This window comes from Pecten maximus, chromosome 14 (genome assembly GCF_902652985.1).
Source record: "Pecten maximus chromosome 14, xPecMax1.1, whole genome shotgun sequence".
Taxonomy (NCBI): domain Eukaryota; kingdom Metazoa; phylum Mollusca; class Bivalvia; order Pectinida; family Pectinidae; genus Pecten; species Pecten maximus.
In genome coordinates this window covers 32,886,197-32,958,285 of record NC_047028.1, presented here as the reverse complement: position 1 = coordinate 32,958,285, position 72,089 = coordinate 32,886,197, and the positions used below count along the sequence as shown (strand labels likewise).

At 37.0% G+C, this 72,089-nt stretch overlaps 5 protein-coding genes across 5 annotated transcripts; 1 reads left to right on the top strand and 4 right to left on the bottom strand.

The window, feature by feature from the left end:
- Window positions 1-14,624: 14,624 nt before the first annotated feature.
- Window positions 14,625-27,901, bottom strand: LOC117342528. The gene is made up of 4 exons (XM_033904709.1): window positions 27,769-27,901; window positions 24,599-24,678; window positions 16,816-16,908; window positions 14,625-15,958 (listed from the first exon to the last, which is right to left on the bottom strand). Exon 4 carries the CDS (start codon window positions 15,886-15,888, stop codon window positions 15,052-15,054), a length of 837 nt encoding a protein of 278 aa, XP_033760600.1. The 5' UTR covers window positions 15,889-15,958; window positions 16,816-16,908; window positions 24,599-24,678; window positions 27,769-27,901; the 3' UTR covers window positions 14,625-15,051.
- Window positions 27,902-27,969: 68 nt separating this feature from the next.
- LOC117342527 (ATP-dependent DNA helicase Q1-like) lies at window positions 27,970-30,344 on the top strand. The gene is made up of 2 exons (XM_033904708.1): window positions 27,970-28,657; window positions 29,508-30,344. The coding sequence occupies exons 1-2, from the start codon at window positions 28,101-28,103 to the stop codon at window positions 30,325-30,327; spliced, it is 1,377 nt and encodes a 458-aa protein (XP_033760599.1). The 5' UTR covers window positions 27,970-28,100; the 3' UTR covers window positions 30,328-30,344.
- An 11-nt stretch (window positions 30,345-30,355) lies between these two features.
- On the bottom strand, window positions 30,356-36,725 carry LOC117342524. Its single transcript, XM_033904705.1, has 6 exons — window positions 36,016-36,725; window positions 34,867-35,431; window positions 33,922-34,091; window positions 33,555-33,671; window positions 32,748-32,951; window positions 30,356-31,825 (listed from the first exon to the last, which is right to left on the bottom strand). Exons 2-6 carry the CDS (start codon window positions 35,252-35,254, stop codon window positions 30,911-30,913), a joined length of 1,794 nt encoding a protein of 597 aa, XP_033760596.1. The 5' UTR covers window positions 35,255-35,431; window positions 36,016-36,725; the 3' UTR covers window positions 30,356-30,910.
- A 13,516-nt stretch (window positions 36,726-50,241) lies between these two features.
- Window positions 50,242-52,244, bottom strand: LOC117342526. The gene has a single exon (XM_033904707.1). The coding sequence runs from the start codon at window positions 52,168-52,170 to the stop codon at window positions 50,569-50,571; it is 1,602 nt and encodes a 533-aa protein (XP_033760598.1). The 5' UTR covers window positions 52,171-52,244; the 3' UTR covers window positions 50,242-50,568.
- Window positions 52,245-55,955: 3,711 nt separating this feature from the next.
- On the bottom strand, window positions 55,956-59,611 carry LOC117342525. Its single transcript, XM_033904706.1, has 2 exons — window positions 59,493-59,611; window positions 55,956-58,269 (listed from the first exon to the last, which is right to left on the bottom strand). Exon 2 carries the CDS (start codon window positions 58,257-58,259, stop codon window positions 56,586-56,588), a length of 1,674 nt encoding a protein of 557 aa, XP_033760597.1. The 5' UTR covers window positions 58,260-58,269; window positions 59,493-59,611; the 3' UTR covers window positions 55,956-56,585.
- Window positions 59,612-72,089: the final 12,478 nt, after the last annotated feature.

The following is a 72,089-nucleotide window of genomic DNA, read 5'->3' as shown; positions in this document are numbered from 1 at the left end:
CCGTCACTTTATTCCTCTTGTTTCGACAGTTGTTTTCCCTCTAGCATGTTACGCAAAGGCTGTTCAGTGGGATAATCAGTGTCAGCAGGTATTTGAGAATTCGAATGAGTTACTGACTATAGCGCCCATATCTTAGCATATCCTGATACCCAGGGTGAGTTCATATTGGACACGGACGCTAGTATCACTGGGTTGGAGGTAGTTGTGTCTCAGGTACATGGTTGGGAGGAGGTTGTGACAGCGTATGATAGCAAAACATTAAACAAGGCTCAAAGGAACAATTTTACTACCCACAAGGAATTATTGTCGGTATTTTTGGTGCGTACGTACCATGCAGCTTTGATTTGGTTGAAACAGTTCAAAATCTGAATTATAAGCTGGCTCACTGGATCAGTGTATTGAATATGTAATTTTATAGGATAAGACATAGGCAGGGGAGTCTACATCAAAATGCCGACAGCTTGTTGCGAAGGCCCAGTAGACCCTGTAAAAGGGAGGGGTGTCCCGACTGTTCAGATAGAGATCAAGGTGATGAGTAAGTGGTTCCAGGGTCGAACTGAGGTCATATCAATTGGGTTGCTAGGTTTATTGAACGTCATGAAGATGACTTTCCACCTGTTGGAGTAAATATAGTAAAGGCTGTCAGGATGGAAATAGTAACTTTGTAGAGGCCCGGGGCTTGAACAAGATTAGAGAATGGCAAGATCAGGACGAGAACATACGTCAAGGTAATCTCCTAGAAGCTCACCTCTCTCAGGCACCAAGTAGGTGTGAGTTCATTTAAGCATTGAACTGCTTTCATTTGGAAGGTATGGGCTGATGAATGCCAACTGGACAAAGGCAAAGCGCGCTTCATTAAATTTGCCTTTGTCCAGTTGGCATTCATCAACCCATAACTTCCAAATGAAAGCAGTTCAATGCTTATATTTACATTTGACAACGAATTTGAAAGACTATGTCCAGGAATTTTACTCTGATAATGAAAGACAATTTTTTTTCGTCAAAGACGGAACAGCCTTTCCAATAGCCATATTTCTTTTTTTTTTGACAATTATTACGTCACTATAATAATGACGTCATAATAAAGATTTGGAAGTTATGGACTCATAACTTCCAAGTGAGCTTGATAAAGTTATATAGTGGGGCTGCAGTGTAAATGTAAATATATCCATATGGGGTCAGGTTTAACTGCCAACTTTGGGAGAGTCTGGTCATTCGGGAAGGGATGTTGTGCATACAGGATCACAATGAAATCATCAAGTGATACACAGGATAGTGGCCCCTGATAAGATCAGAAGGGAAATTCTAAGGCAGTTACATGATTGAAAGACTGCTGGTCACCTGGTCATTTGCCTAGAATTCCGAATATGTCAGAAGGTGGTGTATATCCTGTGCCTACAATAGCCCATATGGGCCCTTAGATCGTATAGCAGTTGACATTTGAGGGAGGGGGAGGGCGGAAGTCTGATGTCTCAATATGTACGTGGACTGGATACAACAAAACATGTAGGAAGCATTTGGGTTAGCGAGGGAAAACTTAGATGTACTCGCCAAAAGAATTACTATGACAAGGGGACTTAAAGCCAGGAGGCATAAAATAGGGGCTTACAGTACTAACAGTGTATGACAGGCGATGGTATCCTAAGCAATAAGTGACAAACTTTGAATTGATTGGTCTGGACCTTTTATTATGTTTTCTATGTAATTCAGAAGCTAATACAGAAAGTTATCATAAGAACATTATTTAAACAATAATTGAGTACAGTCAAGGTGGTTACCAGTATAACCTTGTGACTCTATAAAACAACCCATTTAAATGGATTTTGAAGGGATATTACTTAATCTGAACACCAACACTTCATAAATTACATTGTACCATGGTTACAGATGATCAATTACTATGATTATATGAGCTATAGGTTGTCAATCCTTCGATTACCATAGTTACAAGAGTTTATTTCTTGGTAACAGGGGGTTGTTAATCATTTATCTATTACCATGGTTACAAAAGGCTGTTAGTCGTTGGATAATTGATATGGTTATAGAGGCATGGTAACAAGAAGTTACGAACACTTCATCAATTCTTCATCAAGTACCATCATGTTTCAGGGTTTGCATATCTTTATCTATAACCATGATAACAGCTTTTCAATTTTTGATCGATTAGCATGGTTACATGTGGTTTTCATCATAGTTAATAAATAGCATGGTTACAGGAGGTTTAAACCCTTTTTACCATGGTGCAACTTTCAAATCTGCGTCAATTACCATGGTTACAGAAGTTTCCCTGCCCATAATCGATTTAATACCACAAATACCATGATGATGGTTACTTGAGGTTTTCAACTTTTCATCAGTTACCATGGTTACTGGAGGATGTCAACCTTTTATCAGTTACCATAGTTACTGGAGGATGTCAACCTTTTATCAGTTACCATAGTTACTGGATGATGCCAACCTTTCATCAATTACCATTGTCAACGTATGCCGAGCAGATGATGTTGTTATTGATAAAATAAGCCATAATCAAAAATGGCATACACTTTCATACACACGCTATAAACCACTCTTACAGAAATATTAATAAATCTGTATATGTATATCAAATCCTAATCTACACTAATACACATATACATATATTACACTTCTATACTATATCACTATGTTATAACAAAACAGTCTGATAACTCATCCCTTTGTTCACAACAAAGTCTATCTTCCACGAACAAGTACAAATGTCTACTCCACCACAGAATGTGCCGGCCTTTGACTGTAGCTGAACAGTATCTCAGCTGCTGATTCGTCTCCGGTGAAACACCTGGTCCACTACATCACCGGGTCTCCATACCTCAGCATGAACGAGACACTCCCGGCCTCCATACTAGGAGAACAGTGTCTAACTCTACCAGTAGTATAACCCTCTCAGGATACACATATCCCAACACAACATGAATGTCTGTTCATGACGCACGACTTATGGTGTGTTCAAACATCCGTAGATGCCAGCTGGAGTTCCATCTTCCTCGGCCATTATAGGCTACCGTAGTTTTTGTTTACAGACAAACTGAGTAGTCTGGACTAGATTATAAGCTACAAATATAAATAACGACAATGACTATACTATTCCATCCTATTATATATTACATATATACTATACACTAGCAATGGAATATATATATATAGAAATACCCATAATTACACAATGCCATGCACCATTGAAGAGTCCCCTAGACGGGACGAAAACGTTAGATGTTGTCTGAGTCATTTTTTTAATTTTTCCATATATTTTCTTCCACAAGGACTACTATTATTTTCTCTCTCTCTCTCTCTCTCTCTATATATATATATATATATATGGTCAAAGAAGTAATATAAACAGTATAATCCAGATAACACTGGATCCTCACATAAATGTATGGAGGATACGAATTACTTGTAATAATTATATGGGGCAAAGAAGTAATTCAAACAGTGTGAACAATGAAGAATAATGTTTTAGTAACTGGAGAAACCACAATGAACCCTTCGGCCCATGTTTGCCGAAGGGTTCATCGTGGTTTCTCCAGTTACTAAACCATTATTCTAATTGTATTTTATTGTATTTCCAGTACTTCTTATATATAATATGTGATTGTATTTGTATTTTTTGTGTTTTGATAAAGGGGCGGATTGCCTCGAAAATTTAACAAGCCTCATTGTTCACACTGTTGGAATTACTTCTTTGCCCCATATAGCTTAGAAACACAAATGACGAAGGAAGACAACTTTTTGACTCGTGCCCTGACCGGGCCTCGAATTCACGATCTACGGCACCCAATCGCCTAGCCAGAAATATCCGCAGCCTATACCGCCGCGCCACATCGGCGTTCTTAAAAAGAACGCTTCAATGGCGCAGTGATGGTCGGCCCGATACCCTGACATGATCATTGTGGAAGTCGTCTATGAGATGATATATGAATACCTGGATCGCAATATATTTACATACATGGTTACGAATTGTACATATATTATATATATTTCTCTCGGTACAACTACGACAGGAAATTCAAATCTTTATCTTCGGATCACCAACACATAGTGTACATGATACATTGTGCTAATAAATAGATATATAGCTTAGAAACACAAATGACGAAGGAAGACAACTTTTTGACTCGTGCCCTGACCGGGCCTCGAACTCACGATCTACGGCACCCAATCGCCTAGCCAGAAATATCCGCAGCCTATACCGCTGCGCCACATCGGCACGTTTCAATGGCGCAGTGATGGTCGGCCCGATACCCTGACATGATCATTGTGGAAGTCGTCTATAAGATGATATATGAATACCTGGATCGCAATGTATTTACATACATGGATACGAATTGTACATATATTATATATATATAGTATACACCCTTCGCTCACTAAGAAACGCACTAGCACACGATCACATCCTTATATTAATGAATGAACATACAATTACTCTATAATACAAATGTATATAGTGATATAATGATATAAATGCATAGCGCTCGAACCCGTTCGCACTCACTACTCACCGTACATATCTATTGCACACCTGTTTACTAAATCTATATATCATAATTACACGTTAAAACATTCACAGAATCAAATAACTTACAAATAACATACACATATATCTTAGGTTATTACCGAACACTTACCGTGAGCTGTAGTTCACGCTTATTCGTTGAACTCCTTCAAATTCACACACTGTCGTATCTACCACAGGTTACGCCATTGTTTACCTGTCTTTTTTCCCCACACACAGCCCGTGCGCGTGCCCAGGTAATTCCCGCGCTTTGCCTTGCCAGCGAAATTTAAATATACCTACCTGTTCCACGAGTCAATATCTTATACTTACCATGAATAATGCCTAAAATGTCGACATGTGACACTCCCAATTTAGAAAAATGAAATAGATAACATATTTCATTTTCACACAACACATAAGACATTTACTCCTAAAACTGTATATCCTGGAAAGTAGACAAAAGTCCTGAATTCCTCCATCCTACAGCCTTTGAGGCAATCCGCACTTACGTTGTCTTTGCCTCTGATTGGTTACAGGAGGATGTTAACCTTTCATCAATTACTATGGTTACCGGAGGATGTCAACCTTTCATCACTTACCATAGTTACAGGAAGATGTCAACCTTTTATCAATTACCATGGTTATCTATGAACACATGAAACTCAAATCCAACAATCTATGATCACCATTTCCCTTGTTTTGTTCTTAATAAACGATGGACGTTTTCGTTTTTGCGGTTCAAATGGACGATTCAGTTGTACCGGTGTTGTTCATTTATGAAATAATGATGAACCTGGTGATTTTATATTGTTTTCAGACGAGCCTTGACGAAGACTCCCAAGGCCTGCATTAACATTTGCAGGTCCGTCAAGATAAATGTTTGAAATATTTCAGGTCTCATGATATACGTTAACCACAAAAGTCACTCTTTCCCTTATACACCATACTTTCGGTCGATGTCATCTACTTCTGACAGCCATCTCCAAACTGATTCCTATTAGCACACAAGTCAGGCCTGATTAAACATAGTATCAATATGTGCATTTATTTGTCTATCATTTACGAATTAAAGCTTTGCAAAATGGAAATTTAAAAAACATTTATACAATTTGATGCATACTCAATCTAATTAAGATTAGACTTGTAATTTCCGCTCCTCTACGACACTCTACGATAACTTCAATTCACGGCAAAATGTTCAATACAGTCCACAGGGGCGGGGTCAGATATCTGGGCTAGTGACAAACATACCGGGACAGTTCACAGGGGCGGGGTCAGATATCTGGGAAAGTACCGAATATTCGGACAATCCAGGTGGGTGGGGCAGATCTCTGGGCTAGTTATGAACATACAGACAGTCCACAGTATTGTAACAGAAATATGGGCTAGTGACGAGCATACAGACAACCACGGGGGTGGGTGGGGTGGGGCAGATATCATCAGGGCTACTCTATAACAAATGGACAGTCCACAAGGTCAGATAGTTGGGCTGGTCACGAACATACAGTCAATCAACAGGAGGGGTGTCAGATATCCTGGCTAGCCACTAAGATACGGGGTCGGGATAAGATATCAGGTCTTTTCTAGAACATACGGACAGTTTAAAGGGGTAGGGTAAGATATTTGGGCTAGTCGCGAGCATACGGACAGTCCATAGGGGTAAATGCAGTTATCTGAGCTAGTTACGAATATACGAACAGTCCAAACGTGTTTGGTCGGATATCTGGGTTAGTCACGGACATGCGGTCAGTCCACGGGACGGGGTTATATATCTGCGCTAGCCATGAACATACTGACAGTAAACAGGTTTGGGGTCAGATATCCGGGCTAGCCACACGAACAAACGGACAGTCCACAGTGATGTGAACAGATATCTGGGCTAGACACATAAACATACGGACAGTCCACAGTGATGTTAACAGACATCCGGGCTAGCCACACGAAGACACGGACCGTCCACAGTGATGTGATCAGACATCCGGGCTAGCCACATGGACCGTCCACAGTGATGTTAACAGACATCCGGGCTAGCCACACGGACAGTCCACAGTGATCTGATCAGACATCCGGGCTGGCCACACGGACACACGGACAGTTCACAGTAATCTGATCAGACATTCGGGCTAGACACATGAACACACGGACAGTCCACAGTGATGTGAACAGATATCCGGGCTAGACACATGAACATACGGACAGTCCACAGTGATCTGATCAGACATCCGGGCTGGCCACACGGACACACGGACAGTTCACAGTGATCTGATCAGACATCCGGGCTAGACACACGGACAGTTCACAGTGATCTGATCAGACATCCGGGCTAGACACATGAACATACGGACAGTCCACAGTGATGTGATCTAGCCACACGAACATGTAAACGGACAGTCCAGTGATGTGAACAGACATCCGGGCTAGCCATATGAACACACGGACAGTCCACAGTGATGTGATCAGACATCTGGGCTAGCCACACGGACAGTCCACATGGGCCACATTATGATTGTAAGATATACCGAGTCTTAAAGAGATCGGTCGGAAATTGTAGGTGTTGTCTCCGGACAAACAAGGACCAGACGACCTTTCAGATTTGACGAGCGTTTAAAAAGTCGTTATAAGGAGATTTAAAGGTCGAAACTAGATATGGCCGTCTTTCTTCAATTATCTTTGAATATTGGCTAAACATTTCAGAAACGCCGATTTGATTTTGTGTTGATGATGTCAAATATCATTATTACGTCACTACCCCCGTGGATGAATGTTATGCAATTACATCCTTTTACAAACAAATGTATCCTAAAATGTAAATATATTTTGAACATACAAATGCCTAAATATTGATCTCGTCCATAATTGACAGATATTACGCGAAAAACTCGATATTATGAAATTAAAATCAATATGACGAGAAGGGGGAAAATTTGTATTAGACTTGAAATCCTTGTATCAAAGAAAACGTTTTTTTTTTTTTTTTTTCTTTTTTCTTTGTTTGTATTCCCTTCTTCTAGGTCCTTTTGAGCTTCGTAACGGACAAAAATTATAAAAATGAAGTAAAATTGAATTGTCCTTCCTGTGTAAACTCGATAAGGGAAGTTATTCCGTGGAATTTCAAAAGTAGTTTATAAATTTCATGAAATTTTCACACTATTTCATACCAGGGAAGATCTTATTACTGACAAACCATCAAACCTCTTACTTTGCGAGGAATTTACTGTTTAGCATTAATTTTTTTTTTAAATTAGGAGCATTTTGATAAAAAAAAAAAATGCTGTATTAGTTACATGCTTTTCGAGATTTTTGCTTGAAATATGTTTTTAAGTGATAACGCAGGGATTCTTTTCAAACCAAGCGGAAAGTATGAGCATTAACATCTTGGTTAATATTATATCTTCTTATGACACGGACATACCAGGTATGTTATCAAAGAAGGTTTAAAATGTTTTAAAACGACTAGTACTGTCACACTCATCACTCATTAACTGATTTCGGTACAATATGTATTATTGTTAGCCGACCGCTTAATGTTCCATTATCTTTGGATTAGATGACTGCCGGCATTTTAAATTTCTCTAATTAAGGGGGTAAATTCTACTTTATATGATATACATTGCAAACATATCACAACTGAAGTATTTTCGTCAGTCTGACACTGATTTTTAGTAACACTCGCTTTAATGCCAGGATTTAATTATATATAATTATGTTACATGTCAGGTATAATCTCTTCTGAATTCCTGTATCTCATATACTATCAACTCGGGCTACCGAATTCCTGTGTCTCATATACTGTCAACTCAGGCTACCGAATTCCTGTATCTCATATAATGTCAACTCGGGATACCGAATTCCTGTATCTCATATACTGTCAACTCAGGCTACCGAATTCCTGTATCTCATTTACTGTCAACTCGGGCTACCGAATTCCTGTCTCTCATATACTGTCAACTCAGGCTACCGAATTCCTGTATCTCATATACTAGGACTCGGGCTATCGAATTCCTGTATCTAATATACTGTGACTCGGGCTACCGAATTCCTGTATCTCATATACTGTGACTCGGGCTATCGAATTCCTGTCTCTCATATACTGTCAACTCGGGCTACCGAATCCCTGTATCTAATATACTGTGACTCGGGCTACCGAATTCTTGTATCTCATATACTGTGACTCGGGCTACCGAATTCCTGTATCTCATATACTGTCAACTCGGGCTATCTAATTATTTTTCTAGGGATTCTTGTCATGGCTATCCAATTACATTTCTATTATCATATTTTAACAATTTATCATATTTCCTTGTATCACTTTTTATATTTTTATCCTGTTGTAATGATATCGAAAGAAATCCTGGACCTCTACATAACTTAAACCTAGTTCACTTAAATGTGCGTTCTCTCAGAAATAAGATATCAATTATTGAAGCTGAATTTGAAAATATTGATATTGTATGTATAACTGAATCTCATCTAAATCAACAGATATCTGATGTCGACATTCGATTACAAACCTTTAGTAATAAACTTTTTAGGAAAGATAGAAGTACAGGTCCTGGTGGTGGAATTATAGTTTATCATAAAGATGATGTCGTTATAAACAGAAGATTGGAATTAGAGCGAGATGATATTGAATTACTCTGGCTCGAGGTTCGTGTAGATAATCATAAATTTATTCTTGGTTGTATCTATAGACCTGATAATAATGTTGATTACTGGGTCAAATTAGATGACTCATTAACTAGAGCTACTGATACTTCATTGGATGTTATACTAACAGGTGATATTAATATAGACATGTTGAATATTCCATTAAACGATCACTTGTCAAGACTACTTATTAAACATAACTTATCTAGCCTTATTAGTGAACCTACAAGAATAACGCCTGATAGTGCCACATCCATTGATGTAATCTTTACTAATAATCTGAACCTAATTAAAAACACTCATGTAAGTCCACCATTCTGCAGTGACCACTCTCCAGTCCATGCTCAAATTTCTTTTACTTTATTCAAACAAGCAAGCTATAAAAAACCACTATTAAAATATGATGAGGCTGACTTTGACAGTATAAATAATGCTCTCCTCAATATTGATTGGTTGAACATTTCATCAAATCAAGACTCTAACACATTCAACTCCTTTATACTTGATTCAATAACTGAGCAAGTCAATACTTTCATTCCTTCAAAAGTTATAACCATACGTCCAAATGATAAGCCTTGGATGAATAACATTATCAGACTGAAAATGAGACAACGTAATAGAATACATAAAAAGGCAAAACTAACAAATAACCCCCACTTTTGGGAGAGATTTAGATTTTTAAGGAATGAAACGATTGACTTAATTCGTGAAGCAAAGGGGAATTATATTAAAACTCTTGAAAACTCCTTAAATGAAAACACAGTCCCTTCAGACAAGTGGTGGAAGATAGCAAAGTCTATTACTAACTTCTCAAATAAATCTACATCGATTCCTCCTCTTGAATCCAATGAACAACTTATCTCTCATCCTATTGATAAAGCAGAGCTCTTTAACAATCACTTTACTAATATTTCAACATCATCACCTGATCTTGAGTTGCCCCAGACAGCACAACCATATGCTCTTCACTCCTTAACTAATATTCATGTCACTGAGCAAGATGTAATGGACCAACTTAGTATCCTCAATGTAAACAAACCACCTGGCCCTGATGGTATTGTTCCTAAAATTGTAAAAAAAAGCTTAGTAACTCTTATTCTACCTCTTAGTATTCTTTTCAACAAAACCCTAGAATCAGGAGTACTGCCATATAGTTGGAAACAATCAAACATAAATGCTATATATAAAGGAAGTGGGTCATCTAATGATGTTTTAAACTATAGGCCAATATCTATAACTTCATGTTTCAGTAAAATAATGGAAAAAATTATATTTAAATATCTTTTTAATTATTTAATTGAAAATTCAATCTTAACAAAACACCATTCTGGTTTTATACCAGGTGATTCCACAGTTAATCAATTGTTGTTTATTTATAATGAGATATCTAGTAATATGGACAAAGGCAAAGAGCTCAGGTTTATTTTCTGTGATGTAAGTAAAGCATTTGACAGAGTCTGGTATAAAGGTCTTATACAGAAGCTTAAAATGTATGGAATTGATGGAAATTTACTTTTATGGTTTCAAAATTATCTCTCAGACAGAATGCAAAGAGTCTCTACCGAAGGCTATCACTCTCAATTCAAAGTTGTAAATGCAGGGGTACCTCAAGGATCAGTTCTTGGACCTCTTCTCTTTCTCCTCTATATAAATGACATCACTGATAATGTTTCAACTAATATCAAACTTTTTGCTGATGATACTTCTTTGTATGTAATAATAGATGATAATCCAGCACAAGCAGCACAAGCTCTAGCAGATGATCTCTCTAATATTAATGAATGGGCAGGTATTTGGGACATTAATTTTAACCCTAACAAAACTAAATCAATTATCTTTTCAAGAAAACACAACAAAGATCACCCTCCAATAACTTTCCAAAATAGACAAATTACAGACACAACAGTTCACAAACATCTTGGACTTACACTACAAGAAGACGCAACATGGAAAGAACATATCCTTAATATATATAGAAAAGCATACAGTAGATTAAATATTCTTCGATACATAAAATTTAAAGTGAATCGTAAGTCTTTAATCAAAATATATACAGCATTTATAAGACCAATTTTAGAATATGCAGACATAATCTGGGATAACTGCACTCACCAATCAAAACAATTATTAGAATCTGTTCAGTTAGAAGCAGCCAGAATCATTACAGGTCTCAGATCAGGAACATCACACAATAAATTATATGAACAAATTGGCTGGGAATCTCTATCAGATAGAAGAAATAAACACAAACACATAATGATGTACAAAATAATTCATGGACTATCACCACAATACTTACAAGATATCCTTATTCCTTTTATTAACAACCAAAATGATAACCCGTATTCCCTAAGACAATCACGACTCTTCAATCCTCCTCTATGCAGAACTAACAATTACTTTGACAGTTTCTTCCCCCAAATGTGCCGCATAACTAACAATGCTAATCCTGACCTCTTCAACTCTTCTTCTCTAGCAGCTTTTAAATGCAAACTTAATAATAATATTAATGCTGAATGCGAATCACTGCATATTTTCAAATTTGAAGGAAATAGAAAGGCTAATATCATTATTTGTCAGCTTAGAAATTCATGTAGCAATTTAAATTTTGATTTATTTAATGATCATTTGTTAAACTCTCCCACCTGTGCCTGTGATATTGAAAATGAAACTGTTTCACATTATTTCTTTGATTGTCCTAGGTATAATGCTATTAGACATTCTCTGTTTACCTCAGTAGATAGTTATGCAAATCATAACCATTCTAACATCAGCACTTTCTTACAAGGTTGCCCTGACTGTGATAAGTTTGTAAATATACAAATACTAAATGATGTTCAATTGTTCATTGGGAAATCGAGACGCTTTAATCTCTATATGCTTTAAATATATAAGTCATGATATAATATATTATATATTATATTGTATTGTACTATGTTATATTATTTATACCTTAAATTTTAATGAATATGGAGTATGTATGATTATACATGTCCTGAAATATCCCTTCATCTTCATTGGTCACATGTGTCAGCAGTTGAGTTAGTTAAGTCTTGTATATATATGAAGTGTAGCATCTGCTAAACATTTTGAGTGATAGTAATTTTTTCTGACAATTTTTGATATAATATTTTACATTTATATATATTATTTTCGCTTAATTATTGACAGGCACGACCTGTGCATACATGCACATGGACTTTTGGTCAATGCCTGTCAATGAATAATTCTTCTAGATAAAGTTCATCTTAAATATTATCAAATATTATATATACATGTATATATAAGCAAAATGTATGAATGATGTGTGAATGTTTATGTTTGAGTTATCTCCCTTAAATGTTAGTTATACATGTAATTTTTTCATTTCATAGTAAATTTATATATTAATTTTATATTTATACATTCCAATTGCCACCATAGGAGAAAATTTATATAGGCTTGGCCTGTTATTTTATCCTTTTGACAAATAACATCAAATGTCAATAAAATTTGTTGAAATGAACTCGGGCTACCGAATTCCTGTCTCTCATATACTGTCAACTTGGGCTACCGAATTCCTGTATTTCATATACTGTCAACTCGGGCAACAGAATTCCTGTATCTCATATACTGTCAACTCAGGCTACCGAATTCCTGTACCTCATATACTGTTAACTCTTAGGCTTCCGAATTCCTGTGTCTCATATACTGTCAACTCAGGCTACCGAATTCCTGTACAGGCGCGTAGCTAGGCTTATTTGGAAGTGTACGCCGAGTGATGCCTTCGGCATCACTCGAAGCGCGCAGCGCGAGGAGTGGGGGTGGGCAGGGGAGGGGGATACTTCCCCCTCCCGCTAGGGGGTCTGGAGAAAAATTTGTTTTATAGAAGGCCTTATGAGTAATCTCCAGTATTCTGGTGGCAGTTTCATTAGTCCAACTAAACAAGAAATACGTCTATTTTGTGAGTGATAATCGCTTTTTATTCAACTTTCAATTTCCATGAGATATTGTGTCAATTCATTCATTCATTCATTCATTGAAATATGAAACCCAGTTGGCGGGCTTTGCTTTCAGCAAACCTGGACACTACCAAGTCAAGGTCTACATCAAAATCTCGATATGCATGCAACAATGCAAGCGACGACATCCGGTCACATCGCATGGTAGACCTCAGAGAGGTTTTTACCCTGCGCATGATGCTGAACGACATAAGTATATAATTGCTGAATCGGAATGCCTGGCAGGGATTTCAACAATCCGGAAGAAATAATAAAATAAAAAATAAATAAATAATCGGGATACACGCTTGACCCGGGGCGTAAAATGCCTTTTTTCGAAAAAAATGAGGTGGACGCCCGGGCCTACGAGCGTACGCCTGGCTACGCGCCTGCTGTATCTCATATACTGTCAACTCAGGCTACCGAATTCCTGTATCTCATATACTGTCAACTCAGGCTTCCGAATTCCTGTATCTCATAGTCATATACTGTCAAATCTCGCCGAGTTTGCTGTACATTAACTGAAATAATATAAAACAACTATTCGGTATCAATTCAAGAAACATTTATTACATAAAAACCGTAGACACTACATTGGACACACGTTACATACAGTGGAAATGGTGATACTACTGATGACGTCACGTGACGTGTGTATGTTAACTTTAAAAAAAAAATTCTCTAGGTCAATCAAATTCGAAGTATTGTATAAAATGAAATGGGACGAACCACTTAAGAAGGTAGGGAAGTCAGGTTATACATAAAACAGATCAGGGATGTTGATTTCAGATGTCTTTACAGTAGTTGAAATGTATCACAGTGACGTGGTTATAATCCGCGGTCTGTATGTACATATTGATAAAATTATATTTACAAAACATTTAACGATAAACACATTCTACATGTTGAGAAACAGAAGTTGAAATGTATGACAGGGACGTGTGAATCACACCATATTGACCGTACATTTAACGTTAAATAACATTGATTACACGCCTTTTGTAATGTGTACATACAATTTGATAAACGTATGATGATACAGTAATGTACAGTTCATGTTGTTTAAGTTCACTGATATAAATTGTATGTATTCTCACTCAAGGTTGAGTCACTCAGTCACTATAATACTTGAGGAGTTTGAGTCCCCACTCTCCTGTATCTAACTCTAAGTGTGACCACAACACATCACCCTTCTGTATATCTACTACTCCCTGGTCTCCTTTGTTTGTGTGAAGTGTTTTTATGTACTTCCCTGCTCCACTTATCAGTTCTAGTGTGTTCCTTGTCCTGTCAGCAATAACAATATTACCCTTACTGTCATATACAACTGTAAGAGGATCAAACTTGTCTGGTGTGACCAACCCCCGTACCTGTATCCCCTCCCCCCGGGCCTGTATACCCTCCCCCCGGTAGTTGACCAGGAGCTGGAGTGTTGAGTTGTACACAATGATATGTTTATAACCCACTACTACAGCTATATTACCTGTAACACCACATTGTGATATTGACAGTACTAACCCCTCCACAATGGCTGTATGTAACACCTGACCGTCCACTGTATACACCCCCACCTTGTACCCCTGTCTATAACCCACTGTACCCACCACTACCCGACCCTCCCTGGTCACACACAGACTGAGTGGGTAATCCTCTGTAGTGAATCTTGTGACTGGTGTAGATGGTGTAGATACTTCACAGATAGTGTTATCACCATAACAACAGAACCACAGACGACCTGTGGTGGGGTCCAGACTGATGTCCGTGATGTCACTGCTGTGTCGTACCGTCTGTATGACCTGACCTTGGTTGTCGATGAGATTTACTGTGTTGGTGTCATAGTCACACAGCCACGCACGTCCATCAGATGTAGGACAGATCGACGTGATGTCATCCCGGGTATGGGAACTGGGACATGACGGTTGGACGGTCACGAAGTTTGTACCGGACTTCTCCAGTGGACGCTTGACCAGCCTCTGTAGACTGTTTTGGTCGGACTACTGGACGATGGTCAGAGTGACCACTAGTTGCCGATCCTGCCTGGAGATGGTCAGTAGTAAGTTTTAGGCTCCCAATGGCCTGTTTTAGGTGACTTAGTCTGTCTATACCCGGAGTAAACTGTGCCATGTCTATGTTAGGTGTCGGTGGGATGTCTGGATCCATTTCCCGGATTTCTGTTACCGAGTCGTACACGAGTACACTGGTTCCTGTCTGGAGAGTCTGTTTATACTCTGATGAGAGTTCCCTCAAAGTTTTCAGTCTACTCTCCAGGTCTGTGATGTGGGTCTGTATTAGGTCCATGGCCGCCACCTCCATCTTGTCACAAAGTGCGATATAATCCTCAGTGATTTTGTCTAACTCTAACTTACATTTTTTAGTATTGTCAATGATGTTTTTGCGAAGTTTATCGTACATAGGTTTACATGAAGTCTTTTTTGTTCTAGATGAGATGATTTCTTGGTTTAGTTTTGGAATATTTACATTTTCTGTCTCATTGACAAAGTCCTGGAGTATTTGATTGTGTCGTGTTTTGATGTCACATATCTCCAGAAAACTATCTATATGATGTTTGTGGAGAGTGATAGAACATTTTACACAGATTAACATTTTACAGTCCTGGCATAAAAGTACGACTTCATTTTGTTTGTGGACCTCACACTTTAGTTGTCCTTTGGGTCTAATAGGACGCTGTGCTTTGATAATTGAGCGGCGGAGTTTTGAAGCCATGACTATAAGTAATTAAGCGTGACAAGATGGGGTTCGGCGACACTCTGGATCCTCGTGTGTATCTGTGTATCTGTATAACAAAGAAATGACACAATAAGTAACACACATCTACATTGTTATATGTACAGTTATATATTGGATTCTAAAACATCTCAATACGTCATCAGATAGTTCACACACACACACACACACACACACACACACACACACACACACTTTTGGAAGGAAATATATGGTCAGTTCTGAAGTAAGTCAGACGTAGTTAAGGTATTAACACCGTCTTGATTTAAACCGATATAGGCCTAAAGTACCCGTTGTATCTGTTTTTTTTACGAAAACAGTCACAGTCCAGCTTTTTCCTGCTTTAGTTTTTTCAAACATCCCAGACATGTATCCATTCATATTACTTGAAGCCGATGTTATGAAATACATTTCTATCAATATATAATGCCAAATAATCTGGCATTTCACAATTCTTTTGTGCCATTTATGTAAATTGACCTCACCCACACTCCAAAAAACGGTGGTTCACACCTACACAATACATACTGAATAAAATATTGTCTATTTTCTAGGATAACCCGTATGACAAGGAAAATACTTACAGAAAATACTGCTTGTGCAGAATTATCAGAAAAGAAAACTTCTAAAAACTAAGAAAACTGAGACGAGAGAGCCTCTTGTCGTTCAGTCAAGACATTTTATCATAAGTGATCTGGATATCACAGCCTTCTATACGGTGCTCAGTGAGGTAGCCACCAACTACTACAAATCGTTTTTAAAAAGACCCCTATAACTGTTAACGGGATGATAAACCCAGTACTTTTTTAAACCTACACAAGGATAGTTGGATCAAATGGGAGCTTGAGTCTGAAAAAGTGATTAAAAAAAATAAAGTAAAAAATAAAAAATGTACTGTATACTCACCGACTGGTTCAAGTCCGTTAGATATTTGATGTGCTCTGTTCCCCCAGCTCTTCGTTGAATAATTGAGTCGTTTCAGAGAGAGGGAGGTACTGCCTGGCAGATTAAAAAGTATACACAATTAACATATTTATTTTGGTTAGAGACATCACATATATAACTGGCCCATGCTGCCATGAATTAGAAAGAGCTTTGTGTAATAAAACCTGTATGATGTGTGTAATAACACCAGTGTGATGTGTGTAATAACACCAGTGCGATGTGTGTAATGACACCAATGAGATGTGTGTAGTACCACAAGTGTGGTGTGTGTAATAACACCAGTGCGATGTGTGTAATAACACTAGTGTTATGTTTGTAATAACACCAGTGTGATATATGTGTAATAACACCAATGTGATGTGTTTAATAACACAGTGTGATGTGTTTAATAACACTTGTATGATGTGTATTATAACACCAAGTGTGGTGTGTGTAATAACACCAGTGTGATGTGTGTAATAACCAGTGTGATGTGTGTAATAACACCAGTGTGATGTGTGTAATGACACCAGTGTGATGTGTGTAATAACACAGTGTGATGTGTGTAATAACACCAGTGTGATGTGTAATAACACAGTGTGATGTGTGTAATAACACAGTGTGATGTGTGTAATAACACCAGTGTGATATGTGTAATAACACCAGTGTGATGTGTGTAATAACACCAGTGTGATGTGTGTAATAACACCAGTGTGATATGTGTAATAACACCAGTGTGATGTGTGTAATAACACAGTGTGATGTGTGTAATAACACCAGTGTGATGTGTGTAATAACACCAGTGTGATGTGTGTAATAACACCAGTGTGATGTGTGTAATAACACCAGTGTGATGTGTATAATAACACAGTGTGATGTGTGTAATAACACCAGTGGATGTGTGGTAATAAACACTAGTGTGATGTTGTAATAACACCAGTGTGATGTGTGTAATAACACCAGTGTGATGTGTGTAATAACACCAGTGTGATGTTGTAATAACACCAGTGTGATGTGTGTAATAACACCAGTGTGATGTGTGTAATAACACCAGTGTGATATGTGTAATAACACCAGTGTGATGTGTGTAATAACACCAGTGTGATGTGTGTAATAACACCAGTGTGATGTGTTAATAACACCAGTGTGATGTGTGTAATAACACAGTGTGATGTGTGTAATAACACCAGTGTGATGTGTGTAATAACACCAGTGTGATGTGTGTAATAACACCAGTGTGATGTGTGTAATAACACCAGTGTGATGTGTGTAATAACACCAGTGTATGTGTGTAATAACACCAGTGTGATGTGTGTAATAACACAGTGTGATGTGTGTAATAACACCAGTGTGATGTGTGTAATAACACAGTGTGATGTGTGTAATAACACAGTGTGATGTGTGTAATAACACCAGTGTGATGTGTGTAATAACACCAGTGCGATGTGTGTAGTAACACCAGTGTAACGTGCGCAAAAACACCAGTGCGATGTATGTTATAACACCAGTGTGATATGTGTAATAACATCAATGTGATATATGTAATAACACTAGTGTGATGTGTGTAATAACACCACTGTGATGTGTCTAGTAACACCAGTATGTGTGTAATAACGCCAGAGTGGTGTGTGTAATAACACCACTGTGATGTATGTTATAACACCAGTATGTGTGTAATAACGCCAGAGTGGTGTGTGTAATAACACCACTGTGATGTATGTTATAACACCAGTGTGATGTGTGTAATAACATCAGTGTGATATGTGTAATAACATCAATGTTATATGTGTAATAACACTAGTGTGATGTGTATAATAACACCACTGTGATGTGTCTAATAACACCAGGGTGGTGTGTGTAATAACGCCACAGTGGTGTGTGTAATAACATCACTGTGATGTATGTTATAACACTAGTGTGATGTGTGTAATAACGCCAGTATGGTGTGTGTAATAACGGCAGTATGATGTGTGTAATAACAGCAGTGTGATGTGTGTAATAACATCAGTGTGATATGTGTAATAACAACAGTGTGATATGTGTAATAACATAGTGTGATATGCGTAATAACACCAGAATGATTTGTGTATGAAAAAACAAACCAGTGTGATGCGTGAAATAACACCAGTATAATGGGTGTAGTAACACCAGTGTGACCCGTGTAATAAAATCAATGTTATGTGTGTCATAACACCAGTGTGATGTAAGTAATACCACTGGTCGTATTACACACTAGTGTGATGTGTGTTATAACACCAGTGTGATGTAAGTAATGACATAGTGTGATATGCGTAATAACACCAGAATGATTTGTGTATAAAAAAACACCAGTGTGATGCGTGTAATAACACCAGTATAATGGGTGTAGTATCACCAGTGTGACCCGTGTAATAAAATCAATGTTATGTGTGTCATAACACCAGTGCGATGTGAGTAATAACATAAGTGTGATGTAAGTAATACCACCAGTGTGATGTGTGTAATGAAACCTGTGCGATGTGCATAATAAGACCATTGTGATGTGTGTAACAACACAAATGTGATGTGTGTAATGAAACCTGTGCGATGTGTGTAGTAACACCAGTGTGACGTGTGTAATAACATCTGTGTGGTGTGTGTAATAACACCAATGTGATGTGTGTAATAACACCAGTGCGTTGTGTGTAGTAACACCAGTGTGACGTGTGTAATAACATCTGTGTGGTGTGTGTAATAACACCAGTGTGATGTGTGTAATAACACCAATAAGGTGTGTGTAATAACACCAATGAGGTGTGTAATAACACCATTGTGATGTGTGTAATAACACCAGTGTGATGTGTGTAATGAAACCTGTGCGATGTGTGTAGTAACACCAGTGTGACGTGTGTAATAACATCTGTGTGGTGTGTGTAATAACACCAATGTGATGTGTGTAATAACACCAGTGCGTTGTGTGTAGTAACACCAGTGTGATGTGTGTAATAACCCAGTGTGATGTGTGAAATAACACCAGTGTGACGTGTGTGATAACGCCAGTGAGATGTGTAATAACACTAGTGTGACGTGTGTTATAAAACCAGTGTTATGTGTGTAATAACACCATTGTGATGTGTGTAATAACACCAGTGTGATGTGTGTAATGAAACCTGTGCGATGTGTGTAGTAACACCAGTGTGACGTGTGTAATAACATCTGTGTGGTGTGTGTAATAACACCAATGTGATGTGTGTAATAACACCAGTGCGTTGTGTGTAGTAACACCAGTGTGATGTGTGTAATAACCCAGTGTGATGTGTGTAATAACACCAGTGTGATGTGTGTGATAACGCCAGTGAGATATGTGTAATAACACTAGTGTGACGTGTGTTATAACACCAGTGTTATATATGTTATAACACCAGTGGGATGTGTGTAATAATACCAGTGTGATGGGTGTAATAACAATAGTATGATGTGTGTAATAACACCAGTGTGACGTGTGTAATAACACCTGTGTGACGTGTGTAGTAACACCAGTTTGATGTGTGTAATAACACAAGTCCAACGTGTGCAAAAACACCAGTGTGATGTGTGTAATAACACATGTGTGGTGTGTGTAATAACACCAATGTGATGTGTGTAATAACTCCACTGTGATGTATGTAATAACACCAGTGTAATGTGTGTAATAACGCCAGTGTGGTGTGTGTAATAACACCAGTGTGATGTAAGTATTAACACAGTGTGATATGTGTAATAACACCAGTGTGATGTGTGTAATAACGCCAGTGCGATGTGTTATGATACAGTGTGAAATGTGTTTAATAATACCTGTGTGATATAACAAAATCAGTATGTAATATGACATGTGCGATGTGTGTAATAAGTTTGGTGTGTTTAATACCAATAGTGTGATATGTGTAATAACACCAATGTGATGTGTGTAATAACACCAGTGTGATGTGTGTAATAACACCAGTGTGATGTGTGTAATAACACCAGTGTGATGTGTGTAATAACACCAGTGTGATGTGTGTAATAACACCAGTGTGATGTGTGTAATAACACCAGTGTGATGTGTGTAATAACACCAGTGTGATGTGTGTAATAACACCAGTGTGATGTGTGTAATAACACCAGTGTGATGTGTGTAATAACACCAGTGTGATGTGTGTAATAACACCAGTGTGATGTGTGTAATAACACCAGCGTGATGTGTAATAACACCAGTGTGATGTGTGTAATAACACCAGTGTGATGTGTGTAATAACACCAGTGTGATGTGTGTAATAACACCAGTGTGATGTGTGTAATAACACCAGTGTGATGTGTATAATAACACCAGTGTGATGTGTGTAATAACACCAGTGTGACGTGTGTTAATAACACCAGTGTGATGTGTGTAATAACACCAGTGTGATGTGTGTAATAACACCAGTGTGATGTGTGTAATAACGCCAGTGAGATATGTGTAATAACACTAGTGTGACGTGTGTTATAAAACCAGTGTGATGGGTGTAATAACACCATTGTGATGTGTGTAACAACACCAGTGTGATGTGTGTAATGAAACCTGTGCGATGTGTGTAGTAACACCAGTGTGACGTGTGTAATAACATCTGTGTGGTGTGTGTAATAACACCAATGTGATGTGTGTAATAACACCAGTGCGTTGTGTGTAGTAACACCAGTGTGATGTGTGTAATAACCCAGTGTGATGTGTGTAATAACACCAGTGTGATGTGTGTGATAACGCCAGTGAGATATGTGTAATAACACTAGTGTGACGTGTGTTATAACACCAGTGTTATATGTGTTATAACACCAGTGGGATGTGTGTAATAATACCAGTGTGATGGGTGTAATAACAATAGTATGATGTGTGTAATAACACCAGTGTGACGTGTGTAATAACACCTGTGTGACGTGTGTAGTAACACCAGTTTGATGTGTGTAATAACACAAGTGCAACGTGTGCAAAAACACCAGTGTGATGTGTGTAATAACACATGTGTGGTGTGTGTAATAACACCAGTGTGATGTGTGTAATAACTCCACTGTGATGTATGTAATAACACCAGTGTAATGTGTGTAATAACGCCAGTGTGGTGTGTGTAATAACACCAGTGTGATGTAAGTATTAACACAGTGTAATATGTGTAATAACACCAGTGTGGTGTGTGTAATAACGCCAATGTGATATGTTATGATACAGTGTGAAATGTGTTTAATAATACCTGTGTGATATAACAAAATCAGTATGTAATATGACATGTGCGATGTGTGTAATAAGTTTGGTGTGTTTAATACCAATAGTGTGATATGTGTAATAACACCAGTGTGATATGTGTAATAACACCAGCATGATTTGTGTAATAACACCAGTGTAATGAGTGTAGTTACACCAGTATAATGGGTGTAATAACACCAGTGTGACCCGTGTATTAAGATCAATGTTATGTATGCCATAACACCAGTGTGATGTGTGTAGTAACACCAGTGCGATGTGTGTAATAACGCCAGTGAGATATGTGTAATAACACTAGTGTGACGTGTGTTATAACACCAGTGTTATATGTGTAATAACACCAGTGTGATTTGTGTAATAACACCAGTGTGATGTGTGTAATAACAATAGTATGATATGTGTAATAACACCAGTGTGACGTGTGTAAAGAAACCTGTGCGATGTTTGTAATAACACCAGTGTGATGTGTGTAATGACACCAGTGTGATGTGTGTAATAAAACATGTCCTATGTGTATAATAACACATTGTTATGTGTCTAGTAACACCAGTGTGACGTGTGTAATAACATCAGTGTGATGTGTGTAATAACACCATTGTGATGTGTGTAATAACGCCAGTGAGATGAGTGTAATAACACTAGTGTGACATGTGTTATAACACCAGTGTTATATGTGTAAAAACACTGGTGTGATGTGTGTAATAACACCAGTATGATATGTGTAATAACACCAGTGTGATGTGTGTAGTAACATCAGTATGACCCGTGTAATAACATCAATGTTATGTGTGTAATAACACCAGTGCGATATGAGTAATAACATCAGTGTGATGTGTGTAATAACACCAGTGTGATGTGTGTAATAACTAATTGTGATGTGTGTTGTAACACCAGTGTGATGTGTGTAATAACACCAGTGTGGTGTGTGTAATAACATGAGTGTAATGTGTGTAATAACACCATTGTGATGTGTGTAATAACGCTAGTGAGATGTGTGTAATAACACTAGTGTGATGTGTTTAATAACACCAGTGTGATATCAGTAATACCACCAGTGTGATGTGTGTAATGAAACCTGTGCGATGTGTGTAATAACACCAGTATGTAGTATGTGTGTAATAACACCAGTGAGATGTGTGTAATAACACTAGTGTGACGTGTGTTATAACACCAGTGTTATATGTGTAAAAACACCAGTGCAATGTGTGTAATGAAACCTGTGGGATGTGTGTATTAACACATTTTGATGTGTCTAGTAACACCAGTGTGATGTGTGTAATGACACCAGTGGTATGTGTGTAATAACACCAGTGAGATGTGTGTAATAACGTCATGATGGTGTGTATAATAACGCCAGTGTAATATGTGTAATAACACCAGTGTAATGTGTGTAATAACACCATTGTGGTGTGTATAACACCAGTGTGATGTGTGTAATTACACCAGTGTGATGTGTGTAATGACACCAGTGTGACGTGTGTAATAACACCAGTGTGATATGTGTAATAACACCAGTGTCATGTGTGTAATAACGCCATTGTGGTGTGTATAATAACACCAGTGTGATGTGTATAATAACGCCAGTGTGATATGTGTAATAACACCAGTGTAATGTGTGTAATAACACCATTGTGGTGTGTATAATAACACCAGTGTGATGTGTGTAATTACACCAGTGTCATGTGTGTAATGACACCAGTGTGACGTGTGTAATAACACCAGTGTGATATGTGTAATAACACCAGTGTCATGTGTGTAATAACACCATTGTGGTGTGTATAATAACACCAGTGTGATGTGTGTAATAACACCAGTGTGATATGTGTAATAACACCAGCGTGATGTGTGTAATAACACCAGTGTCATGTGTGTAATAACACCAGTGTCATGTGTGTAATAACACCATTGTGGTGTGTATAATAACACCAGTGTGATGTGTGTAATAACACCAGTGTCATGTGTGTAATAACACCATTGTGGTGTGTATAATAACACCAGTGTGAAGTGTGTAATAACATTAGTGCTAGACTTACGAGTTTCATTTATACTCATACTATCAGTTATGTCATAAACAGAATCTTGCACTAGCGGTTATGTTGTATGGAATTTATAAAGTTTATAAAATCATTACATTTATTAAACTCGTTTGATAAATTCTGTATAACATAGTTACTGGTGTAAGATCCCCTTTTTATACTCACTGGAAAACGTATCAAACAAGAATACGTACAGGGTCAGCAATGCTGACGTTTGATGTTTTGACTTCAAAAACAATCACAATGAGGCAAAATATTCAACCTCGATATTTGCTTGGATAACAAAATGGAAAATACAAGTGGAATATTCATTTGTTAAGCGCAATCCGGTTGACCTTGGCAGATATAAAAGTGTATCGGGACAATGAACCTTAATACAGAGGTAGCATTTTTGCACATAACTATAATTGTTTTATAACAACTGACTAATAGATGTGGATACGGTCGGACCAATAGCCATAAGGTTCGAAGTAAATTAAAAATTCAGAGGACACTTAGTTCTTCATAATTTTGTACTCACCGGTTAGTCCGATTTGGTTGTCTTCTCACGACGAAACTGATGTAGTAGTTTCAGGCTCAAGTCAACACTTAGCGTGCTCACTGTGAAGAAAGAATAAAATGTTATTGATGTGAGGTTAAATTCAATCAATACAACATATTAAACCGGGTTTGTTTGGAAAAAGAAAAGTAAAATATGTACCTACAGAGGTGTATCGTGGTACTCTAACTGTTAAATATGTACTGTACGGACGTGTATCGTGGTACTCTAACTGTTAAATATGTACTGTACGGACGTGTCTCGTAGTACACTTTAACTGTTAAATATGTACTGTACGGACGTGTATCTTGGTACACTTTACATGTTAAATATGTACTGTATGGACATGTATCGTGGTACACATGTACTGTTAATATGTACTGTACGAACGTGTATCGTGGTACACATGTACTGTTAATATGTACTGTACGAACGTGTATCGTGGTACACATGTACTGTTAATATGTACTGTACGAACGTGTATTGTGGTACTCTAACTGTTAAATATGTACTGTACGGGCGTGTATCGTGGTACACATGTACTGTTAAATATGTAATGTACGGACGTGTATCGTAGTACACTTTAACTGTTAAATATGTACCGTACGAACGTGTATCGTGGTACACTTTAACTGTTAAATATGTACTGTATGGACGTGTATCGTGGTACACTTTACCTGTTAAGTAAGTACTGTATTGCGTGTATCGTGTTACATTTTAACTGTTTCATACTTAAAATACGGACCTGTATCGTAGTACACTTTAAGTGTTAAACATGTACTATACGGACGTGTATCGTGGTTCATTTTAACTGTTAAATATGTACTGTATGGACGTGTATCGTAGCACACTTTTACTGTTTAATATGTACTCTACTGACGTGTATTGTGATACACTTTAACTGTTAAATACGTACTGTACGGACGTGTATCGTGATACACTTTAACTTTTTCAATAATGCTATATACGGTATGCGGACGTGTATCGCAGTAGACTTTAATGAAAAAAATCCTCCCTTTCGCAGAAACCTGAAGCATTACTGCTGGTGCACCTCCTTTGTCCGGTAAAAAAAAAATTTTTTAAGACGTTTTAAGGTTTGGTGGCTCGCTGGTTTTCCATAATGTGGATTATTAGTGTGTTTGTGTAGATGAAATCGTTGTATAACTTTTTTTAAATGTTTCGATAGATTAAACACCGGCTTTATTGTCAGCTTGGCTCAAATGGAGTAGTTTGATACGGTAGGTCAAAACTATAGAGGACCTGTTCAGTAGTTGAATACGTCCAGTACCATTCCAGTTGAAGTAGCTTTATAGATTTTTGTACTTTGCGAGCACATAATGTGATGCACATTTATAATTAAAGTAGTTAAGTACCGCACGCACGAAAATGTGTAACATATGCTTCTAACAGTTAAACAAGAGGCCCGGCGCGCCTATATCGCTCACCTTGTTGAATGTTACCAAACGTCAAAATAGTGTTATGTTCTGTTCGTTAATAGCTTTATTTGTTGATGTTCAATAATGCTATATGATGGCTTTGAGGTTGGGATCTCAATGGTTTCAAATATAAAATCCGAAAATTCCAACATAATTGTGCTTAAATAATCCAGGTCCCTAGGGTGGGAGAAGACCACGCGGCCTATATCTACATCATGATTGTAATTATCTTTAAACTTTTGATGCCCCTTGTGGTCAGTACCTTCATTATAAAATTCTCATCTGTGGTTATGAAGCATTAGCTGTTTGAATAAATTGTTGACGGACGACGGACGCCGCGGTCCTTCGGGCCAAGTCGGGTAAAAATGTACATATTATAGCGAAAATCGCAGGAAAAATCATACAACATGAAAGCATGCATCTTAAATTCCGTTCGAAATGGGATTTCGTTGTAAATGGGATTAGGACACAATATGCTGTTGTCTACGTGTGTAACAGGAGAGAACATGTAGCAGCCAGACCGGTGCTCGAACCCAGGACCCTCCGAACTCTAGACGAACACTACCACTGAGCTACATGGTCGCCCAGGATCAGTCCACACGCATGTATAACACGTAAGGACAAAGAATTACCTGATAAGGTACAGCATACGTGTGTATTATATGTTGCCTGTCAGGTGGTGAATGGTCCAGGGTCGTTACAGGTAAATACACACATACACAAAAGTATATTGTACCTTATCAGGTAGTTCTTTGTCTTACGTGTAATAAACACGTATACAACAGTATATGTACCCTGTCAGGTAGTTCTGGGTCATTACGTGTAAATTACAAAATTACAGAGACTTGGCACATTACCAACCAACAGTCCACTTACGTACATCAATCAACATTCTGTGTTTCATTTTGTTATGAATATATCTGGATTCATTTTTTTCAGTTTTACAAAGATCGCATGAAATCAGAACCCTTCGGACAACCTTATACTTTACCACCACTGTAATCCTCCCTTTCGGGCCGTTTTAGATAGAATATCTGATCGTCTATCCCTGTCAGCCATCATGTTGACTAGCAGACGACAGCAAAGAAAGAGTTATGCCCCTTTGACCAGTAGGTGTTACCTAAATTTATATCTGCCATAAAAGTTCCGGTCTCAAACATGAAAGTGCATATGTTTGTGAAAGTTGATATCCAAGTCACTCTTAATTTGGCATTTGATTATACTTTAAAATCATGCTAGGTACCCGGTATTCTCCTTCGCATCTCTGAATATGTAAACTTGGCATAATTCAAACTTTTTAAAAAATCCATTTCTCGGTCTGGTAAAGTAAAATGGCAATGAGAATCGTTCTCCTTTTTAGGTTGTGGTTTTACTGTAATGGGTTTTAACGAAAGCGAAGAAACAAATAACCGAACAATTTAGGAAAAATTCACTTCTGATTGATTTGTAATTAAAACTATTCGATACGCTTGTGTATCTTTATTATTGTATTATAACAATTTTGGATTCGAAAACTCCAAACTGATAGAGAAAATGCATTTTTAAAAAGTAACTTGTACAACGCATTCTATATTCTTTTCAATCGGTCCTTCCTGCATATCGGTAGTTTGAAATACAGTATCATACCTGATTTATATTTGTATGATTACAATTGTTATACATATACATTGTAACTATCGACCTTATTATACAGGTGAACGAAATGTTGAATCTTACCTGTTTTGTCAGACGTTTGATAAATGTCTTGGTAGGTTAACCTGTGGGCGTAATTTGTGGTGAATGTCTCAGCTAGCGTCTTGTCTGATGAAATGTCCCGTCTGTTGTGCGGTGCACACGTATACCCGTTACCTTATCTACCTGGTCACGTGAATGACTCATATCTCTTCCTGTTGTTTGATTGGATAATACTTCAACTTCTCGTACAATTCCGTCAAAGCTCGGAATCATATCTCGAACGTAGGCCGGCGCAGTGATATGTTGTGAATGTCAACATTTCCTTCGCCGGATGTAACTGGTTCACTCGGTCCGAGATACTTCCGCAAAACAACATGGCTGATTTTTCCACGTGTTTGGAGTTCGCAAAAGCGAAACTGAAACTAGATTACGATCTGAAGGATAAACAAATAGATACACTCAGAAACGTGTTTATCGGGTCAGATTGCGTGTCTGTACTTCCCACGGGCTATGGGAAAAGCGTCATCTTTCAGTTGTTGCCGTTTTTGTTGCAACGGAAACGTCAACTGCAAACACCAGCGATCGTTATAGTTGTAACCCCTTTAAGCTCCATCATGGAAGATCAGGTGTACAGTTTAAGAGACAAGGGTATCAAAGCATGCTTTTTAAATATTGATGGAAAACATGCGTCTACATACACTGATGACAAAGTTAGTGATGACGATGATGATGATGACGATGATTCATGTGATATAAAGTTGCCTAAGTCTGTGTCCATGAATGACATCAAGAGAGGAAATTATAATTTGATATACGCACATCCGGAGACGTTAATCAATAGTAAGACATGTTCCTCTATTCTCCGATCTTCCGTGTACCAGGCAAACGTGGGGGCAGTTGTAATCGACGAGGTACATATGATTACAGAATGGTGAGTGAAAATCAACAAGAGCTTAAAATTCAAATTTTGTATTTAATATCGTAATGTCATCAATATAAAAATATGTAATACCTTCAGTCTGTCCATAATGGAGCTAATATGGGTTACAACTAGATCAGATCATTCTGTACACTGAGACGTAGAATAAAGGCTTATGGAGACATTAATTACATTTATTACATAACACATGCCATTTGAGGTGCATTAAAGGGGTGCATTAAAAACGATGAAGCACACGTACATTAAACATGCAAATGAGCCTGGTCACTGTGGGAACAATATTGTGACGTCATATATAAATGACGTCACGCTATTGTCTCAGTAGTGAAAATGGGGCTTCCGTTAATCGTCGCTATATAGAAGAGAAGCATTGAGAATACATCAGTAAGCATGTTTTTCGAGTTATAAATAGAATCTAGCACTCATGTTTATGTCATATTGAATTTATTGAACTCGTTTAAGGTGCATTAAAGGGGTGCATTAAAAACGATGAAGCACACGTACATTTAACATGCAAATGAGCCTGGTCACTGGGAACACTATTGTGACGTCATATATAAATGACGTCACGTTATTGTACATGACGTCACGCTATTGTCTCAGTAATGAAATTGGGGCTTCCGTTAATCGTTGCTATACATGTATAGAGGAGAAGCATTGAGAATACATCAGTAAACATGTTTCTCGAGTTATATAATAAATAGAATCTAGAATTTATTGAACTCGTTTATTAATTTCATATGAAAATAATACACTTGTGCAATAAATTCAATATGACATGAACACTCGTGCTAGATCCTCTATGTAATTATCTATATCCGTGCTATCTCTTTATCTTCAGGGGAGAGAATTTCAGACCTGCTTTTAAAAAACTGGGTGAAACAACATGCATTTTCCCAGAGGCTGCACACCTGGCACTTACCGCCACAGCAACACCAAAGAAAATAAACGAACTATGTAAAATATTACAATACCAGCAGCCTCAGGTGGTCACTGTCAATCCCGACAGACCAAACATCTTTTTAAATATTGAAAAAAGGCTACCAAATCTCCACAAATTTGAAAAATTGGACAAAATAATTGAACCTATTGCCGACGGACTGAAGACTCAATTAGGAATCTTTCCTGTAACAATTGTGTATATGGAGAGCTTAGAAGCTCTCAGTTACTGTTATCAGTATATATCGTACTGCCTTCAGGAGTTACAATACAGTGGTGAACAACTTCCTGAGAACCGGATCTTCGGTCAGTACCACAAAGACTACACTGACGATATGAAAAGACACATAGTCACTGAACTTACAAAGGAAAATCCTAAAATTAGACTCGTTCTGGCCACAGTTGCATTAGGTATGGGTTTAAATGCACCGTCAATATCACAGATCATTCACTGTAGACCACCAACTACCATTGAATGCTATATGCAGGAAATCGGCCGTGCTGGGAGAAATGGTCAGCCAGCTAGTGCCCTTCTTTACTACAACAACAGTGACATTTCAAAGGCTCGAAAAGGCATGTCTGACGAAATGATAAACTATTGTAAAAATGAAACCTCATGTTCTCGTACATTTTTGGTGCAGTATTTTGGGTTTGAACAAGTGCTTTTCAACAAATCAACTGTTGAATGTTGTTCAAACTGTAAAAAGCTGATATGGGACTGAATAGCAGCTGAACACTTCAATAGATGTAACCTATACACTGTATATAGTAAGGAAAAAAACATGTACACTTATCCTATTTTAGGATGATAGTGATGAACTATAGAGCTAAACAGTAATGCTGTTAGCCTTTACTCTCTGTCCAGCTTGTTTGATCAATAGACTTTTTGGCAATTATTTTCCTCTGAAATTTTGCATCCTGACATTACAATACATATATACATTATTGTATATATAGTGTATATGCATACCATATTTATCCTGCAATAATCCCAGGGGTCCAACACCTAAACTCTTGACTCAAAGTAGGGGGTGGGCTTATTACAATACAATGAAATAGCACTTGTAAGCATTTCTACTGAAATGTATTTCACATGGGTGGGCTTATTACACGGTATGGGCTTATTGTTGGATAAATATGATGTATCTGTTATTGCGAATAATGACGTCAAAACCCTGAAATTTTACTTGTCTCCTATAAGAAAATGTTATTAAAATTGGTTGGATATTTTCTCAAATGATCACCAAAAAAACCATTTACTGAACAATCTACATTCGTGTATGACTAAAACCCGCAACAGATTGACTATTCATCATCACTGTCAGATTTGTCACTGTCCTCATGGATAGCAGGCAGATCTCTTAACAACCTCTTTATAGTGTTTTTAATGATGCCTTTGAAATGACTTCTGTGAAAATCGAATGGAGAACGCTTGACTTTCTGTTGCAACTGACGTCCACCATGAATACTCCAAATATCCAATTTCTGTAGTGTTTTCAACAGAGCACTTGTGTCATCTGACCTACTACGGACCTTGTGTGTTGACTTCAGGTTCTTTACCTTTGTCTGCTCGTCAAAGGCATCACACACACTCGCTATTACTGGTGCTGCCCTGGTGACATTAACAATAGCCTTCTCGGTTTTGTTAGCACCCAGGCCACGAATAAGTTCCTTCAAATACTTGACTTCATTTTCCTTTTGAAGGTCTGCAGCCTTATTATTTCCAATACCACCGGTCGGATTTACAACAGAAGCTGCCCTTACTTTCATTGACATTTGTTGTGATAGAGTGTGTTCTGTTTTTAAGATATAGTCTATGCACTCAGTTAGATATTTCGACATAGCAGAATGACTGTAGAAAAATGGAATCATCTGCTTGAGAATGACATTGATTCTGTATATGTCTCCCTCGTGCAAAGCATCTTTCATTTGCAGAATAATAAAATACCACTGCATGAAATTCACCACATAGTTGTTGAGATCATCCTCAAGTTTCGGTGGTTTAAATGTCACGAACTTGATGGGTGCAGTCACTCCTGGTATGTTAACACGACATCCATGAAGTAGTGTGTCCACTTTGAGAGACACAATTACCTTTTTTCCTGCAACATCCAACACTACATTCACAGTACCATTGTCGGGGCGTGCCACAGTTGTGAATACTACTGGTGGCTGCGTCATGATGGATATCTGGATGTGCATCTCATCCGTGATTGGTTCCTGAAAAGTAACATGTACAGATGTATATAAATTATGTTGTTTATAGCTTAGGGCTATTCCAGAATTTGATGTGTGGTGGGGGCGGGAGGCATAATTTTGAGACCCCACCACCCATTAAATATTAAAAGTATAATAAAACTGATTTACTATTGAGAATACTACGCAGATGTAGATTTAACCCCACCACCCATTTATTTAATACTGTTGCCTCCTACCCCTCCCATACGGATATGTTTGGAACAGCCCTTAGTGGAAAAGTGCTTTGAACACTACAGAGGGTCCAGATTTAGTTTAGTACATTGGTTCAATTGTATTTTCCTTTGATGTGAGAAGTTGACATTCAAAAGTGTTTAAAATCTTTCTTTGAAGTTTGATGTAAAGTGTACATATACCTGTAGTGTACACCAAACAAAGACAAGAATGTGATCATAAATTGGTTTCATCCGTTATATGACAAACTTTAAACTAAATCTGGACTCTCTGTATATATATATATATCCATTGTATAATATAATATATTATACATGTGTACAGTTTGGGAATGTAGAATATTCCTTCATGCTGAAACGTACAGATATTTTAAATATTATTGAAGTACATGTAGACCCTCAACTTGAAGTGTATATAGCTGTATTTAATAGCTCCAGTACCGGTATATCCAATTAAACTGTCTTTGAGTTTTAATGTTTTAAACTTTGAAAAGTTATTCTATTATAGATTGCAGAATGAGTATACATACAATGTAATATTACTGTACATTGTGCATTAGTATAGTTAGTTTGGGTTGTCAATAGTCCGCTATTTAATAAATCTGGTTTTTGTAAAGATTCATGTATGTTGATAATTCTCCCCCTTTTTTACTGTTTTTGTCGCCTTGTCCGGACTTGTGATTTTGTATTGGATTTTGGTACTTTTAATTTACCTCCAGCTCAAATGGTATGAATATCTCTGCCACAACTTCATCCATAATGTTGTTAAAAACTTCTCTCTTCTTGGCATTGATGAAGCTGCGGATCTTGTCAGGAAGGGCATGGTGCATTGGTTTCCCATCTGTGATGTTGAAATGCTTCATGATGTAGGCAATGAAATAGCTGTGGCCACATGTCAGCACAAAGTCTTCATGTGCCTGTAATGTTGATGAAACAAGATTATGAAAAACTGGAGAAAACCTGGACAATATCAGTCAACTTCTCATATGCCCTCAATCTGTGTTTGTTACATTTAAAATTTATACATTCTTGTGACTTTAAAGTCATACAAATATTATCCAGACCAAAATAATGCAAAAAAAAACATTACTAGTACTATTTTTGAGTATTAAAGTGTTTGAATTGAAGTAACAGCCCATCCAAGAGAAGGAGTCCATGGGCAGATTATCTAATATTTTATAGTGTGAAATTTTGAAATCAGGACTGGTATCTTCTATTTTATACACTGGTGGTCTTGATAAAAAAAAACTTGTCAAAGGTATTCTAAACACCTGTGTGAAGTTTCATAAAATTTGAATAATTGAAGCAACAAGATCTAGAGCAATGACGAGGCAAGTGTAACAGACGGAAAGATGGGCAATTTTTCCTATAAAACCAAAATAAAATATACCGATATGTCTGTTTCATGGAATGCTTATAAAATCTTTAAGGTTGGTTGTGATTTATAAGGGCAGCCTATAGGTCAGGTAACCCTAATTGTAAACATACATTTTTGGCCTTAAAATGACAAGACAACTTACTTTGAATCGACTCTTAACTTTCCCATTTACATTGGACCGTTGAATCTGGCACTTCATATTGGCTAAGGTTCCTGCATCCCGTCCTTTAGACAAATTCAGGAATTTCTTGCACAGCTTCTGTGTAGACAATTGCGAAAAATTTAATTAAATTTTGTACTTTTAAAATATTTCATTTAAAATTTTCAATAGATTTAAACAACAGCTAGACAACAAACAAAAATCTTAACCCAATGGTGGAGTCATTTTATCATCTTCCACCTGAGAAAGAGTGGTTTGTAATTGTATGTTGTATAATATAGATTGTGCATGTATACACTTAGTCTTACTGCATTTATTACATTTATTAACAATTCATATCTATATTTACCTCCAAGAAATCTTGAAGTACATGAAACATTTCCACCACCATTGGATAGAGCCTTTCAAACCTCTGCTCTGCTGTTCGTGCTCCTGCTCTCAATCCTTTAGCACCTTGTAATCGGACTCTTGTCAGCTGATCACCACCTACTGGAATCTGGAGATTATCCAATTCACCTCCTTCAAAAGATTTTAAAATAATATGAATGCAACATTTAAAAAAATATCACAAAAACAAAAAAAAATGCATCAAGAATCATTCATATAAATAAATCCCATGTGCACACAAGAAAACAATACTTTGTTGTATCGATCCTGGGATATCATATTACCATATTTATCCTGCAATAAGCCCAGGGGGCCAAGATATAAACTTTGACTCAAAGTAGGGGGTGGGCTTATTGCAGGACAATGAAATAACATTGGTTGGGATTTCTACTGAACTGCAAAAGACATGGGTGGGCTTATTACCAGGCATGGGCTTATTGGCGGATCTTGCTTTTGTCGATTTCATGGGGTGATGAATTGAGTTGGTCTTTAAACAAATTCAATTAACTGCGGCGCATTGATACTGGCTAAACGGTGTGAAAATAGGCCACAAATTAATGCGCCAATGTTAATCTGGTCATCTTCATTGGCAAATGAGCAGGCAACAGTTGGTAGCTTCATTGAGTCCAGTTTGAAATTGAAATATTTTCAAACATACAACTGAAATTACTGTCTTTAATATGCAACATTATGTTAAATATTATATTTTTATAATTACGGTTGTCATGTCCTTGAGCAATGCACTCTACCCTAATTACCAAGCTTGGGAAGGTATCATAATTTGCAGCAGATCTCCTACATATATCAAATAAGATTTCACCTACAATTTACCTGGTCGTTCAGAGGGCAGGCATTTAAGGCAACAAGGTTCCCATAAAATACTGAATTTCCAACCATAATGTCTTACCTCTGCCAGCTGCTGAATACCAGTGGTTGGTTATCTCGGTGTACTCATCCAGGATGTGAACACAGTCAGAGTATGAAATCTCGTTGTTTAGGGATACTGGAAGGAGAAATATCTCAGATTTCTTGGCCATGTCATCTTCAAGTTCGTGTGGAATGTGATCTGGTAGTATGCTGTTCATCCACTCAAATCCAGGAACAGTTACCATTTCCCTTGCCAAAAGGATTTTCAAAGTGTTTTTGAACAGGTCTTTCTCGTTGTCAGAAGGAATAAAACAAGTGACCGGCACATCACCAACTTGGGGAGTTTCTGTATTTAGTCCTTTCAATTCAACGCGATCCAAGGTAAAATCGGTAGCAAAGAAATGATAGTCCTTGTCATGATTGTTCATCCTCACATCGTTGGTGTTGACCCTGATGTCTAGATTGTCACCATTGAGCTTTCCATCATGACCATGTGCCAACTGTTCAAGGAGACCACTTTCACTTTCTTTGCCGAAACTGTCAATGATATTTCGTTTGGAATCCTCTGTTAGAGTTAGATGGACCTTGTTCAGACGTGTGAGTAACTGTAAAAAAAAATAATGAAATAATTAAAATTAAAATGTAAACAAATATCTGACAATAATAGAAATAATAAATACATTGAATTTGTCCATTGCAATTTTTTTTTTGTAAACATTTCAATTAATGTAATAGTGGATCTGACTTGCTGTTCAGCGACAACAAGTTTCTGTTATTTAAAATCATAGTATGATCAGATGATTATTCCATCACAAACAATAATTAAATTCTAATTAATTTACATAAGCTCTGTTCTAGATCTGTTCAGTACGTACACACGTACACATACTTGTATGTATTTGACCTTTACTGTGTAGTCATTTATATTAAGCTGAGTTACATGGACTCTATGGAAAGTGTTGTAACTTATAAAATGCAATAAATTCATGATACAAACTTATTTGTACAATATAGTTGAATACACAAATACAGAGATACATTTTTACTATTTAATGGTTAGGTTTTGCAAATACAACTGTACATTTTACATGTATCTTTGTTGTGAAAAGTTTACCTCAGCGAAAAATGAAGCTTTGTATAGGGTTATAATCTGCTCCTTATATGGTTTAAATACTAAATTTTCACTTACTCAACACGGCAGGCATAGCAAATTCTGTTGTACTGACTACTGTAAAATAAAATAAAAACAAACTGAACAAAACAATTCATTAATGCAACAAAAAAGTTAGAACAGTAATAAATGTGTTAGTAGATCATGCATAAATAGAGGATCTGTCATGAGTTCCATTTATAGCGGATTTCAGATATGAGTTTATAGTTGCTGACATATTTCCCACCATATATCTGGTCAAGAATCCATTGTTAATGTGACGTCATAGCAACATGTCTATAACAAAATTTATGTACCGGTAATGGCTTTATTACACTGCATAATGGCAATTATATGACATAAATCCATGTCTATAATATTTGTAATGTATGAACTTGTCCTCAAATAAACCCTCTCCCAAATAACTAAAAGCTGATAGGGGGCTTATTTGTGAGCATTTCCTCTGTTAGTTACAGTAGATTTTGATCCATTTATAAAATATAACAATATACAGATGTACTAGTTTATACTTGCATACCGCTTCACCCTTCAAATTCAGGTTTAACAATGACACTACTGCTGACCTAAGCTAATGGGAGAGTATTACCGGATTACTTCCCCTCACAGTTGTGTTAGGGAATAAAATTGGACTTCCCTCCAGGATGGCAACCATTTCTACAATCATGGCATGCTTCTCCATAGCAGAAACAAGCAGATGTCGGTGATACAGAGGCTGTACACTGCATTGACGGTGGGGTCACGCCAGCATCTTATCCTAGGTCGGTGTGCATAAATGACATTCCTTTGTACAGTGTGTGGTTAAAACTGAAAGGCAAAGAAAAGACCTTTGTAATTAGCACACGTATGTGTTATATTTATATCTATTTATAGAAACTCAGGAAATAGGGGAAACATAACATCATGCTGGTATCACCATATCACAGGGGCCTGACATGTTCCTACTGGGTCCGGCCCCATTAAGATCACAGAAAATTAACCCAATGGTCGGACCCTTTAAGATCACAGAAAATTAACCCAATGGTCCGGCCCCATTAAGATCACAGAAAATTTACCAGAGTGTCCGGCCCAATTAGGATCACAGAAAATTAACCCAATGGTCCGGCCCCATTAAGATCACAGAAAATTAACCAGAGGGGTCCGACCCCATTAAGATCACAGAAAATTAACCAGATGGTCTGACCCCATTAAGATCACAGAAAATTAACCAGAGGGTCCGGCCCCATTAAGATCACAGAAAATTAACCAGAGGGTCCAACCTTTTATTAATTACCATGGTTACAGGAGGATATCAATCTTTTATTAATTACCATGGTTACAGGAGGATATCAACCTTTTATTAATTACCATGGTTACAGGAGGATATCAACCTTTTATTAATTACCATGGTTACAGGAGGATATCAACCTTTTATTAATTACCATGGTTACAGGAGGATATCAACCTTTTATTAATTACCATGGTTACAGGAGGATATCAACCTTTTATTAATTACCATGGTTACAGGAGGATATCAACCTTTTATCAATTACCACAGGTACAGGAGGATATCAACCTTTTATCAATTACCGTGGTTATCTATGAATCTGGTGTTGTTGTATTTTTAATATGATGACATGAAATTGAAATCCAACAATCTATAATCATCATTTTCTTCATTATTTTTTACCATTTTAATATGTATTTATAATTCTTAGTTTTCACCAGGTGGCAATTCCCAATGCAAAATGTACAGGAGAAACACTGTCATAGTTAGCTTCATCAGTTACCATGGTTACATTAAGTTAAGTTGATTATACAACTATGACGTTACTGACATTCTATTTATTATGACAATTATGGTATGTTTTCAAACCTTCATCAAATTATATGTTTTCAAACCATCATCAAATTACGTAAATAATCACGAGATAGAGTTTTTTTTAGCCCTTTTATCAATTGAGATACTATAGGTTGAATGCATTTGCGACTTTGGCATGTGGACAGCATGCAGTTGATCGTAAATGTCACAACGTAGATATGAACAGGTCATTTTTGAACCGAGATAAAAGTTGTTTCTGAATGAAAGGTTTCTTCTCAAAAAAAATCAGATCAATAACTTAGAGATTCATTGACAACTCGGCTATATATTTGTCTTTATTTGAAATATTGAAAAGTTCAAAATTATTATAATCAAAATAACTTGGTCAATCATTCCATATGAAATAAAAAGTATACACATGTAGCTAAGTGTCTATATTCTGTTAATTTTATGGGGCCTTTCAGGACTATTTCTGAGGGCTTTTTGGGGCCGTAAATGGGCTCCATTCCAAATTGGAATTATTTATTTTTAAAGCCAAATTCCTGAAATTTGCAGTTTACTCATTATAAAAATCTTTCCGAATTCACAAATTTTCTTCCCAATATGAGCAAAAAAGCCCCATCCCAAAAAGTGAGAAAAAGACCTACCTTTAAACTTTGATAATGTCGAACAAAATAAATATTGGTCAATATTTCAGCATTTCTTTGTTTAACAGACAAATTTTTGACATCGCCAATTTGAAGATACTAAGCATTACAATAGTTTCAAAGATATGTATTTTATCTGAATTTGGGCATGTAATACACGAAGTGGCCGTGAAATGATGTGTAGTGGTGTAAGTTTACAAGGATATTAGTGTCATTTCCACTTGGCATCCATAAATCGTCCATGATTCGCCAGATTCGGTGATCTATAGCATTACGGTATGGTAAAACAGGCAAAAAGCTGATAAATGACTGAAATATGCTTTGGTTTGTTTTTGTTTAACGTCCTTTTAACAGCCAGGGTCATTTAAGGACGTGCCAGGTTTTGGAGGTGGAAGAAAGCCGGAGTACCCGGAGAAAAACCACCGGCCTACTGTCAGTACCTGGCAAGTGCCCCAACTTAGTGGTGGAGGGCTATTGATAAAGTGTCGGGACACCTTAACCACTCGGCCACCGCAGCCCCAACTGAAACATACACAAAATACTAGAATGATGTAGTTTTAAAATATGTTCTTATTGTTTAGGTAAATACATCAACGTAGGGATGTTAATGTTATAAAGCCATATATATACTGAAACGAAAAAGAAACGCAACTTCAAATTGTAGGTTTAATAAAATAATACTTGTGAGCATTATGTTTAAATTTCATATGTAATAGTTAATATTGAATATTGATGTAACATCCTTTAAATGTTTAGAGATTTTTAAGAACAGGTCACTTTGCTAGAAGGTCATGATTGGTAGTACCCTACGTGAATCCAAGTTGAAATGGCAGCAGTTTTGAAACCGTGCCCTAATATCGTGTGTGTCCTCCTCGAACAGTTATCACATCTCTAATTCTTTGTTGCATTGAGTTCATCAGGGCATTGACTTTCCGTATTGGAATGTTATTCCATTCTTGGACGAGTGCATTTGCTAACTGAGGGAGGGTATTTGGGGGGTTACGGCGATTTCGAATTCTTCTGTCTAATTCATCCCACAAATGCTCGATTGGGGACAGGTCGGGGCTATATGGAGGCCAATCTATAGGAACAATGTTCTGTGTCGCAAGAAAGTCTCTACAGACTCTTGCAACGTGTGGTCTCGCGTTATCTTGCTGAAAGGTTAGATGATGCTGCCTAACAAACGGCACAACATGGGGCCTAAGGATCTCATCCCGATAGCGTACGGCCGTTAAATTCCCATTGACTATCACCAAAGGCGTCTTCAAACCATGGGAGATTCCCGCCCAAACCATAACTGATCCACCCCCAAATCGGTCGTGTTCCAAAACACAGGCGTCAGCAAAACGTTCGCCTCGACGCCGGTACACACGTTGACGGCCATCTGCTCGAAATAACGTGAATCGAGATTCATCGGTGAAGAGCATAGACCTCCAACGTCTCATAGGAAAACGTCTGGGCATATGTGCCGTTGCCCATTGCATACGACGTGCTCGACGTTGCGGTGTTAGTGGTAAACCAACGTACTGTCGCCTTGCACGCAAATTAGCCTCACGCAGTCTGTTGATCACTGTTTGGGGATGAATTCGACGGTTATGATTACCAATCGTATTCCTTGCCGTTTCAGCGGCCGTTAATCTCCTGTTACGCAGGTGTGCCAACCTAAGAACCCGGTCTTCACGTTGCGACGTTACGCGTGGACGTCCTGATCTCGGCTGGTCATCGACTCTTCCTGTTGCGTTAAGACGTGAAACTAATCGACTAATAGTCGATTTGTGAACTCTGAATTGTCGAGCGACGTGAAGTTGCGTGTTCCCTGCCAGAAGCATCGCTATAGCACGTCCTCTATCAACCTTTGATAACCGTGGCATAATTGTAAAAGGAATTATTGTTTGCAAAAGTATTGGCGATGATGTGGCTCAATGTTAGTGATGAATTGATACTGGTTTGAATGAAAAAAGAACGCATATGTTTGTACAGGCACGGTTTTTGATGTTTTTACCGCGCCGGAAGTGCATAGGTCTCTAGTCACACTTGGGTGATTTTGAAGATTGGTATGGGTGTTAGGCAGGGTGCATGTTTATTTCCGCGATTTTTATACAGATATGTATATTTAATACAAAATTAATCACAATTTTCCATGTTGCGTTTCTTTTTCGTTTCAGTATATATACTTCAAAATTATTTATATTGAATTGAATACAGCTACGAAGTCTTTGTTACTAATATCCTGTTACGGTATCAAGGTTTTATATCAATATTTAACCTTTTGATGATAAATCATTGATAATAACCAACTACTTTTAATTATACTGATCAATCTGAACAGGCATCGAAAGACAACACAGAGAAACAATATCCCTCTCAGTTCATCATGACTGACTTATGAAGTTATGATCTTTGGAAAATAATGGAGGCAAATCTTAAGTTAAAATGGATTTTTTAGGGATCCGATGTGGTGGAGCAGATATTAAAGAATATGAAACGCAAGGCTTTTCTGAGGGCTTTTTGGGGCCGATAATGGACCCCAATCCCAATTGAAGTTATTCCTATTTAGGCCAAATTCCCAAATAAGCAGTTTAGTCATGAAAAAAATTCTTGCCCAATTCACCAATTTTCTTACCAAAATGAGGGGGAAAGGCCCCATTTCAAACTTGGGAGAAAAAACCTGAAATGAAAACAGGGGGGATTTATAGGAGAAGGGATTAGGGGCTAGTTAGGCTGACTACCCTGTGTGGTTTTAAACTTTTACAAATCAAACACTCAAGTCACTCTCAAAACGTAATTGAAATATAGGGTTTGGTATATATCAAGATCATTCTATTGGCAAGGAGATCAGTTTTGGGTGTGAATTAACAAACCTGAAAGTTGAAATGTCCAGCGCTGGATTCTTTAGACCAAAATGCTGTTCTGTATTGTGTGCATGTAGTACATGTCATAAGTTGCTAAGATAAGATGCTAAGAAAATCAGAAAGAAACAAAGAGGTTGTTTAAGAATATATCACATCCTCTGTTTGTTTAGCAAAACATCCTTCATATATATACTGTTAGTCTGTTATTATCCAGTAAGTTGTAAAACTTATTGAAAATTCTATATAGCGTCCCTGATTTTGTAAACGAACATGCATGCACTATATAGTGTACTACTGACATATTATGCTATGCCATTATACCGATAACAGGCAGGTTCATGGTGTCTGCATATCATTCCAAAAGGACAGCTAGGGATTAACCCATGTCACTTTTAACCTGATTTTGCGTCTTGTTCAACGCATTTTCTTTTTGTTTGTCATCATTAATTGCTGATCCATGTTCATTGCTGGTATCATGTTTGATTTTAAACGTTTTCTATATGACTCTTCTCGCTTTAAAAAAAAACAAAAAAAAACAAGGAAATTTTCACTATCAATGATCGACCTAGTACAAAACATATTGTCCCCAAGTAATTTTCGATGATGAAATATCTTGCATTGTTCTCTCTTACGATTGGCAGTCCTCGCATCAATATAATGTAGGTATCAAAACAACTACATGTAGCTTGTTAGACCCAAAGGCGCTTGGCATGTTCCAAAGACCAAGAATGAAAAAACAAGCAAACAAACAAACAAGTAACCCCGGTAGTAAGTTATCTTGGGGTCGGGCCAGCTTACTTTGGCCAAGCATATACATTGCAAGATAGTATGTCTCATTATTGACAGGAGTTGTCCCCCTTCGTCCATTTGTCTCCAGAATATTTCGTGTTTTGATTATCTAAAATTTTGTGCTCTTTTTCAGGACAAGGGACAATACAATCTATGAAACTCAGTATAGATTAGCGGTTCCAACTGCGACATTAGATCAGTTGGATTTTTCGACTCATTAAGTCATTTGAGCCGAAGCAATGTTTTTTGACAGAACCTTTTTGAGAAAAAAATAAATGTACAACAGTTAAGTCTAGTCTAGTTTAAGAAGACACAAGATTGATGTAAACTACCGTACGGCGCACAAGTATCCTAAATAAAATAACCGTCAAACGTACTCATTATATTCCGCATGAGAACTCAAGTCTGTCTTCTAACGGATGCAATCATGCATAACGAAACTATCTAAAAAGGAAGTGAAAGTGAAAGTTTCACAAAAGATTCAGCGGGTCCCAGATTATACCGACGAGGTACTTTGACAGTATAATGGATACTCACCACTAATAAGAGAGTCAGTTGAGCTAACAGCAGTATGAATGTCGAACACAACACATTTCTCGTGCGACTCCTTCCCGCGGAATTTCTAATTAACGGTACTCGCCTTTGTTTATCTCACCAACAAGGGCAGTAACTCACACAGAGTATAAATCAAGGTTGCACACAACAAAAGTTTTACGACGTCGAAAATAATTTACCTGTAGACTGTGAATATGGCAAGTCATGTTGATATTTGATCAGGGAGTGATGTAGACAAGATTCTTTATGTGATTAAATCAACCAAACACTGTACAATCGATTCTATGGCCTCCAAAGCAAATCGATCACTATTACATAATGTAGGATTTTCTGCGCTGCAACTTAAAAAAAAAGTAAACTTCCTTAAGCTCTTCAAACGTTTTAATGACAGGACCATGAAAAGTACGGGTACAAAATCTGGTATGATATAGATCCAAGGCTCACCACACCATTACCATGTATTAAAGTTTTATGAACAATATTTGCAACTGAATTCAGACAAGTTTCCAACTATATTACTGCTAAAACTGTGTGTGTGTGTATTAGTCGATTCCCTTTTGCATGTCGAAGTTTCTGTCTGCATTATCACACTTAATATCAGTTTTGCATAATGTACATCGGCCATTTAGTCACTTTCCCCCTTAATAAACGATGGACGTTTTCTTTTTTGCGGTCCAAATGGACGGTCCAGTTGTACCGGTGTTGTTCATTTATGAAATAATGATGAACCTGGTGATTTTATATTGTTTTCAGACGAGCAGTGACGAAGACTCCCAAGGCCTGTATTAACATTTGCAGGTCCGTCAAGATATACATGTATGTTTGAAATATTACATTTCAAAACTGACGAACCGGTTTGTCCGCATAAACAAACAGGTCTTATGATAGACGTTAACCACAAAAGTCATCCTTTCCCTTATACACCATACCTTCGGCTCGTGTCATCTACTTCTGACAGCCACTACATTTGTATCTTCAAATCGATTTTTATTAGCAGACACAATTCACGCCTGATTAAACAAAATATCAATATGTCCATTTGTGTTTCTTTTACCATTTACGAATTAAAGCTTTGGAAAATGGAATATTTCAAATTAAAAACAAAGTAATGCAAACTGATGCATACACAATCTAATTAAGATTAAACTTGTAATTTCCGCTCCTCTACGACACTCTACGATACACTTCAATTCACGGCAAAATATTCAATACAGTCCACAGGGGTGGGGTCAGATTTCTGGGCTAGTGACAAACATACCGGGACAGTTGACAGGGGCCGGGTCAGATATCTGGGCTAGTGACAAACATGCCGGGACATTTCACAGTTCACTCTTACACCTGTAGGTAATAGACTGTCAAACCTCGTCTGAGATTAATCGACCTCTTAGAATTGTAGGTAATAGACTGTCAAACCTCGTCTGAGATTAATACCTCTTACACCTGTAGGTAATAGACTGTCAACCTCGTTTGAAATTAATCGACCTCTTACACATGTAAGTAATAGACTTTTTAAAACTTAACTCTGAGATTGATATTTCGTCAAATTACCGTATTGTAGTAGATTTACGTTATTGTAAGTTGGTTGTCAACAGGATGATAGAATATGACACATGCGAAAAGGTCGAAGTTCCCTGACATTGTTTAAAATAAAATCAGTTTTTAGTTCTCTGGGGCTATTTATAGCCCCGAGAACTATAGCTAGCGGTAAAAAAAAAAAGCTACTTTGCACCTTGTAAATACAGGTTAAGCCTAACTGTGCATTCATGGCTGTATGTTGTGATGCCAGATTTTAGGTAAAGTGTAGTTGCTGTGCTGATAACAATCACAATATTCGATATCAACTGGAATTCTTTTAATTTAAGAAAAAATAAGTTTTAATGTCTATTTTAGTAACAACGGTGAAACATGAGCTATACCTCCCATCTTGACCATTGACAGGGGGGCTTCAACCACTGCTCCCTAATGTATGGTTTACACAGAAGGGGAAACACACACGTGTGCCTGTGGTCTGCATTGTATTGAAGGGAGAAGTCCTGAATGTGTTTGTGGACAAATACCTCTGTGTTGGCACATACAAATGCATTGCTTTATATAATTAAAAGATAAGATTTAATTGAATAATCAAAGCAAATTTTAATATATGTGATATATTTGTATTATAATGCGTGTTCGATGATGTATGTACATAAAAACATCAATTATCAATTATTAAAAGGTTATCACTCTGAATATGCAAATTTTGTAACATATACGATAAACGCATGCACACAACAAACAAAAACACATGGAAACAAAAATGGCTTCCAATGTGAATCGACTGCGGTTGGAAACGATAACAGCTTCCGCAATGAAGAGAATAATAGGAAAATGGGTCGAACACAATCCTAGAATTAAACTTGGGAAGCAGTACAATAGATTGTAACAGTTAAAACATGAAAACAGCAGTAATGTGAACGCCGCTCGTATTCTGCTTGATTGTTTGATAGTAGGTCATGACAATCTTGGTAATATTTATACAAACTCGGTAATATTACCACAAACTCGGTAATAGTTACACAGTCTGTACCAGTACATCGCTACTGTCACTATACTATATGAACAGTGTTTACACTTATTTACAAATAAATATGTGTGCCGTAATGTATACAGAACGTGTTATTTAATTTTTAAACCACTAACCCAGATGGAATATAGATATCGCCTTGTAAAATACCGTCTGTTTGTGTTGCCACGATTTCAAAACAGTCACGTAATGATTTAAAAATAATTTCCGCGCTAAATTAAGAGGGGGATTCCCAAATAAATCGAGTGGCTAAGCTGGACATAGGGATTGACTGTGAACATTGGGACAGCACAGAAGCATAACTTGAAAGGAACAAAACGCGTACATTCAGTGAAAATTGCAACGTTTTTACCGTGATGTCCCTTTTAAATTGAATGCAAGCTGAATTAGTGGATGCATCTATTCAAATGACACATTTGCAGTCCTATTATTACCAAAAATGATTCAAACTGATATAATGTTGTTATCCGTGCTGAAACTGCGCATTTATTAATTAAAATGTAGTTCATTAATTTATTTCACCAGTAGTTTTACATTATAACCACTAGCATTAAAACTATGCCGTTTATTTTTTTTAAAGATATTTCTTGTTATCAATACTAACCATCGCAGACGCCTGTGATATATATATATAAATTCTACATCAATAAAGATTGATATTGGACGATATGTCTTGTTTTGTTTTTCACAGCTAGGTTACGTAAACACACTTTGAATTCACAGATATCATGATGGGGTATAATGTTACATATTACTGTACAGATCTTCGACCCTCCTCATACCAGCCAGGTTTGGGCTGCTGACCTGTCACATAAATTTGCTGTAGAGATTAGATAGCCGGTGGTTTGCCTAGACAACCAAAGACACTGAATCTTGGTCTTTAAACGTTACACATGTATAAACCACTATTAGGACGTACGCAGTGCGCCAGCTGAAATCGGTGTCTTTTTAACTGTTGATCATTGATCTCTAATAAGGTCTGTGACTCAAATTTCTTTTCTATAAAAGCAGTAAATATGAACGTATTTTGAACATGCAGATATTCAAAATGTCGAAACGTACAAATATATTAACATCATTTGAACGACGACAGCTATAGAAATAACAACAATCATATATGGTTGTAATCCTATAATACTGTGATACATCATAATAACCTTAGTAGCAATTGTTCAAAACAGATCAATTATTGATTTACTTCAGTTATCGATTTTTGATTGATGATGAAATAATTTAATCGGTTATTCGGTTACTGATTGATTAATGGTTGATTGTTGATTTACGGTTGCCGAGTGCACGAAAAAATGGAACTTTAGCTGAGAAAGTCGTAAAGGTTTCACTGTAAAAGATCGTGTACACTTGCGATGTTGGTTGTACCATATCTGCGTACCGAGTTATTCACATTATATATAGTCATGCTAGTTCGCACATATTGAATTTATCTTCAAATTTCTGAAGGCAGTAGATTGATTTGTTAATCGTAAATGTTACCGAGATGTCGTCAGATCCTCTTTGAAACGGAGTGATAATAAGGATCTGAATTAGATTGTGTCATCACATTAAATGAATAGCACTCACGACAAGATCTCAACAGCGATATTTTCAGTAAATTTCAGATTGTGTTATTGTTTAATCGGAAAGGAATTTCATACCACTTTCCTGACTATGGATATCATTATTTAATCGCTTATGTTACAAAGATAACATCCCAAGGAATTTAATGGGGTCGACAACCTAAGGGCCCGACGCGCGGGGCCGAAATGGGTCCATTTAGTAATATACTTACAAAATATGGCTTTAGATACACAGATGATATGCACTTTAGGTAACTTTTGATTTAAATCATTTAAAATGTAATTTCTTAAATAACAAGGTGAGTGATACAGGTTATCTGGGCCTCTGGTACAATCATGAGATGTTGGCAGTGGGCACAATATTAGTTCTCATGCCCTATAGCTACATTGTACATGTACCTACACGGTAGGAAAATGAGCAAAGAAGCAACGACAAGCCCTCGTTGTGCATTAAAACAAAATTGTTTAACGGCTTGTCGATTTCTATGGCCATTTTGACCATCATATGCCCTAAATGAAATTATGATAAATTCTGGATTGAAGTCCAATTATAAAAGTATCTATACAATGGCCTCTCCATTGGTTAACTCTTAACCGGCAGCGTTCTGACAAACAAATTATAATTTCCAAATACAAGAAAATTGAAAACAATAGATAGAACTAGATTTGATCAACATCAAAACACGGGATTTCCAACTAGAAAATTATCGCGAACATGTTTTCGTTCTGACGAACGCTTTTGTACGTTTTACCTACGTTTTCTCTTCGTTTTTTCTTCGCTTCCCTTCTTTAACCGATCAGTTGACTTTCAACCGTGTCTGTGACCTTGAACTTCGATGATAAAGGTAAGAGATTTGCGTACCTTTTATAGCCAGTCATTCATGCTATAGATGTGCCAATTATCAAGTCTGTAGGTTTAAGAGTATTGAAAGAAAATATTCCAAGTGTAATTGTATGATATTTAATTTTGGCAGTAAAATGTTTTCCAAAGGGCTTTTTTTTTTTTAGATATATTTGATGACTTGACCGTGAAACGTTGCAAACATCTTCAAAAGAACGTTTTCTTTGATATATGATGAAAAATAAACCGTTTTTAAGAGAATTTGAAATTTTTGATTTTTTATCATTTTACATCCGTGACCTTGAACGAAGGTCAAGGTCAATGAAAAGTAGTGGCATTTGTAAGTATTCCTACATGCTAACACTGTGTCAAATCTCAAATCTGTATGTGAAGATAAACGAACATTTTTCAAAGTGCCATTTCTATGTCATTTTTTATCGCACTACCATAAAACTTGTACATTTCGTCTTGATTAATCATGTACTTTGCAATGCAATTAAAAAATAAAATCATTTTTAATTTTGACCTCGTTTTAGGACCTTGACCTTGACATATTTCCTGATAACATGTTACAGAGAAAAGTTAGCCCCGACCATGACCTACAAGATGCAATGATTGTTCAAGGAAAAAACGATCGGACAAAGATCCTTATTCAAAAGATTTTTTTTTAAATTTTTTTTTTGATTATTTGACCGTGAATGAAGGTCAAGGTCAATGAAAAGTAACTTCTTTTGTAGCCACTCCTTCATGCAGTTGTGCCAAATATCAAGTCTGTATGTGTATAAATGAAGGGGCTGAACATATTATAGTACATTTTGCCCGATTTAAGATTTTTTGGCGGGAAACGAACATTTTTCAAAGTGCCATTTCTACGTGATTTTTTATCGCACGATCAAAAAATGTTCACATTATGTCTTAGTGCACTACACTCTATCGTTTTCGGTGGAAACAGTCCTCAGATTGAGATTTGTTTTTCGACATTTTCTTTTTCTCATGGCGAGGTCATGATGAGAAATGTTAGCTCTGTCCCTGAACGTGTACGCAATAGAACCATCCCTTATGAAGTTATGGTCGTTCAAAAACGTTTTAAAAGTTCTATTTATAGATCTGTGACCTTGACCTTTGAACTTAAGAACATAAAATTGTTACGGGATCATCATGATCAACTTGATGTTCTCTATCATGTACTAAAATATGAACGTTCTATCTGTTTTTGTTTGTGCGAGAGGTTGCTCACAAATTAACAATGGAACCCGGTAGGACTCCGCTGAGAATTTACGGTTTAGCATTTTTTTCTTAATTTTCGAGCATTTCAATGTCATTTGCTGCATTAGTTACATGCTCTTCGGGATTTTTGCTTGAAATATGTTTTTAAGCGATAACGCCATTAACATCTTGGTTAATATTATATCTTCTTATGACACGAACATACCAGGTATGTTATCAAGGAAGGTTTAAAATGTTTTAAAACGACTAGTACTGTCACAATCATCACGCATTAACAGATTTCGGTACAATATGTGTCATTGTTGGCCGACTGCTTAATGTTCCATTCCCTTTGGGTCAGATGACTGCCGGCATTTTAAATTTCTATAATTAAGGAGAAATCTTAGTATATATGATCAACTGTACATTGTAAAAATATCACAACTGAAGTATTTCCGTCAGTCTGACAATGAATTTTAGTTATAGTCGCTTATTTAATTACATTACATGTCAGGTATAAACTCTACTGAATACCTGTATGTCATATATATACTGTCAACTCGGACTACCGAATTCCTGTATCTCATTTACTGTCAACTTGGGTTACCGAATTCCTGTATCTCATATACTGTTAACTCGGACTACCGAATTCCTGTATCTCATACTGTCAACTTGGGCTACCGAATTCCTGTATCTCATATACTGTCAACTCGGACTACCGAATTCCTGTATCTCATATACTGTCAGCTCGCGCTACCGAATTCTTTTACACACATACTGTCAACTTGGGCTACCGAATTCCTGTATCTCATATACTGTCAACTCGGACTACCGAATTCCTGTATCTCATATACTGTCAACTCAGGCTACCGAATTCCTGTATCTCATACTGTCAACTTGGGCTACCGAATTCCTGTATCTCATATACTGTCAACTCGGACTACCGAATTCCTGTATCTCATATACTGTCAGCTCGCGCTACCGAATTCTTTTACACACATACTGTCAACTCGGGCTACCGAATTCCTGTATCACATATACTGTCAACTCAGGCTGCCGAATTCCTGTATCTCATATACTGTCAACTCGGACTACCGAATTCCGGTATCTCATATACTGTCAACTCCCGCTGAGTTTTCTGTACATTAACTGAAATAATTTAAAACAACTATTCGGTATCGATTCAAGAAACATTTATTACATTAAACTCGTAAAGACACTACATTGGACACACGTTACATGCAATGAAAATGGTGATACTATGATGACGTCACGTGACCTGCGTATGTTAACTGTAAAAAAAACTATTTCTCCAGGTCAATCAAATTCGAAGTATTTGTATAAAACGAAATGAGACAAGTCACTTGAGAAGGTAGGGGGAGTCAGGTTATACACATACAACAGATGCAGGGATGTTGATTTCAGATTTCATTACAGTAGTTGAAATGTATCACAGTGACGTGGTTATAATCCCGCGGTCTGTATGTATTGATAAAAAATATATTTACAGTACATTTAACGGTAAACACATTCTACATGTTGAGAAACAGAAGGTGAAATTTATCACAGGGACATGTTTATAACATCATAATGACCGTACATTTAACGTTAAATAACATTGATTACATGCCTTTTGTAATGTGTACATACATTATGATAAATGTATGATGATATAACAATGTAAAGTTAATGTTGTTTAAGTCCACTGATATAAACTATCTGTATCCTCACTCAAGGTTGAGTCACTCAGTCACTATAATACTTAAGGAGTTTGAGTCCGCCCTCTCCTGTATCTAACTTTAAGTATGACCACAACACATCACCCTTCTGGATACCTACTACTCCCTGTAGTCCTTTGTTTGTGTGAAGTGTTTTTATGTACTTCCCTGCTCCACTTATCAGTTCTATTGTGCTCCTTGTCCTGTCAGCAATAACAATATTACCCTTACTGTCATATACAACTGTAAGATAACTTATTTGGTCTAGTATGAACGACCTCTGTACCTGTATCCACTCCCCCCGGGCCTGTATCCCCTCCCTCTGATAGTTGAACAGGAGCTGGAGTGTTGAGTTGTACACAATGATATGTTCATAATCCACTACTACAGTTATATTACCTGTAACACCACATTGTGATATTGACCGTACTCCCCCCTCCACAATGTCTGTATGTAACACCTGACCGTCCACTGTATACATCACCACCTGTCTATAACCCCGTGTACCCACCACAACCCGACCCTCCCTGGTCACACACAGACTGAGTGACTCATCCCATGTAGTGAATCGTGTGACTGGTTTATGTGATGTAGATACTTCACAGATAGTTTTATCACTACTACAACAGAACCACAGACGACCTGTGGTGGGGTCCAGACTGATGTCCTGTATGTTACTGCGGTGTCGTATCGTCTGTATGACCTGACCTTGGTTGTCGATGAGATTTACTGTGTCGGTGTACCAGTTACACATCCAGGCACGTCCATCAGATGTAGGACAGTCCGTTGAGATGGTATCCGTGTATGGAAACTGGGACATGACGGTTGGACGGTCACGAAGTTTGTACCGGACTTCTCCAGTGGACGCTTGACCAGTCTCTGTAGACTGTTTTGGTCGGACTACTGGACGTTGGTCGGAGTGACCACTAGTTGCCGATCCTGCCTGGAGATGGTCAGTAGTAAATTTTAGGTTCCCAATGGCCTGTTTTAGGTGACTTAGTCTATCTATACCCGGAGTAAACTGTGTCATGTCTATGTTAGGTGTCGGTGGGATGTCTGGATCCATTTCCCGGATTTCTGATACCGAGTCGTACACGAGTACACTGGTTCCTGTCTGGAGAGTCTGTTTATACTCTGATGAGAGTTCCCTCAAAGTTTTCAGTCTACTCTCCAGGTCTGTGATGTGGGTCTGTATTAGGTCCATGGCCGCCAACTCCATCTTGTCACAAAGTGCGATATAATCCTCAGTGATTTTGTCTAACTCTAACTTACATTTTTCAGTATTGTCAATGATATTTTTGCGACGTTTATCGTACATAGGTTTACATGAAGTCTTTTTTGTTCTAGATGAGATGATTTCTTGGTTTAGTTTTGGAATATTTACATTTTCTGTCTCATTGACAAAGTCCTGGAGTATTTTATTGTGTCGTGTTTTTATGTCAGATATCTCCAGAAAACTGTTTATATGTTCTTTATGGAGAGTGATAGAACATTTTGTATAGATTAACATTTTACAGTCCTGGCATAAAAGTACGATTTCATTTTGTTTGTGGATCTCACACTTTACTTGTCCTTTGGGTCTAATAGGACGCTGTGCTTTAATAATTGAGCGGCCAAGTTTTGAAGCCATGACTGTTAGTGATTAAGCGTGACAAGATGGAGTTCGGCGACACTCTGGATCCTCTTGCGTATCCGTGTATCTGTATAACAAAGAAATGACACAATAAGTAACACACATCTACATTGTTATATGTACAGTTATATATTGGATTCTAAAAAATCTCAATAAGTCATCAGATAGTTCACACACACACTTCTGGCGGGGAATATATGGTCAGTTCGGAAGTAACTCAGAGTTTATATCTGTGAATGTAACGAGTATGTGTGGGAAGTTGTATGAAGATAAAGAAGCCATTGGCTGGTATCTCTATGCAAGTTGGTTGTTTACTTCCCTTCTATTCTTTCCTTTCTATACTTTCCTTTCACATAACAGAAGCCATTGGCTGGTTATTTTCCATCAGTCGTTCAGTCTGTTTTGGGGTAATAGCTGCTTCTTGTATGATAGTCTGGAAGATGGTTTTATTCTGTGGTGATGTAAATAGTTATTGTTACTACTTGTTTTATATTGCCAATGATAGTGTTGAATAAATGTAGGACTTGTATCTAGTTGTTGTTGTGTCTTATATATTCAAAGCTAGGTGCTATTAAGTATAATTAAGAACCTGGGTTATAGCGGGAATTCGAACCGTTACACGTGTATTAAATGATTCTCCTGAACTATGTCTGCACGAAGTCATCAATTGATGTGGTTTTGTATCTGCTACACGTGGCATCAACTTTAAAGCGACGATTACAAGTAATTCCAAATGTGAAGAAAATGGTGTTTGAAAAACGGAGAAATCTAGTTTAAGACATACATTCATACACGTACACGTATGTGTCATACTTCAAGATTATGTCAACGTGTACGTGTTTTGATGTGCTGGACATGTCAAGATATGTGTACATTCTACGAGCACATGGCGTAAAGGCTAGGTACTTGAGTCCTTTTAAGATTCAAGTGTATGTAATTAAACATCGGACATAGTGTCGATTGTTCCGTAAGTGATACATACTTTCGTAAATCACACAGAGAAGTACGAGTAGTCTTAACAGGAGAAAATATTAACTTTTAAGGGAAGACAGACAGACAGACATTTTTTTTATTTCCTCTCTAACAGAGAGTTTGCATGTCAAACAGTTCACATTTTATAAAATGCTATCTGAGTAATTATTGAACATGGTAATATACATATTGATTCATACATACTGTATCTTTTTAGAGAAATATATATCTTACGATATATGCCTGCATTATATTTGTGCAGTACCTTAAGCCAACAATAAAACAAAAACAAAAACAAAAATGTTTTTATCTTATACAATGATTGGCATCATATGATAGGAACTTTTATATTCGTATTACTGTATTCCTGATTATTTTCGCCCTTGATCAACACAAAACATATTCGCCCCGTTTTAAATTCGCCCTAAATGTTTTTAAAGGAATTATTCTTTTCCTCATTTGTAAAATCGGAAAATTCCGTTCGGAATTCTCAATACAAGTTGCACTCGGACCACTCGGGACTTATCGAGTTCCCCAATTGTTTTACCAGCATGAGATGTAAAATGTGATCAGGTGCTCAGATTTTCTTTTAGTCCCTGCTAATTCAAGTAGTATCAGGTATGCATGGGTGATTTAAGCAAACATGATCATTTGTAAGTTCACCACACCGTGACTAATGACTGACCTGTGTGAATTGAAGCCACAATTAAGCGACGGTGAACTCATACAATTAGTCTTTTCCGTGGCAGGAATTTGATGCCACTCTGTATTTCATTTTTTTCATGACTGGACTACATAATTTTAAAAAAATGACTGAATTTTTAAAATGATTTGGTATGTATTGTTTTTTAGTTGAAAATACTAAGCCTAGTACGTGATTTTACAGTTGAAAAGTAAGACGGTATGTTTGTGATCTGACTACACTTGGCCCATATACATGTACTATGGTTTATAAATCCTTCAACTCAGCTTGAAATTTTCAAAGGGCGGAAATGGCGAAAATTAAACGGGGCGAAACTTACCAAGTATACAGTATGTATATTAAGCTAATTATAATAAAGGCTTCATCTCATACAATATTTAATTGACATATCTCGACATATTTAATAATAGTGCTTCCCGTTCTATATCTGTTAAATATACATGTACATTTGAGCAATCACCAAGTAAAAAGATACGTTGATCTTTATCGCTTGATTCTGAAAAGTTTACGTACGAAAGTACTTCTACAGATTTAACAACACCATCCATCATTTTATCATGACGTAGATATATAATATCTTTGCTACTTTTATCACACAATTGTATTTAACTGCTTCCTTTTCACACTATACTGAGTGTTTAAATAATTCTACGATATCTCATTCATGCTGCTATGATATTTACTTAGTGCTCACATGTATTATATGGGTTTATTCCTGGCTAGCTGTGAATAGCAGTATACCTATTAGTTCACTTCTTGTATTTACATTAGCTCCCTATCTTAGATAATAAAAAAATCATACAAATAGATATATTTATGAAACGCTTCCAGCACATTGTTGAAGGTACGAATATATTTAAGTCATAGAAATTTATAAATAATTCTAAATCAAATTTAATCATTATGTTATATATATAAGACAGGAATCCTGTTACAATTGTTGATGAGCTAGTATACCTAAACCGGCAGAGCCTTGTTATAAAAATAGTTTTTCCACAAAAAAACCTTAACACAACTCATTCGAAAGTGTTTCAGGAACCAGACTGTTTAAAGTCGCACATGCTCCAACGTCCGGTAAACAATCATTACATATATCATTTTCGTTTGAAAACACACTTTTTCAAAACAAGATACATTATGTGTTATAAAGTATTACTCAGAATGTCTTCAGTTAATTTGATAGAAATCTACATGATTGAAAAAGAGCCAATCAGTGGTTGTTAAAAAGAGATCAACATATAATCTATCCATATCCTAAGGGTTTGATGGAGATAACCCGGGTACTTAATGCTAGTAAAGTTTATCTGACTCGAGGCTCTAACGCGGACACGGCAATCAATAATATCACCCTAAGTGTTTGATGGAGATAACCCGGGTACTTAATGTTAGCAACGGTCATTTGATTCGAGGCTCTAACGCGGACACGGCAATCAATAATATCACCCTAAGGGTTTGATGGAGATAACCCGGGTACTTAATGTTAGCAAAGTTTATCTGACTCGAGGCTCTACCGCGGACACGGCAATCAATACTATCACCCTAAGTGTTGGACATTTTTGTCACGTCTTCAAGGGAGTGAGTGATTTTCTTTTCTCCCATTATGGAATTTTGATTACACTCGATCGTGTTGTTTCAATATTAAAATATATTGCAAAGCAACACAACATTGTTGTGGTGTGATCCCTTGTCGTTATGACGTCAATTTATCGCCGCTCTGACGTCATTGTATTTTGGCAAGAACGTGCGATCTGTCATACACTAACATTAACAGGGATGTTAAGCTCTAAGGGGTAAAATATCAAATTCAACAGGTAGATGGGAGGCAGATCTTGGGGGGAAATTATTGTGTAATACAAGCGCTACATGTCCTCATTCAGGACACATGATGTACATGTGTATTTGATAGTTTTTAGACAAAGCGTCCACGGAATATGCTTAAACTAAACAAAATCCTGTCAAATGTCAACGATTTGTAAATGTATAAACATACAATTTGGCTGATGGAGTAAACCCTGGTATGAGACGAAGAGAACACCCGCGACATTTCCAAAACGTGTGTTGAAAGAAAAAATAAATTTAAAAAAAAGTAAATAAATCAGCTGATAAATAAATTAGTCACTATTTTTACTATATTTCCATAATCACAATGAATAGAAATACTAGATGTACCACTGATATGGCCTGACGATGTTCTTGTTCTTGTCTTCAATGTTTGAACTAAAGATGACAAAACAGTGACCATTAGAACAACGCAGTCTCCAATTATCTTATGGCCGCCTCAGTTTGGTATTTACTAGAGTTGCGATATAGACCAGTGTTGAACGCCTTACTGGCGTCATGCTCAAAGCCCGGCAGAGTACTTTAAAAGCCGTTTCGTACTCCTCCAGTTGAATGTGACAGTACGCCAGTAGGTTCAAGGCCACTGCTTTATGTGATATGCTGTCCAGACCGCAGCACCACACCATAGCATCACGGGCCTTCAACTTCTCGATGTTTTCATCCATTTTGATGCTGCACCAAAACCGCAAGAAACAAGCATATACGAGTGGATCGACAATAAGAACTCTTCTCGTTTGGGTTTGGGTAGAAAGGTTCGGTATATTTATCAGAGACGAATTGATTTCGGTCTGAATTGGTGTAGGAAGAGTATCTTGCTCTATTTGTAGGAATACCATATCAAAAATGATAGGTTGAGCATCCATTTGGATAATGATTGATAAAGCTGTACACAGCTTTATCAATCATTATCCAAATGGATGCTCAACGGGTAATCATGGAAGTCAATATTTCTATATTCCCTTTGTTTTTGAATCTCGATGAACTTCGTAAGCAAACCGTTGCATCCGGTGTAGCTACCAGCAACCATTTGCAAGTGACAAAAATTGGCGACACTATAAACATCCTCTGAATCAAAATCAATGAGTTCGAGTTCAAGGGCAGTGGGGTTTTCTTGGCTGTATGGCATTCGAAGCATACAAGACTTGAGACATCGGTCCGTGAAAGTATGAATGTAATCCAGACATGTCTTCATTTCTTTATCACATTCACGCGTGTTAATTGCACCTTTGATGTTTTGTTGAATGTTCCTGCACCACTGAATTAGCTCTGGTCTGGAGTTCGGGACTGGCGGGGGAAGACAAAATTCCATTAATGTTTTAACTGTCATGAAAGTGATTAATTTGGTAATGTTTTTATTTAACTCTACACTATTTCCACCAAATGCCTTTAATGTTCCTAATCTGTTCAGGAAAGGCGATGTTTCAAACATAAATTTTAATTGACTTTTCTTGACATCCAAACAAGTTTGCAAAACCATCTGCTTATCTATGTTGGAAAATGTCTTTTTGAACAAGTTACAGGTCCTGATGAAGTAATTTGGACAGTAACCATTCTGAACAAACGTGATTAATTTGTCCAGACACTCTTCACCTGCTGCGAGAAGTTTGCTTCGTTGCCAAAGATCTGGAGATATTTCCTCTAAAGTCCAGAAAAGCGTTGTCTTGATGATGTATGAAGTTATAACATTTGGCATTTTGACTCCGAAAATTATTTTTTTAAGCTGTCGAAGCCAATGAAAACAAAGCCATTGATATGTATTCATGCTTTTGACTAATGCTTGTTCGACATGTACAAAAGAAATTCTCCAGTCAAGATGCATTCTATCACACTCCTTACAACCAACTGGAACTACGTAGCAGCCTTTTGAAGTGTGCTGGCTGATGAATTCTGGTGAGGGCCATCCTCTATATCTCTCACGTGATATCCATTCGCTGGCAACTGACGGCCATTCGGGACATCTTAGTGCAAAGACATGTTCAAATTCTATTTCGCCCAAGAAGGAGCCGTACTTTATCAGTGACTTTCTATTCACAGACGGACCTGAAACACGGGTTGTCCCTGTTAACAAAGTAAAGAAATCCGATGACATAGGACTCTTTGCACATAGATGGGAATCCGTTATCCGGCGGAAGAAGAATACATTGGTTAGATAGTTACAATCTGCCAGAGAGTCGTATTCCAATGATGTCGCTATATCGGGAAAACCATTGACAAAGTTCTTGATATTTCCGTGTTTACACATTCTGAGCCTAACATATCCAGAATTGTTAGGACAAACTTGCATCTGAAAAAGCCAGGTAGAATCTGGAACAGGACTACAGTGGTGTTCAAACACAAGCCCATGTTTGGCTACAACCATAGTGTCGATGTCACTTGCGTCATTAGATGCAGCACATAAGTTGGCGAAACCTTCACCGCAGCTTCCAATTACGTGAATGTCACAACACAACTCTTGGTCGCTTAACACTGTAAATATTGTGGGTATAAGCATTATAGATTTGCTTGTCGCAAAACTCTGGCACATCCTAACCCATTCCGAAAACGCAATGTCCTTCTCGTCTTTGGTTTCCATTAGAGAAGATCTGAAACAATATTTAACACATTACAAAAAAACAAAAACAAAAACAAACAAAAAAAAACCCAAATCAAACTTAAGTAAAACAACGCGATGTCAAGTTAAAACAAATGTGTCCCTATGTCCCACGATCATTACATGTGTTTGTCGCGTATAGTGATGGCATTATATTTCACATTACTAAACCGTAGTTTATGGTCAAATGAATTGTAAACAAGTTTTCTCACATACGTTAAATTACACATTTAAATGCGGTTCATTTTTTCAGTAGTTTGGCAAAAAGAATCAGACATTATATGATTGATGGGAAGCTGGTGATAACTACAGTAAGATTCGCTCTAAAAATAGGTCGCTTGAAGTACCCGTTTTATGGATATGGCACAATAATTGAATTTATGTTTGAGAATACTATATACATTCCATAGATTTGTTGATATCAAACATGAAAACTACCGGGAAGACAGAAATGTTTGCTTAATTTCCTCACTATGAAACATATCTGATAGTGTATGCTTCATGGATTTTACTGGAACAGACAGGGAATTCGCCACCAAAGTCCGGAATATTTAAACATTAAACTGTCTTCTTTCGAAAGGTGTTGTCCTATAGTTACCACAGTGTTGCAGACAATTTGAATGTAGCGCGTTAGCGATAGAAATATATGACCATAACATTATACAGCATATTTCCATATGGAATTAAAGTTTTTCTTATATCCAACAACTTCTATCAGATCTATTGCATTCAAAGTCAAATTTCTCACTGTCAATGTTGTTGTGACGTCACTACTACAGGCGTCCGTTCCCAACAAGAAATATAATTTGTAGAAATAAACACGTGAACTCATTTATTTAATTTCAACATCTTAATCAATATATTTCATCGTGGGGATATTCAACTTTTATACAACTACAGTGGTGAGATAGCACAGTGTGACACGATGTGTGTACGTTAAGTGATCGGTGTGCGTACTCGTGAATTCGTCACGACAGAATAAACGTGTGTTTATATCCTGCAGTCAAATATGTGCACGAGAGCGATAAATACAAAATGAGCGCGATAGCCAACAAGCCTGAAACGCCAACACGTAATTTTGAACACTCATATCAGCGTGTATAGAATAGTTCTTCACTACACCGATGGGAATTGTGAAAGAAGACTGGTCTGATACCCACCCCTCCTCCCCACTCCCTATGTTCAAGACTCGACAAGGTTATACATTGACCATACCTGAAGAGATGCAGTGTACAACACCAATGTTTGACATCCTCTTATCCTCCTTTCTCACCTATGATGATCTATACAGCATCAAATACCATACTGTTAAGTTGTCCTGTATATATACTCCAATGTCAATGTCTCAACTGTGCGAGACTGCTAAGTGATATTTGCTTATATACTGCAGGCATTCTGTGATTCACATCCTTAATTCGCTGGCCAATCAAATCGTTACATGTACTGGACCACTGATATGTATTTAATGACGGACATCATTTCATATGATTCAAGTGCCTGCCTTTTTTAACCCGCGTGATAAACAAAGTATTCATGTTGAACAGCTCTCACGGGAAAGCATTGTCAGTTTGTTTACGACATTAATTCAATGTTATAACTAGTATACCAATAATATGCTAGTTAACCACAGTATGCTAACAAAACAGCGGCCATGGTGCGTCCTAAAAGCATAGCTAATAGTATATTTCGAGGTCCGTGATGTAATTAAACGCTACGTCTTCTTACATCAGCAAATTGATGTGTAATACAAAGCCTCAGCGCGACTATGATGAGCAAAGCACCCACATGACGTCATAATTACGCGATTGTTCCAAGTCTAAATCTTTGCTAGGTTTGATTCACCTGCAATTCATTGACAAACATGTTTTGACGCTGACGGTAGTGACGTCATGTGATATGGGCTGCATTTATACGTTGATCAATACTATCTGGTTTAACACAAGAGTAATGGGAGACTGTCACACAGAATGTAATTATTTAGTGATCTGAACACCGAAAATGTTGAGTCCTATCCAAATTCTCAAAAAACATTTTTCGCCGAATTTAGCCAGGCTCCTAAATTCATTCTCCAAAATGCGTTGAGGACTTATACATTGTTAATTATTCATCAATGTTAAATGAACATCAGATATACCGCCAAACTATTTTTTTTTATTCTTGCCGCTCAATGCGATATCTACTATTTAAGTTATTTTAATGAAATGCTTTTAGCAATGCAATGCTACTAAGGTAAACCATGTGTCCTTATTTATATATATTTTTTTCCATTTACAATTGTATCAACTGGTTCTTTCCATGTTATCAATGTATGTGTTTAATCACATTAATAAATTATAATTTCTATGGTTTCTTGATAAAGTGTACACTTGTATATCAACCAATTGATAGTGGTAGATTTTTTGACATGTCACAATTTTATGTCTTTTTAATTTTCTATATAATCATCAAGTCTGGCTTTGTAGTCACTACCTAGTATCACGGGCTCTGAATTTATTGAAAACTATGGGAAATTTATGTGAAATGTCTGCATTGCTATTGCCAATGCCTCGCAATACATTTATAGTGAACACATTGATGTATATCATTATGCTTATATTCATGAACCCTTTGACACATTTTAGTTCATATTCACGCCATAACAGCACTTTACCACTTAGCACACATGGATTCACAGAAAGCTACATTTTTTTTTATCTTTCCAACTTTACTATCTATAAGTAGGAAGGAATGAAGAGGTACATAATTAGTTTACATACATACACCTAGCTTACTCTTAAAACTATCTGAATCAGTGTGTATCAGGTTAGCATCTGCATGATTGACCTAGATCAGTTTTATAAGAACCAGTTGAGCGATACAGGCCCTTTTAGCTTCTGGATGATGATGATGTTAACGATTTATCTTCATATATTAGCATTAAAAATGTTAAGATCTGGATTCCGTTCTATTTGAATAAAACATGTTTTAGATTATTCCCCGGTATAAACACTTCATCGAACTTTTCCCCTCTGTTAATTCACATGTAATGAAGATTAGCTGCTATATTTACAGCCATATACTAGAGATATCTTCCCCACTTAAACACACTTAAACATCCTCTATGATATATGTATCACATATCTCTGCTTTTGATATCAATTACAGGACAGATGTCCTATATTTGAACAGTGACTAATCACCTTACCTATTAAGACACCTGTATCAGTCACCTCCCTCATCAAGACATCTCCATCAGTTACCTCCCTTATCAAGACTCCTGTATTAGTTATCTCCCCTTTCCAGACACCTGCATCAGTTGTCTCCGCTAGCCAGACTCCTTCAACAGTTATCTCCCTTGTATTGACACCTCCATTGTTTACCTCCGCTACTCTGATTCCTGTATCAGTTATATCGCCTACTCTGACAACTGCATCGGTAGCTACTCTACTCAAGATCTCCATCAGTTACCCACCCCCCCCCCCCCCCTATTTATAAACCTACATAATACAGTAAAACTCGGATAAGTCGAAGTCGACGGGACCAAGCAAAATATTCGACTTATCCGATAGTTCGACTTATCCATGTTTGTATACGGTGACAAAATATCCGACTATCATCGGTTGTATGCAGAACACGTGCTTGATAACATAGTCGAAAATAAGCAACAAATAAGTAATCATATTCTTCACGATATCCATTAAAAAACTAAAACAAAATCATTTCGCAACGTCCTGTATCATTCTGTTTTATTATAAATAACTTCTCAATCACCAAAAGGCTCACCACTAAGTCATAATATCCACGACAATTTGTGGCCCCTCGTCCCTGTTAAGAACATGACGTCTGCGGCGAATAACCTTTAGCCTTTCACGCCATTATGTTAAGTTTAGCTGTGAAATTTAACTTTCATCTCCATCTTGTTACTGATGAACTTTTTAACTATTTTACAATTTAACCTGTGATTTTCAATTTGACCTACATTCGACCTATACATTTTGGACAATAAGAGTTTGTCTAGAAGCTGATTGGATCAATAAGACATCTCTCCCAAAATGCATTGCGGACATCCCAATAAAGTGGAGGTAGATTGGTTTTCTCCCTTAGTTCTCTACTCTCCACCAGGGCTGCGTTCCGATCACAAAGACTGGTAGCGAGTAACCGTGTTGATGTTCTTTTTCTTATTTGTAAATTTCTATATCCGATGTATTGTATGATATTTGTATGACATATACTTTTTCTTATTTTGTTTTTATTTATTCTGTTTCGTGTCTTTTGTAATGAATTCACCACAAATATTACATACAATATTAATTACAAACTGTGACCTACGTTAAATTAATTAAACTGCGTATTATGAAAATTGTTAACCCCAAACTGTGTATAGCGTAGAATGTCAACCTCAAACTGTGTTTTACGTAAAATACCAACCACAAAGTTAATATTATGTAAATATCAACCACAAACTGTGCATTATTTGTATAGATGAATTATGGATATTAAAAATATTTATGGAGATTTATAGTTATTTATGAATATATATAAATATATATAGTGACTTTTTTATCTCTGCTTTGCCATACTCAAATAGGTTTGATTCATCCATTCGTGACATCGCGTATGACTCTTTACCGGACGCGACCGGAAAGCCTTCTGGTCGGACAGCACTTCAGTCGAATTGTCTAAATGTGACGGTGGCTATTGTGAAAGGCCTGGGAGTCATTGATAAAGTTATCGATGCGTGATCTATGATTTAATTTACTCGGATAATTGTGAAGCCACGAATTAGGTCCTGTTAGGGAAAACAGCCGTAATTTCCCGTTTCGTTCCGGATATGTTTGTTAAAAAGAAAAGTGTTCTGGTCATAGTTCTGTCCTGTTTTGTCAGTCAGTAATATCGTTTTAAGGGGATGCAGGTCTTTGTTTGAATGTACGCTTTCCGGTTTGGTTTCAAGAGGGCTATCACATAACTTCTACCAGGGGCCGTTCACGCGTTCATGTAGCTTCTGCTGGGAGGTGCTAGTGTAGCGTGTGCCTAACGTTTACCACTGTCATGCTTAAATGGAGCTTTCAAGCCTGGTCCACTAGCCATGGTTTTGAAAAAAATGTCATTTGGGAAACCTGTAAATGGAATGATTAAAAATTCTACCAATTTGAACTTTTTTATATGGGGGTCACCATCATGTATTAAATTCAGCACCAAAAAATCACCGAAACTTACAAGAAAATACACACATTATCAACTCCCCCAAACCAAAACAGACTAGAAAAAACAACTTTTACTCTATATTTTACATCTACATGTATACCCAGCACACACATAAAACTTTGGAAACTTCTCAGACCTAAATATCCAATGATTAGGCCCCGATGCATTCACCTTCCTATTAAATCTTCTGCCTGAACGTAGACAACCCACAATGTATTTTTGATTTGGTTCTGTGGTCCATTAAGGAGGACTCTCGTGTAATTACATGTATACCAGGACTGTGTGTGTTTGTGTATGTGTTCATATTGCTTCTGACAGAGGACGCTCATGGTGATAATGCCAACCATGGTGCTGATCTGATATCTTTAAGGATTTTAATTTTTGACAGACTGTATACTAACTAAAGAAAGAAAATCATCAATCAGATAGAACTAATTACGTGTTTTTGTGGTGCATTCTTTTTTGAGGACAAAGTGTTATATGACCTGCTGTAAACACCGGATAAGGTTTGTTTGTCACCGTATACACTGTAATATAGCTGGACTACTGGAGAGGATTTGTTAGAAAAATGAATATTCTTCAAGTTACTGTACAAGGACCAAAACAATTAAAGCCCCGAAGGAGAGTTTGAAAAACAATTTGCTTTGTCAGTTTTTACATAGAGGTAAAAAAAAAACACAATTTGCTTTGCTAATATTTTACATGGAGGTCAGAAACAACACAATTTGCTTTGTCGATCTTTTACTTACAGGTCAGAAACAACACAATTGGCTTTGTCAGTATTTTACTTACAGGTCAGAAACAACATAATTTGCTTTGTCAGTCTTTTACTTAGAGGTCAGAAACAACATAATTTGCTTTCTCAGTATTTTACATAGAGATCAGAAACAACACATTTTGTTTTGTCGATCTTTTACATGGAGGTCAGAAACAACACATTTTGTTTTGTCGATCTTTTACATGGAGGTCAGAAACAACACAATTTGTTTTGTCAGCCCTTACAGAGATCCAGGCTAATACAGAAATAATGAATCGGGTTGTTTTCGGATAAAAATAAGCAAACCCAGAGAGCAATAACCAGGGATACAAAGAAACAATTCGAGCGTTGTGATGTCTTTGAGAGTATAATCTTACATTGGCCTGTCCATGCACAGGTGTGGTGATAACAAGGAAATAACGATAGCGATGAGTAGGGAAACATGGAAACAAAGACAGCGTTGATCAGGGAAAATAAAGAATCATTGACAACGATGAAAAAAGAGAACAATGGGAAACAATGATAGCGATGATCAAGGAAAACAGAGAAACAATGACAGCGATGACCAAGGAAAACAAGGAAACTACGACGGCGATGACTAGGGGAAAAGAAAACCATTACAGTGATAGACAGTGAAAACAAGGGAACAAAGACAGCGACGGCCAATGAAAACAAGGAAACACTAAAATGAACAACATTGAACAGCTGAGGCGTTCATCCTTTAGTGACAACAGTGTCTGGATGGATACAAAAAGCCCGGATCGAGGGCAGGTTTCTAGATGGCACTTAGACTGGTATCTAGAGGGACACAAACAAATTAGGTCGAGGGCATGCATCTCGGAGGACACGAACAGCTAATGTCGAGGGCAGTTGTGTCGAGTGACACTTACAGCTAAGGCCATGCATTTTTGTACGAAAACTGTTGTCTAGAGCGACCCCAACAAAGTAGGCACTTCACATGTGAATAGCCAGGTGTCTCCAGGGACAGCTCAATAACATATTCATTATAAGGTTGGGTGTTTACAGGGACACCAACAAACTCGGTCATTCATTTTGTATTAGGGCGAGCATCTACAGGGAAACAAGCAGCCCCGTCTTACATTTTGATATTTAGACATGTGTCCACACACAGTCCAGTCTGCATGGGAGTTGACGTCTACAGAAACACTAACAGTCAGTCAACCATCCATTCTGTAGGAAGGTGAAAATCTATAAAGACAGCAAAAAAAAATTAAAAAAAAAAAATAATAAGGGAAAACAAGCAACAACAAAAATATAGATTTGGTAATGGGGTAGCAGACCAAATCCTATATGAAGAAATATACTGTTTGGGAAAGACAGGATACATTATTGTGTGATAGGGACATATATACAAACGTTCAGTACTGCAAGGTGATATGGAGATAGACTACAGTAAATCAGTTCCCTATTGTATCGTTTTCATAAAGGATGATGGGGACATATATATAATAGTTCATCAGCACTCACTTTCATCGCCGACATCAAGGATGATATATACATATATACTACAGTTCATCAGTTCTTACTCTCATCACTGACATAAAGTATGGTGGGGACATATATATAACAGTTTATCAGTTCTCACTTTCATGGCCAATATAAAGGGTGATATGGACACATACATACAACAGTTCATCAGTTCTCAATTTCATCGCAGACATAAAGGGTGAAAGGGACATTCATACTACAATTTATCAGTTCTAAATTTCATCGCCGACATAAAGGCTTATATGGACATATATATATATATATATATATATGTGTGTGTGTGTGTGGGGCAAAGAAGTAATTCAAACAGTGTAAACAGTAAGGTTTGCTAAATTTTCGAGGCAATCCGCCCCTTTATCAAAACACAAAAAATTACAAATACAATCACATAATATATATAAGAAGTACTGGAAATACAGTAAAATACAATAAGAATAATGTTTTAGTAACTGGAGAAACCACAATGAACCCTTCGGCAAACGTGGGCCGAAGGCGGATACAAGTTTGACTGCATCATGTTCAACACTAGAACGATATGCGACCAACGGCAGAGATATTTTGAATTCAAAAGTATCCAACTTCAACAGATTATGATAGTATAATCAATGTTATAAATAACATTGATTTGCACGATATATACAAAAATACATATGCTAATGAATTAGTTAGATTTCTTACTTAAATTATATCTTAAAATGCGAAAAAATTATACGAAACTGCCACAAACAAATATACTGAACAAAACAGGGTAGATACAGTCAAATCCGCAACGCCGCCATTAGGTGGAGGGGTAGAGTATAAGACAATAATGGACATTATGCAAGAAACCATAACGTGAAGAGATTCCAAAGACTTGATGTCATTCCAATACATCAACAACAACTACATGCAATATATTTCTCAGACATTTTTATAACATATTTAATATCTTCTATAGAATATTCATACCACAAAATTGAATGACGTTATTACCTCCCTTTACCCATCAACAACATTTTATCGATATAGATATGACGTATTTACCAATCTGTGTCATATGTAGCTATATGACTGCTTCTATATGTTTGATTCATTTAAATTTCAAATCATCTATCAATATCTGGAGAAGATTTATGTAGGCTTGATTTGCTAGCGGACCCTATTTCATGCTTATTTACCATGAACTTAATTTGAATGAATAGCAAATGCTGTGATATCAGTGACGATTTAAAAACATGTAATTGTTTAAGTTTTATAATGTATTCTTACTACAAAGTAAGTCTTCAGAAGAAGCCGTTCTCATTAGAGCAAGTTATTGAGGATTTTTGAGAAAGAACAAGCGCAGAAAAAAAATTTTGGCATACTGTAAACGTAATTATTTTAGCGCAATCAAATTTTAGCGCATTTGCAGATTTTATCCAGTTAGCGCAATAATGAATTAGCGCATCCACAGAACTTTCTATAGAAAGAGAACGTACAAAAAGTAATTAGCACAATCATAATTTAGCGCAAGGCTTCCAGCGCAAAAAGCGCTAAAATAAAACTACCATGTTGATCTATGTTTATTTCTGCTGACTAGTGTAGACTAACTACACATGTACTAAACCTGCATTTCATGAATGATCAAAATCTAGGGTTATCACATTAGTAGGCCTAACTCTGACACATTTTAAATGGTTAGGCTACTATACTAGCCCCATGTACTGTACATAATATAACCTACTTCTAGGCACCTAATTATAATAAACAATGTGAGTCAGACACATCGTATCATCTGAAACTTAACATAAAAGGCTGGGACGTAAGCCTAACTGACAGGCACTTGTTTCCTATGCATATGCCTAGCCTAGTTGTCTTTCGGCATGTTATTGTTTACAATGTGAATCAAGTGCCTGTCGTAGGCCTAACGAGTAACGTTAACGCTGAGAAAATAAATCGACAAGGCGGCCTAAATATTTACGATAGAATCGATCATAACACAGTGTTATTGGCAAATGCCTACCTTTGATCAGATCAGACTTGAACCACATACAAAAGTAATGAATAAACAGTACTGAGTTTAATTCCAACGTACTCGAATGCCTTGTTGTGTATATAGGTATATATAGGTTAGACGTAAATGGAGTCGATGACATTCGGTAATTTCCGATCGGTTACGAACGACATCATAAAAATAAAAGCGAAAACATACCGCTGTTTTGTTATTTGTTTTTCATCTGAAAACAAAAGACATATATATCTAATGTTAAAACACTATAGAGAGACTTTGGTGTTGATATTGTTCAAGATTATTTGCCTATGGGAATACTACATCCGGTTGTGAGCCATTCCGGTGGAATTTTCTTTCTATGAGAAGATTTAATAGGAAGGTGAATGCATCCGGGCCTACTGATTGGATATTTAGGTGACTGGTGACGTAACATCCGCCACCTCTCGATAAAATACGACCCTTTTTCAAAACCCTATTGTGGCCGTTCTATGAAAGATATAGAAAAACTAAAGATACGCTTTTCTTTAAAACTATCTTTTCTTGTTATGTTTGGAGTTTCAGATTTTTGGATTGAAACGCTGATTTTTAAGAACCGGTTAAACAGAAGCTACCGGTCAAAGTGACGATTTTGGCATGTTTGACCCAAAATATCTCATAAATACGAATTTCCACAGGGATACCAGATACATCCAGACCTAGATCGAGCCAAGTTTTACAATGGTTCAAAAGACCATTAAAATTGTATGTGCCATTTTTTTCCGCTCCCAAATCGCTACAATAGCCGGCAAAAATCGCGAATTAGCTAATACTATCATTAGGTTGCGTAACTACACTTCATTCTTTATTGATTTTTATGGTCAAAAGGAGGTAATTATAAAAAGAACTAACAATTAGTGGAAAAGGGTGGTAATAAGGTTCTAGTATATCCTTTGTCAAATTATGATCATGTTACAGAGTTATAAAAAGATTTTGTTCTCAGTTAATAGCTATTGCTTAGATACAGGATTGGCACCCAGCCTTAAATCCAGCAGCACTAGATGTTCAGGCATAACATGTCTTACTACTCTGTAGCCATCCATCTTAGTGTGCTAGATTCAGACTGAATGCCCCTGCATCCAAGCAAAGCTTTCATACGTTAGATTAAATAAAAATATTCTAGTTGAATATACTAGTTTTGAATTAAATAAATCAATCACAGATATTCAGGGATCAGCTGACTTTTGAAGCAGGTCGTAGGTTCACCACATTCTTATATCAAGAATATGAACAATATAGAATATATGTAAATACAGTTAAAATAATAATCAAAAACTAATTGAGTGGGTCTGCCATGTGGGACGTACCAGGTGAAGTTGGCCCCCGGATACATATTGGAACATTTGACAACAGATGGAGATTATGAAGTCATGGCATACCAACACTCTTCTGACCTGATTCGATGTCAAATCCGATCTCGTCATCAATCGCAAACGAAATACAACATATGGATCCAGTACTCAGTTACCGAACAACCACCAATACAGAATTACTACTGTACGTGTCCAACCGGTCAGAGGACTGTTGGTATGTGTGCTCATATCGCCAGTGTTCTCTTCTACCTTGGGGTCTATGTCCATAGTCAGTCTCGAAAACCACTTGGACCAACCAAGTTTATGTCATTGATGAAGTAAATAGTCCGCTAATACATATAATCCAGAATGTAGGGAAGATACTACATTGAAAGTTTCTGATATACACAACGTAGCGTCATTGTCACTCTTCAAAAATAATCGACAGTGTCTAGAATGTAACTGTGAAGGAATATAATACTCATATATATATATGATATTAAGTTCTAAATACAAAAATAATACATGATGAGCTGAATGAGCAAGAACAAAGCACATTAGTTGTACAACAAAGTCATGGAGATAGGAAAATTGGTAAAGGGCCTGACATTATCCTAACAAAAATCTTGAAATAAATAGTTTCCTTTAAGGCGAATTCGTCCAATCGTGTTTCCTATAATATCTCAACGTATTTCTTGTCCGGACGAGATGTCTTCACTAGCATGCAGTGCTTTCAGCACTTTGATCTATAGGACGATTTATGGGGGGTTGACTAATAGAAGTTGCAAAAACGAGGCATATCCATTAATTCTGAAGCGGTAGATTTACACGATGTTCTGAGAATCTGACGTTTGCCTATTATACATGTTTAAGAAACCGTTAAATCTATTTGAACTTGTATTGATAACAAATGCAGAAACAACTCATCTCGTCATACTTCAATTTAGTAAGGAAGCTTTATGTATGATATATCGCCGAAATGAGAATTGAAATATTTCAATCGTAAAAGTTAGCAGACATTGCTGAAGTCCAGACGTACCTCATATGTCGCACTAGGGTAAGAAATGACAACTTTTTGAAGAACAGAAATGTGATTATCTACTTGAATAAGTCGATTCAAATGTCTAAAGTATCTTATCTATAATATTTGCTTTTTTTCCCTTTTTAGTATGTAATAATACACTTGACTATCCCGGAAAATATACGAAATACCAGTAGTCGTCCTTCAATCCAAGATGGTGACCGATCTAAAAGTCAAGAGCTGCGTACATCCTGACATCGTTACCAATTCTTCACAATTTTCATCTATAAAACAGGATCGGGTGTACAAAACAATATGTTGAAACATAAAGTGTCTTTCAATTGTATACGCCTGACGAATTCGAACAAGTAGTATAATAACCGTCCGTCCGGCGTAAACGTTTGTTTGTCCGGAGATCTAGATTTTTCGGCCGATTTTTTTTTTGTAACCTAGTATTCATTGTAATCACGATGTATTGTGGCGTTTCCTCGGAAAAGATTTTTTATTCGATGATTTTTGCGAAAGTTATTGACCTTTGTTTATTTCACTGTTTGATTTTGACCGGAGACCTCATACATTTTCTGATTGATCTCTTTCAAAGGTCGAATTTCCAACCATACCGACCACTCAATGATACATTACTTTGTGCCTTCAAAGTAGTTTTATTCTGCTGATACATTTAACCCAAATTAATCAATGATGTTTAAAAAATCGAATTTTGCCTAGGCAGAAATCGAATTTTGCCTAGGGAAAATTGTTATAATTGATATAAGTAAATTGATGGATGCATTTATAATATATATAAGTATCTACACCTCTGTTCAGTCAGGGCAACTGCATGGGCTATTGGAATATATGCAGACTGTTTGCCTTGGGGCACAAATATGTAGTGGTACTGGATGGTTGAAGTATGATGAGCAGTACTGGCTTAGAAAGTTGTTAAAAAAACACATGAACATGGGACATTATTGACAATGAAATGTACTTGATATATATGCAGCCACAGAAGCAGGCGTTGCCACAGACACTGAATCATAACTCACAAAAAAGCTTTGATTTCAATTACAAGGGCAGTTGTGCTCGGTCACATTGTACTTAATCTCATAAATGTATTTGGTGTAATGGAGGGTATGCCACTCTCTATTGCTTTAAGGCAAACAATATAAATTCCAATTCCTTTCAGTCAAAACCGAACTTCATACACTCAGTCTACCCCAGAACAAAACAAGCAAGATAAGGAACACAAACAGTTATGGCTTTAAAAATGTCCAGCTCATAAGCACTGGGTTACTAAATATACAAACGTGTCTGTATGGAGGCTTCTTCTCCAAGGGTTTAAGAGCGGTTCTAAACTTCATTGTTTTTGCAGGTTATATAATTACTTTGATAACAAACCCATCGCACAGTGGAATAGTTCTCAAACAGGATGGAAAGTGGTGCCTAATAACACATCTCTCATTGCAATTAGGGGATAGCATGGATAGCAATATTGACCCTGATATGGTTTCAGCCCAATACTCATCATTGGATAAAGTTGTTGAGATGATAGCTGAGTTGGGCAAAGGTGCATTATTTATTGGGGAAGATGGAGACCATCCAGCGGATTTTCCATTGTTAGGTTTTAAATTTCAAGACAAATACTTGACAAATGTTTATCTATGGGTTGCTCAGTGTGGGGTAGTTTATTGAAAAGTTTTCATCTTTCATTGAGTGGATTGTCGGAGAGAAGTCTGGTGAACAAAGTTTAGATCATTATGTAGATGACTTCGTATTTGCTGGGAAGGACAAAAAGGATACATGTGCTAGCCTCCTAGACTTGAAACATGTCGAGACATTGATATACCCATCGCTGAGGAGAAATTTGAGGGTCCAACTACAACTGATATCCTTAGGTCTTGAAATTGACACAGTGGACATGACAATTAGGGTCCCACAGGAAAAAGTTGTGGTATTAAGGACAGAGATTTGGGAAGTTTTAGGTAGGGGGTAAAGGTTAGATCACAGGATTTACAGTCTGTAGCAGGGATAATGTCATTTCGTACTA

What these genes read in the sequence shown, in the direction of transcription:
- LOC117342524 (XM_033904705.1), bottom strand. Translation starts at nt 35,254, where the DNA reads ATGAACAATCATGACAAGGACTATCATTTCTTTGCTACCGATTTTACC. An exon ending in GTATTCAGCAGCTGGCAGAG is followed by an intron (nt 34,092 to 34,866) that starts GTAAGACATTAT and finishes AATCTTTTGAAG; the next exon opens with GAGGTGAATTGGATAATCTC. An exon ending in TACTTCAAGATTTCTTGGAG is followed by an intron (nt 33,672 to 33,921) that starts GTAAATATAGAT and finishes TTGTCTACACAG; the next exon opens with AAGCTGTGCAAGAAATTCCT.
- LOC117342525 (XM_033904706.1), bottom strand. Translation starts at nt 58,259, where the DNA reads ATGGAAACCAAAGACGAGAAGGACATTGCGTTTTCGGAATGGGTTAGG.
- LOC117342526 (XM_033904707.1), bottom strand. Translation starts at nt 52,170, where the DNA reads ATGGCTTCAAAACTTGGCCGCTCAATTATTAAAGCACAGCGTCCTATT.
- LOC117342527 (XM_033904708.1), top strand. Translation starts at nt 28,101, where the DNA reads ATGGCTGATTTTTCCACGTGTTTGGAGTTCGCAAAAGCGAAACTGAAA. An exon ending in GTACATATGATTACAGAATG is followed by an intron (nt 28,658 to 29,507) that starts GTGAGTGAAAAT and finishes CTTTATCTTCAG; the next exon opens with GGGAGAGAATTTCAGACCTG.
- LOC117342528 (XM_033904709.1), bottom strand. Translation starts at nt 15,888, where the DNA reads ATGGCTTCAAAACTCCGCCGCTCAATTATCAAAGCACAGCGTCCTATT.